Source organism: Gambusia affinis, linkage group LG22 (genome assembly GCF_019740435.1).
Source record: "Gambusia affinis linkage group LG22, SWU_Gaff_1.0, whole genome shotgun sequence".
Classification (NCBI taxonomy): domain Eukaryota; kingdom Metazoa; phylum Chordata; class Actinopteri; order Cyprinodontiformes; family Poeciliidae; genus Gambusia; species Gambusia affinis.
This window is the reverse complement of record NC_057889.1, coordinates 604,353-671,478: the sequence shown is the minus strand read 5'-3', so window position 1 is coordinate 671,478 and position 67,126 is coordinate 604,353. Positions and strand designations below refer to the sequence as shown.

General features: G+C 43.5%; 8 protein-coding genes across 11 annotated transcripts; 5 read left to right on the top strand and 3 right to left on the bottom strand.

Moving 5' to 3' along the window:
• Positions 1-7,252: 7,252 nt before the first annotated feature.
• atf3 (activating transcription factor 3) lies at positions 7,253-10,545 on the top strand. Its single transcript, XM_044107032.1, has 4 exons — positions 7,253-7,342; positions 8,527-8,785; positions 8,859-8,966; positions 9,266-10,545. The coding sequence occupies exons 2-4, from the start codon at positions 8,528-8,530 to the stop codon at positions 9,530-9,532; spliced, it is 633 nt and encodes a 210-aa protein (XP_043962967.1). The 5' UTR covers positions 7,253-7,342; position 8,527; the 3' UTR covers positions 9,533-10,545.
• Positions 10,546-15,506: 4,961 nt separating this feature from the next.
• Positions 15,507-17,248, bottom strand: batf3 (basic leucine zipper transcription factor, ATF-like 3). The gene is made up of 4 exons (XM_044107037.1): positions 16,898-17,248; positions 16,722-16,826; positions 16,400-16,444; positions 15,507-15,860 (listed from the first exon to the last, which is right to left on the bottom strand). The coding sequence occupies exons 1-4, from the start codon at positions 16,961-16,963 to the stop codon at positions 15,729-15,731; spliced, it is 348 nt and encodes a 115-aa protein (XP_043962972.1). The 5' UTR covers positions 16,964-17,248; the 3' UTR covers positions 15,507-15,728.
• A 497-nt stretch (positions 17,249-17,745) lies between these two features.
• nsl1 (NSL1 component of MIS12 kinetochore complex) lies at positions 17,746-20,815 on the bottom strand. The gene is made up of 6 exons (XM_044107031.1): positions 20,541-20,815; positions 19,774-19,846; positions 19,576-19,706; positions 19,105-19,159; positions 18,311-18,378; positions 17,746-18,238 (listed from the first exon to the last, which is right to left on the bottom strand). The coding sequence occupies exons 1-6, from the start codon at positions 20,727-20,729 to the stop codon at positions 18,002-18,004; spliced, it is 753 nt and encodes a 250-aa protein (XP_043962966.1). The 5' UTR covers positions 20,730-20,815; the 3' UTR covers positions 17,746-18,001.
• Positions 20,816-26,282, top strand: tatdn3 (TatD DNase domain containing 3). Of its 2 annotated transcripts, XM_044107033.1 has the most exons (9): positions 20,816-20,952; positions 22,243-22,275; positions 22,364-22,437; positions 22,597-22,675; positions 23,239-23,301; positions 24,306-24,415; positions 24,506-24,553; positions 25,695-25,965; positions 26,155-26,282. In XM_044107033.1, exons 1-8 carry the CDS (start codon positions 20,896-20,898, stop codon positions 25,837-25,839), a joined length of 609 nt encoding a protein of 202 aa, XP_043962968.1. In that variant the 5' UTR covers positions 20,816-20,895; the 3' UTR covers positions 25,840-25,965; positions 26,155-26,282. The 2 variants fall into 2 exon arrangements, with proteins under 2 accessions (XP_043962968.1, XP_043962969.1); XM_044107034.1 differs by lacking the exons at positions 25,695-25,965; positions 26,155-26,282 and adding an exon at positions 24,706-24,905.
• Positions 26,001-27,560, bottom strand: LOC122825584 (spermatogenesis-associated protein 45-like). Its single transcript, XM_044107036.1, has 2 exons — positions 26,907-27,560; positions 26,001-26,365 (listed from the first exon to the last, which is right to left on the bottom strand). The coding sequence occupies exons 1-2, from the start codon at positions 27,151-27,153 to the stop codon at positions 26,262-26,264; spliced, it is 351 nt and encodes a 116-aa protein (XP_043962971.1). The 5' UTR covers positions 27,154-27,560; the 3' UTR covers positions 26,001-26,261.
• Positions 27,561-30,099: 2,539 nt separating this feature from the next.
• Positions 30,100-40,546, top strand: flvcr1 (FLVCR heme transporter 1). The gene is made up of 11 exons (XM_044107028.1): positions 30,100-31,267; positions 33,837-33,909; positions 35,328-35,399; positions 35,892-36,032; positions 36,999-37,066; positions 37,209-37,312; positions 37,455-37,565; positions 38,210-38,315; positions 38,541-38,652; positions 38,723-38,790; positions 39,645-40,546. Exons 1-11 carry the CDS (start codon positions 30,578-30,580, stop codon positions 39,741-39,743), a joined length of 1,644 nt encoding a protein of 547 aa, XP_043962963.1. The 5' UTR covers positions 30,100-30,577; the 3' UTR covers positions 39,744-40,546.
• Positions 40,547-42,549: 2,003 nt separating this feature from the next.
• txlnba (taxilin beta a) lies at positions 42,550-50,411 on the top strand. Of its 3 annotated transcripts, none has more exons than XM_044107026.1 (11): positions 42,550-42,690; positions 43,645-43,812; positions 43,882-43,942; positions 44,496-44,560; positions 44,630-44,779; positions 45,468-45,662; positions 46,203-46,322; positions 46,814-46,888; positions 47,943-48,035; positions 48,127-48,222; positions 48,996-50,411. In XM_044107026.1, exons 2-11 carry the CDS (start codon positions 43,654-43,656, stop codon positions 49,911-49,913), a joined length of 1,932 nt encoding a protein of 643 aa, XP_043962961.1. In that variant the 5' UTR covers positions 42,550-42,690; positions 43,645-43,653; the 3' UTR covers positions 49,914-50,411. The 3 variants fall into 3 exon arrangements, with proteins under 3 accessions (XP_043962961.1, XP_043962960.1, XP_043962962.1); XM_044107025.1 differs by lacking the exon at positions 46,814-46,888 and adding an exon at positions 46,693-46,767; XM_044107027.1 differs by lacking the exons at positions 42,550-42,690; positions 46,814-46,888 and adding exons at positions 43,103-43,238; positions 46,693-46,767.
• A 772-nt stretch (positions 50,412-51,183) lies between these two features.
• On the top strand, positions 51,184-66,177 carry senp6a (SUMO specific peptidase 6a). The gene is made up of 23 exons (XM_044107018.1): positions 51,184-51,338; positions 53,430-53,523; positions 55,993-56,056; positions 56,126-56,232; positions 57,344-57,493; positions 57,576-57,646; positions 58,861-58,952; positions 59,763-60,141; positions 60,220-60,455; positions 60,533-60,676; positions 61,084-61,117; positions 61,526-61,714; positions 61,885-62,078; positions 62,732-62,883; positions 62,955-63,071; positions 63,153-63,272; positions 63,403-63,495; positions 63,742-64,034; positions 64,107-64,180; positions 64,330-64,415; positions 64,486-64,554; positions 64,631-64,781; positions 65,622-66,177. The coding sequence occupies exons 1-23, from the start codon at positions 51,302-51,304 to the stop codon at positions 65,823-65,825; spliced, it is 3,150 nt and encodes a 1,049-aa protein (XP_043962953.1). The 5' UTR covers positions 51,184-51,301; the 3' UTR covers positions 65,826-66,177.
• Positions 66,178-67,126: the final 949 nt, after the last annotated feature.

The window sequence follows — 67,126 nt, the reverse complement described above, 5'->3', positions numbered from 1 at the left end:
ATTTTAAAATGAAATCCTGTTAAAACATCCTCCACCTTTCGCTTTCTCTTCCACAGAGCTGCTGGTTTCCCAGAAGGAGAAACTTTCTGCTTTTCCCTCATAATGAAAGTGATGAAGCGGCTCTGGTTTCCTGCGTCCACTGGGCCGAGCCGCGGAGCTGAACAGGAAGCCAGACTTTACAACAGCTGATCTGAGTCAGAAAAAGAAGCAGATATTTCAGAACTGCTGCTGCTTTATTTCAGGGCAGCAGGAAGTGGGGGTGGCGCAACAAACCGTCAAATGTGATCAGATCAGAGTTGAAGGAATCCTTTTCTTCTACGTTCTCTGAATTCCTCTCAGTTTCCTTCTTACCTCTGTTCACTTAATCATTTTTAATGTTTGTTTTCGTCTCGTTTTCTCTTTTATCTGCTGCTTAAATAAAAGTTTAGACATTTCCACCCATTTGCCTGCCAGGTATGGAAGACCAGAAGTGCCACAATCCAACTCATAAATCACTGATTACATAAACACTAATGATTTATGTTTTACATGCAGAATTATTCTGAATTTTAAGTTTAACAACATAAACATTTATAATTTTTGGACAGATTTTTGTTGAACCTACGGCACAGCGTTGCTGAAGTTTTGTGTTTTTGGGTTCATCTGAAGCAGCACTGTAAAACAAACGTCTCTAATTTACGGTAAAATCAGTATTTATATGAGAAACTTCTGGCAGCTGCCCATATTTTACCGTAAATTAGCGTCATTTGGGTGGTTGGGGTGAAGGATATTGTTTTCTTTTTCTCATATATTTTGTATGTAATAAGTGCTGCTCTAAAAGATCCTATAAAAACCTGGCATGCAAGGAAAGAAGCTGAATGTTGGACATTAACTTAACTACCCTGGACTTTCCTCTGATGTGGGAGCACACTTGTGCCTTGTGTATTGTTGGAAACACTGTTGAAAAAACCAATAAAGATAATGTTGGAAAAAAATAAAAATAAATTAGCGTCATTTTTTTACAGTGATAATTTTCTGCTTTTCTTCCAAACTGGTTCAGTTCTGAACGGCGGTGGCGTTCCTCAGGGCTCTGTCCTCGGTCTCTTTATTTGTTACCTACATGCTTCTTTGCTTCAGTTATGCTGCGTCTTTATCCTGATACTGGTCAAATATTTAAGAATAAAATGTTTCTTAAATATTTCACTTTCCTCCGTTTCACTGCAGAAACTGTTTTTGTTCTTTAAACGTTCTGAAACAGTTAGCTCTGTAATGTGTCCAGCTTCCTGTCAGGCGGCGCTCAGAGGTCGTTCTGTGTGTTTAACTGCAGTCAAATGGTGCTGAAAAACATGCAAATATCCTCACATAAGAGATAAATCTGATTTTAAAAATAGCCATAAATCAGGACTGCTGCATTAAAGGGGCGAAACAAAATGTTTTCCTCCTCTGACGTTTAAATCCACCGCAGAGCAAACGTTCGGTTCAGGAAGAGGAACTAAAACAAGAAGGAGAGAAGAAGCTGCACTGACCTGAAACCGCCAGGACCAGTTCCTGAACAGAACCTAATGGACCAGAACCAGAACAACTCCTCAGATTCTCCGGTCTCATTAAGCTAACGCTACACAGAATTAAAATAAACATCACAGTTCAAGCTAAATATTCAGTAAATATTCAAATATTAAGTCTGAAGTTAAATATTTTATTATTTTTGCTTTAAGTTAGCTCTGGAACGTTTAGCTTTGGAACGTTTAGCTTTGGAACGTTTAGCTTTGGAACGTTTAGCTTTGGAACGTTTAGCTTTGGAACGTTTAGCTTTGGAACGTTTAGCTCCGGAACTTTTAGCTTTGGAACGTTTAGCTTTGGAACGTTTAGCTTTGGAACGTTTAGCTTTGGAACGTTTAGCTTTGGAACGTTTAGCTCCGGAACTTTTAGCTTTGGAACGTTTAGCTCTGGAACGTTTAGCTTTGGAACGTTTAGCTCTGGAACGTTTAGCTTTGGAACGTTTAGCTTTGGAACGTTTAGCTCTGGAACGTTTAGCTTTGGAACGTTTAGCTCTGGAACGTTTAGCTTTGGAACGTTTAGCTTTGGAACGTTTAGCTTTGGAACGTTTAGCTCCGGAACTTTTAGCTTTGGAACGTTTAGCTCTGGAACGTTTAGCTTTGGAACGTTTAGCTTTGGAACGTTTAGCTCCGGAACTTTTAGCTTTGGAACGTTTAGCTCCGGAACTTTTAGCTCTGGAACGTTTAGCTTTGGAACGTTTAGCTTTGGAACGTTTAGCTCTGGAACGTTTAGCTTTGGAACGTTTAGCTCTGGAACGTTTAGCTTTGGAACGTTTAGCTTTGGAACGTTTAGCTCCGGAACTTTTAGCTTTGGAACGTTTAGCTCTGGAACGTTTAGCTTTGGAACGTTTAGCTCCGGAACTTTTAGCTTTGGAACATTTAGCTCCGGAACTTTTAGCTCTGGAACGTTTAGCTTTGGAACGTTTAGCTCCGGAATGTTTAGCTCTGAAACATTTAGCTCCGGAACTTTTAGCTCGGGAACGTTTAACTCTGAAACGTTTAGCTCTGAAACGTTTAGCTCCGGAACGTTTAGCTCCGGAACTTTTAGCTCTGGAACGTTTAGCTCCGGAACGTTTAGCTCCGGAACTTTTAGCTCTGGAACGTTTAGCTCTGGAACGTTTAGCTCCGGAACGTTTAGCTCCGGAACGTTTAGCTCTGAAACATTTAGCTCTGGAACTTTTAGCTCTGGAACGTTTAGCTCTGGAACGTTTAGCTCCGGAACGTTTAGCTCCGGAACGTTTAGCTCTGAAACATTTAGCTCTGGAACTTTTAGCTCTGGAACGTTTAGCTCCGGAACGTTTAGCTCCGGAACGTTTAGCTCTGAAACGTTTAGCTTTGGAACGATTAGCTCCGGAACTTTTAGCTCTGGAACGTTTAGCTTTGGAACGTTTAGCTCTGGAACGTTTAGCTCCGGAACGTTTAACTCTGAAACGTTTAGCTCTGGAACTTTTAGCTCTGGAACGTTTAGCTCTGGAACTTTTAGCTCTGGAACGTTTAGCTCTGGAACGTTTAGCTCCGGAACGTTTAGCTCCGGAACGTTTAGCTCTGAAACATTTAGCTCTGGAACTTTTAGCTCTGGAACGTTTAGCTCCGGAACGTTTAGCTCCGGAACGTTTAGCTTTGGAACGTTTAGCTCTGAAACGTTTAGCTTTGGAACGATTAGCTCCGGAACTTTTAGCTCCGGAACTTTTAGCTTTGGAACGTTTAGCTCCGGAACTTTTAGCTCTGGAACGTTTAGCTTTGGAACGTTTAGCTTTGGAACGTTTAGCTCTGGAACGTTTAGCTTTGGAACGTTTAGCTCTGGAACATTTAGCTTTGGAACGTTTAGCTTTGGAACGTTTAGCTCCGGAACTTTTAGCTTTGGAACGTTTAGCTCTGGAACGTTTAGCTTTGGAACGTTTAGTTCCGGAACTTTTAGCTTTGGAACGTTTAGCTCCGGAACTTTTAGCTCTGGAACGTTTAGCTTTGGAACGTTTAGCTCCGGAATGTTTAGCTCTGAAACATTTAGCTCCGGAACTTTTAGCTCCGGAACGTTTAACTCTGAAACGTTTAGCTCTGAAACGTTTAGCTCCGGAACTTTTAGCTCTGGAACGTTTAGCTTTGGAACGTTTAGCTTTGGATCGTTTAGCTCTGGAACGTTTAGCTCCGGAACGTTTAGCTCCGGAACTTTTAGCTCTGGAACGTTTAGCTCCGGAACGTTTAGCTCCGGAACTTTTAGCTCTGGAACGTTTAGCTCCGGAACGTTTAGCTCCGAAACATTTAGCTCTGGAACTTTTAGCTCTGGAACGTTTAGCTCTGGAACGTTTAGCTCCGGAACGTTTAGCTCCGGAACGTTTAGCTCTGAAACATTTAGCTCTGGAACTTTTAGCTCTGGAACGTTTAGCTCCGGAACGTTTAGCTCCGGAACGTTTAGCTCTGAAACGTTTAGCTTTGGAACGATTAGCTCCGGAACTTTTAGCTCTGGAACGTTTAGCTTTGGAACGTTTAGCTCTGGAACGTTTAGCTCCGGAACGTTTAACTCTGAAACGTTTAGCTCTGGAACTTTTAGCTCTGGAACGTTTAGCTCTGGAACTTTTAGCTCTGGAACGTTTAGCTCCGGAACGTTTAGCTCCGGAACGTTTAGCTCTGAAACATTTAGCTCTGGAACTTTTAGCTCTGGAACGTTTAGCTCCGGAACGTTTAGCTCCGGAACGTTTAGCTCCGGAACTTTTAGCTCTGGAACGTTTAGCTCCGGAACGTTTAGCTCTGAAACATTTAGCTCTGGAACTTTTAGCTCTGGAACGTTTAGCTCTGGAACGTTTAGCTCCGGAACGTTTAGCTCCGGAACGTTTAGCTCTGAAACATTTAGCTCTGGAACTTTTAGCTCTGGAACGTTTAGCTCCGGAACGTTTAGCTCCGGAACGTTTAGCTCTGAAACGTTTAGCTTTGGAACGATTAGCTCCGGAACTTTTAGCTCTGGAACGTTTAGCTTTGGAACGTTTAGCTCTGGAACGTTTAGCTCCGGAACGTTTAACTCTGAAACGTTTAGCTCTGGAACTTTTAGCTCTGGAACGTTTAGCTCTGGAACTTTTAGCTCTGGAACGTTTAGCTCTGGAACGTTTAGCTCCGGAACGTTTAGCTCCGGAACGTTTAGCTCTGAAACATTTAGCTCTGGAACTTTTAGCTCTGGAACGTTTAGCTCCGGAACGTTTAGCTCCGGAACGTTTAGCTTTGGAACGTTTAGCTCTGAAACGTTTAGCTTTGGAACGATTAGCTCCGGAACTTTTAGCTCTGGAACGTTTAGCTTTGGAACGTTTAGCTCTGGAACGTTTAGCTCCGGAACGTTTAACTCTGAAACGTTTAGCTCTGGAATGTTTAGCTCCGGAACGTTTAACTCTGAAACGTTTAGCTCTGGAATGTTTAGCTCTGGAACGTTTAGCTCCGGAACGTTTAGCTCTGGAACTTTTAGCTCCGGAACGTTTAGCTTTGGAATGGCTAAATATTGAGTTTTGGCTCATTTAGATTATTTACTTAATATGCAGAGAAAGTGTTTAGAAGATTCTCAGACCGCCTGGAGAACTCCTGAACTCTGGACCAGATCAAAACTTAGCCTCCATCTGAAAAGTGCGGAGTGCATTTATTTTCGTCCTTCTGGGTCGGGATCTCCTCTGGCTGCAGATCTTCTGGGTTTTTCGCACTCAGACTGGATGGAGAACATCTAAAAACATTAGTCTTCATGTCTTCCTACAAATTCTGAGCTGGTCTGGACTTTGACTAGGCCATTCTAACTCCATAAATATGCTGGGATTTTAACAATCCCATAATATCTTTGTCAGGGTGCAAGCTGGTCCTCTAACTGGATTGTCCTTGATTTATCTCCATCTATGTTCCCCCAGCATAATGCTGCCACCACCATGGTCCACTAAAGAACCTCTGGGTTAGAACCAGAACCGTTGCCATCGGATTCTGGACTCTGGCTGCTGATCAGGTGGATTTAATCTGAAGAAACTGAATATTTGTGCCTAATAAGAGTTTAAGTCCAGTGAAAACTGAAGCGTTGAGCGGCCATGTTCATGTCGGCCTGCCTGTCTGACCTTTGACCTGCAGGAACACGCGCGTGTCAGCAGAGCGGGGAACGCCGTCCGGCTGATCATTAACCTTTACGGCCGCCGGAGCAGAACCGCAACGACCCGCTTTACGACATGTTTACCTCTGGAAACAAGCCGACGCTGTTTCCATGGAAACCCGGCAGCACCAGAACCACCAGAACCTCCAGAACCTCCAGAACCACCAGAACCTCCAGAACCGGCGACGGTTCACTCCTGAAGCTGGAGAACTGAAACTTTTGCTGCATTTCAGATGAAACTGGAAGTTTCAGGAAGACAAACTGAGACGCTGCAACGCAACGTGAGGCAACAGCAGATTATTCAGATTATTCAGATTATTCAGATTATTCAAATTAGTTATCCTGGAAAGTTTAACAGATTCAAGACAAAAACAAACAAAATCTACTTTTAAACTTTTTTGTGTTGATAAAGACAAAACTTTTCCAGATTAAAATTTCAGCAGTTTTGAAATTTCTGGTTAAATTCAAGATCAGAAAAATTATTTTGCTTCTGAATTAAATATTCTGTATTTCATTTTAAATATTTATTAGTTTCTGTAACAGAAAATCTTTTTTTTCTCCACATTTTAAACTGATTCAAATTAAATTTTTTAATCTGGAGTCATCAACATGTTTTAGTTATTAAAATGTCTATTATTTATTAAAATGCTTCAGCAACATCTAAGAAATCAAATCATAAATTAATTAATTTATGTTATTAAATTCTTTTAATAACTTTTATTCTGCAGTGATGTAGAATAAATCCTGAATTATTTCAATATTAATTTATGGTTCTGTAACTGCTAAATATTCTAAATAATCTGTGGATCCCAGAACCAGATCCCAGAACCGGATCCCTGGACAGGACATCTGTCTTCTGCTGGAAGAAAAATTAAAATCTATAATCAGACCTTCTATAATCTGAGAGGACTTCCTGTTTGGGAGGACTTCCTGTTTGGGAGGACTTCCTGTTTGGGAGGACTTCCTGTTTGGGAGGACTTCCTGTTTGGGAGGACTTCCTGTTGGGGAGGACTTCCTGTTTGGGAGGACTTCCTGTCCCAGCCGGAGAATCATCACAGTAATCTGATTACTTTGAGCTAAAATAGTTACAGTCAGCAGGTTTTCTTATTAAAACACATGGAGAAGAAATTAATTTATCATTTATCGCTGCCTTCCAATCAGAAGGAAACTCAGGAAACACTCATCCTTCCTCTGGGCGGGAGGAATGCTGGGAATGCTGGGAATGCTGGGAGTGAGAAACCATGGCAACGGGGAGACGCTGACCTGTACCAACATCATGCTTGTTTATTTATTTACTATTATTGATAAAGTCTGACTTGGATTAAGAATATGAAAATAAGATTAGAGATGACGTCAGAGGATGGATGACAAAAGAAAGAGAGAAAAGAAGGAAGGAGAGGAGGAAGAGGAGGAAGAGGAGGAAGAGGAGGGGAAGCCGCTCCTGTCATGGTCGATCAGCTGCGTTGCATCATCACACAATCAGTCCTATAAATAGGATGATGTCATCCCCCCCGGCCCCCCCTCATCTCTTTCGCTCTCTGTTTAGCGAGGCGTGACGTCACAGGCCCCGCCCCCTCCGGGCCTTATATAAGCAGGTGATGCAACCGGAGCGGCAGAAGCGCAAGCAGCCGCGGGAAAGGAGCGACGTTTCAGTTTCTCAACCAGAACCAGAACCAGAACCAGAACCTCGGAACTTTAACAGGTAAGGAGGGAGGGGTGCTTCCGGTGGGGGAGGCGGGCTGACGGAGGCTCTGTCCCGGGGAGGAGAAGCCGGGTTTCCCGGTGCGCTCCGGTCCCGGTCCCGGTCCCGGTTCGGGTCCGGTTCGCTTCCCGGCGCGCAGAGAAACCAAAAGCTGAAGCTGCGCGAGTTGTAATCCGGAATAACTCAATAATCTTTATTATTGAATATTTTTAACTAAGATTTTTGTTTCTGATCCGACCTGTTGCTGAAATTAACTCAACTTGGAGACACTGAGACCAGAAACATTTATTATTATTGTTACTATTATTATTATTATTACTATTATTATTATTGTTACTATTATTATTATTATTATTATTGTTGTTAAAGTCACAAATAATCCCTAAGACAGACCAGACTAACTTTAGCTAAATAATAAAACTGTGTGGTTTAAAAAGAAATATCAACACTTCAAGTAAATAGAAAACTTAAGAAAATAACAACAATCAGAAATAAATAAAAATAATGAATATAATTAAAGATAAATTATATAATTCTTATTATTTAGTGCTGCAGGATAGTCAAATATTCTTGCATGAATGTTGAGTCTGCTGGTGAATCGTCTCTTCCTGCTGCTTGTTGATCATAAACTTCCTGTCAATGATTCCCTGACGGGTTTCCTGCTTCCTCCTCTGGAGACTTACTGGACTGTCGTCCTTCCAGCTGATTTTCTTGCGTAGCTTGGTTAATGTTGACCTCCGGATGCAGCTTTGTTTACGTTGTGCCCTCCAGTCAGGATGACTCAGCAGAAACCGGCTGGCAGGTGGACTTAAAGTTTGAAGCTGTAACTTTGAAACTTTTCAGCCTGGTTCCAGTTTCATAGATAATCTGACAGTAGATGGAGCAGCTGCTGCACTGAAAACATGCAATCAGACCCGGAGGCGGGGCTTAGCGCTGTCGATCAAGCTCATGTATGTGCTGCTAAATGCGCTACTCGTGCAGAAGCAACAGCAAACCAGTCTATGCTAACTAGCCTAGCATTCACAACATTTTTAGAAGATTTAGCCGCACCACACCAGATTGTGATTGACAACACTAAGTCCCGCCTCCTGGCTGTGATTGGCTGTTTTTGCAGTGGGGGAGGAGCCTGACTTTGGGTTTATTTAGTGTTGCGGTGTTCTGACCCGGTTCCTCTGGTTCCTCAGGATGATGCTGCAGCATTCGGGTCTCTCTCTGGCCGACATCAGCTGCTCCGCCTTCGTCCCCTGCCTGTCGCCGCCCGGCTCGCTCACCCTGGACGACTTCACCAGCTTCTCGCCCATCGTGAAGGACGAGCTGCGGACGGCCATCCAGGCCAAGCGGCGGTCCAACGGGCCGAGCGCCGACGTCAGCTCGGACGGCGCCAGCTCCGGGTCGGACCACGGCTCGGAGCCGCCGTCGGGCCGCGCCGGCCTCAAGAGAGAGGTGAGTGAAAGGCCGCGCAGCGCCGCCTCCGCTGCCGCGTTCCTGACAGTTAACGGCGTTTCTCGTCCTTCAGCTGACGACCGAGGAGCACGAGAGGAGGAAGAGGAGGAGGGAGAGGAACAAGATCGCTGCTGCAAAGTGTCGCAACAAGAAGAAGGAGAAAACCGAGTCTCTGCAGAAGGTAAACTCCAAGCTGCAACTAACGAATTAATCGATTAATCGAATACAAATTTAGAACATTCTGCAGATTTTTGATTTTAGCCATTTTTATACAGCATGAGGAATAAATCAAAAGTTGCCAATAAACAATTTAATTTGTTTTTATGTAAGAAAATAAACATTTTGTTACCCAAGTCTGAAATTTAATCTTTATTCAATAATCGATTAATGTTTCGGCCCCACTTTGATCGATTGAGTTCATTCGGTTTGACCTCCTGGCGACTGATCGATAACTGATTGCCGGTTGCCTCCTGGCTGCAGGAGTCTGAGAAGCTGGAGAGCGTCAACGCGGAGCTGAAGCAGCAGATCGAGGAGCTGAAGCAGCAGAAGCAGCAGCTGGTCTACATGCTCAACCTGCACCGGCCCACCTGCATCGTCCGCGCTCAGAACGGCCAGACGCCCGACGACGAGCGCGACCTCTTCATCCAGCACATCAAGGACAGCGCCTTCCAGCTCCACGGCCTCGCCGCCTCGTCTTCCTCCGCCGCACCGACGCTGGACGACATTCAGTGTTCGGGTCACCTATGATGGCGGCCGGCTTCCTGCGGCAGGAAGTGAACTCTGACCTTCCAGCCGGCTGGACGGCTTCACCGTTACACTTTATGGTTCATTTAACGTTCGACACTTTGAGACAGTCCGGGCCAAGAACCGACACCAAGCACTGAAACCAAACCAACGTCAGTTTTGATTGTTTGTCTAAGTTTTGTACCAGAGTGATTTGGAGGCGATCGGCGCCCCCTGCAGGCGGCTGAGTGACTCCCACATGTTTGTGTTTATTGTATGCATAAAGATTATTTATTAGAGGAGCAGAGAATGATGTGACGTTGTAACGACACTGTTTGTCCTGTAGATCTGATATCACTGCTGCTATTTAACGCTCAGGAGCTGCACTGGCTGTAGACTTTGTACTTTTTGTTTTGAGAATAAACCTCTGAAACAGAAATCAGGATGTTTGCTGATGAGAAGGGAAGAGTTATGTCCAGTAAAATCTGTTTTACTGATTGCAGAGGAATATTTCTCTACGCAGACGACTCACTGCTCAAATTAACCCAAATTTAATCTGATACATCTTTTGCAACACGAACATCTGAAGTTATTTTTCCATAAAGATGAAGCTGCTCGAATTCAAGTGTTATTTTTTTATTCTCGTGTTTTTAGCTGCATGTAAACAGCAGACGCCTCTTCTTCTGATGGGACAAAATGTTTATTTTTTGAATACATTTATTTATTCAGCCCAGGTTTTGAACTTATTTTGTAATAATCTGCTGCCTAACTTTAATTTTCTGCACTTTGACCTTTTCATCAAGTTAGTTTTATTCTGAAAAAATCTACAAAAACCAGATTTGAACTGGGAATAATTTCCTTACTTTCACTAATAAACTGGAGTTATTAATCTGAGGACAGGTTATGTTTGTGTGACGATGTTTGTAACGTCGTTCGTGTTTTTGCGATCATTCCTCCTCGATTTAACGTTTCATTTGAGTCGGAATAAAATGTAAAGTTTCAGGTACGGCTGCACTGCTGCTCCTTCCCTTTTGTTAAATTCTGTTTTTGATACTTTTTTACATTAAAACATGGATTATTAAACTTGTCATTGCCATTTTTAACCCAAAGTTTTCTCTGAATATTAGAGGAAAATTGTTCAGAACATGAAACTCATCACTTCAACATGCTCAACATTATTTATGACATTAACGTTTATTCCCTAATTGATATAAAAAGAAACAATATAATGGAAATTTAAGCATTAATTCTAAACAGTAAAAAGTTTTCTAAATGAGAAACATTCAGATTAATATCTAAGCTAATTAACTTTTATAAAGGGCTTTATCTAAAGAAATTTAAATTTAGTTACAAGATCTAAAAATATATTTTAAAGGAAAATAAAGCAAACAGTAATTTCCTTTTGACTAGATTACCATGTTTATTTATTTTTATTTATTTCGAACATGTTGGCAGTATAAAATATAAAGACACATTTTTATCCCTCAATAATCTTAAAATTAGAAAAGGATCAGAAACAAGAAGCAGAAAAACCTAATAAACTCTTTTGATTAACTTCCGCTATCAATTTTTAGATTTATTTTGGATTGTTTTGTAAATATGAAGTTATGTGAATGGAAGGATTATTTTATTGAAACCTGAGAACTTTGAGGCCTGGAGAAAAAAAACAGAAACTTCACGGAATCCGTTTTGTTCTCGGTTCTGTTTGGATTCTGATAAACACGAACAGGATGTCAAAACACGATGAAACGTCTCTTCTGAGAAGAGAAAAACTCATTAACTGTCAGGCAGAAACATTTCCCAACCCAAACATGAGGAAGTGAGCAACGATCGAGTCCGGACCCGTCTGCGACCGAACCGAGCCGCACCAGAGCAAACAGAGACCTGGAGACCCGCTGATGTCTCTCACAGGAAGTGACATCACAACAGAAGTCAACAGAGAGAATCTGACGGCTGCCACATTCACAGTACATTTCTTAACATGCAGCAGAGCGACTCAGAACAGCAACAGATAATATTTCATTATCACTTCATTCTTTCCCTCTTTTCATTTTCCAGGTTCTGCATATAAATCCTGACATGTTTACAAGGAACTTCAAACTTATTTACATCATGAAAACATAACAGCGTCACAAATTATGAAACAAGCCGTAAACATTACATTTTGCCAAATGCCATCAACAAAATGATCAATATTCATCAACGGTCAGTTATTATTAATGAACCAGGTGGATTCAGAGGAACTCCGAGTTTCAGCTGTTTTTATCCACTGGATTTTTCTCCTCAATTTGTTGTTTTTTTGGTAAAATCAACATTTTTGTGGTAAAATATTTATTTCCCTTGCTGAAATAAATAACATACGCGAGGCGGTGCAGTGCTGTGTCTCACCTCTGGGGGCGCTGTGTCACACAAACTGAGAGAGTTTGCGCATGCCCGTTGCTATTCTCTTAATATCGCCAAATATTCATGTTTATTACACGTATTTCACATGTACTGATGTTCCACTGTCTGTCTAATAGAGGTAAGTGGTTTGTTTAGTCTAAATGCGCAGTAAATATGCGCAGAATGAAACAAAACGTACCGGGCCTGACAGACAGGGGGCGGTGCTGAGCCTCACAGACACAAAGAGCAGCAGGCGCTCTTCTTCTACGCTTTGAAAACACTTAAAACAAAGTTAAGGTCTCGCTGCTCTCTAACTTTTAAAAATGAAAATAAACTTAGAAATTAAAATCCAGAAGGATTTTAATTTAGGAAGATGGCGGCGAGGATTTCATCCAGACATAAAGGTTCTTACACAATTTGCTATTTTAATCTGAAAAGAGGAAGGTCAACCAAAGCAAACATTGAAACCTTGTATTGAATATTTTATTTAATATAAGACTATTCATATTAATAATAAACAGACCGTCATATTGTTTAAGTGTTTAGGACTGGAGGTGGCAGAGTTTTAAAAAGTATTACTCAAATAAAAGTAAAATGTAAATTACTCAAGTGAGAGTGAAAAGTATTTGGTTAAAAGTTATTTAAGTACTGAGTAACTGATCAAGTTATCAATTAAAATTACATCAGAAGGACCAAAATATGAAGGTAAGAGGAAATTTGGTATTTTATTTACTCAGTTACATTTACTTGAGTACATTTTTAGAAAAAGTATATTTTTAGGACCATGCTGTACTTGTAATTTTATTGTGAAGTATTTATTCTCTTACTTTAGTAAAATGTTTGGATTTTCTTCCCACTGAGTGAAAAACAAACCAAAAACTCACCAGACAGACACCCTGCAGCTTCTGTCAGTCACATACAGTTTTTATTGAAAGAAACTGATTTGGAAAAATAAATTATTTTTTATATGAATCATTGACATTTTGGTCCTTAAATAACCAAAATTCCCATTTAACTTTGGTTCATCTAATGATGTAATCTTTAAATATTAAATGATCGGCAATTTGATCAGTTACTCGGCACTTGAGAAACTTTTTTACCAAAAACCTTTTTTAATTTACCGTGAGTCAGATTCTAGGGAACTGGAGGATATCGCTGCATATTCTGTTCCTGCAGGATGAAAACAGTGGAAAATATCAGGAGAGAAGATCGACGTCCCGACGGTTTCAAGGTGAGTGAAGGAGCAACAACCAGCAACACCAAGATACTCTAGAGTCACTTCACCGAGTTTCAAACCTTCACCGAGTTTCAAACCTTCACCGAGTTTCAAACCTTCACCAGAAATATGTTTGGCTGCATATGGCCGCTGGTGATGGCACCTTCAAAAATTAAAACATTTTTTAGATATTTATTTTGTTATAAAACGAAAAAAGACATTTATTTTTCTAAATAACTCTCCTTTTTTCATCACGTTATTAATTCATTTATAAATGTCACAGTTTAAACTAAATATTAAGTTAGCAAGCTAAATATTTCATTAGCTTTCTCAATATTTATCTAGCTAATGTAACATTTATCTAGCAAGGAAGATATATAACTGTTTATTGGACAAGCTTAAAAATATTATCTTTATAAATGACTGAATGACATCATAACTTTTCATCCATCACAACGGGTGAAAAATGACTCATTTTTCTGTCATCATTGCTGGTAATTTGAACATCAGCCTTTACATGCGTAACTTGGTCTGTTTCCATTTTAAAGCTTTTCACAGAAACGGATTCTCGCTTAAAGTGAAAGTAGAAGGAAGTTTCAACACAACCTGCGGAGAACATGACGCCTCATGCAGATTGGGGTCAAAGCTGCGGTTCCTGGAAGCGTAGATGTCCGGCGGTTTCGTCTCAGGTTTCCTGTGTCGTTCAGCGGATGAACCGGATTCAATATGACCAATCCAAAATCAGCATTCAACATGTAACAGGTAGCCAATCAGAGCGCGGGAATCCCAAACTGTTGTCATGGCAACAGAGAGTCTGGTGGACATCGGAGGAGATATGTGGAAATGTTTATTACTACATGTAAAGGTCATTATTATATGTGGTTATGTTTATTCAGTTAAAAATGTTAAATATAAAAACAGAATAATTCCCTCCAGATCACTGAGCAGCAAATTGAGCTGCTGCTCCCTCCGACTTTATCAAACGGTTTTTAATTTTGTTTCGTCTTTAATGGTTTAAAATGAATCTCTAACTTTCACTACTGCTTGATTATTCTAGATTCATGTTTGGTCTGCTGGGGGTTTTACTGGATTTTCTTCAGGAACCAGGATGTTCTGAGTGGAACCGGTTCTTGTGTGGTGTGTTGCTCCTGCCGTGTGTCTGGACTCAGGAACCGACCAGAACCTGTTGGACTTTTATGGCTCTGTGGTCACAGAGGTTTGGAGAATCGGCCCACAATCCTTAAATCCTGTGAACCAGACCTAAAACTCTCAGCTCTACTCCTCTCTGACTCTGGTCGCTATGGTAACGTCTACACATCCCTTCAAAATAAGAGACAGATGCTCCACAAAAACAAACATTTGACCTCAGGATAAGGACTAATGGAGAACTGAACTTGTTTCTCTGCAACCAGACGGTCCATCTGGGAGAGATGAGAGACACCAGAAGTGTTGCTGATGCTCAGGGTTCTTGGTCTCTAGTGGAGAAACAGTTTGAAGCTTCATGGCCTCATTAACATCCGGTCACCATATCATGCAGAGCTTGGACTGTGGGAATCACCTACTGGGATAAATCCATCCTCCTGTCTCTTCTCTGGGCCTTTTCCCTTCATAAAGGAACTTTACAAAGAATCTGGTCTGGTTCTGACCCATTTTGCTGCTTGTGGCTCAATGTTGGCGCCAAGACAGAACCCAGAGAGTCTGGTTAAAGGATCTTCAAAATAAAAGATCCTCCAGACTCAAATAATACAAAAATGGAAATATTTAATTATTTCTTGCTCTCTGCTGTTTCTGTGGAAACTTCCCCACTTCTGGTCACTGACGTCACAAAAAGACAAATCATGATGCTGTGAAAGTAAGTACACCTCACAGAATTAATGGAAAATTAAATAAACAGCCAACAGACTAATTATTCACAAAATAAAAACGAATAGAAATAATCATGTTTAAATGATCACTGCTCCTCTGAGGCTGAAGCAGCAGCGAATTATTATTTCAGGTACTTTATATTAGGGGGACCAAACGTCCGTATTTCCCGGGACATGTCTGTATTTCACGTAAAATTTCCATTGTTATATTTTGCAAACATAAATATTGATTACAGAAATAAACTGAAATTTTTCAGACAGAAATTCTGATTCACCAACAAAACACATATATTTCATTTTTTAATTAAATTATTCATTAAAAACCAACATGAAGAATGTCAATTTACTGGAATATTAACAACGGATGATATCCTTTATTTATTAATAATCATATTTTTTATTCAAACAGCAAAATTTGAATAAAAAAAAATGAACATATGGAGATGTTAATTTAAAAATTATTAATTGAGATTTAAATGAATATAGTTAACTGGGAAAAAAACATAGATTAAATAGAAAAAATGTCTGGAATTTATTTATTCAATCCTTTTTTATTATTATTAATCCAATTATTTATATTTATACATTCTGATGACATTAATAAAGAATCCTGGATGTGTGATGACTCTCCGCCGCCACTAGGGGTCAGCAGAGTCCCGCCGCCCGGAAGCAGCTGATGGAGGATAAACAGCGCCCTCTGGCGGCAAGTCACTTCATTATCTGGCAGCTGGATCCCGGATGTGAAAGGTCACTGACCTCAGACTGAGCGAGCCGCGGCGTCAGGCTGCAGGCTGGAGGAGGTGAAGGAGCAATGCATGATGGGACAGAAAGGTTCATGAGCCCTGAGAGCCTCAGAGAGGAAGTTCTGCTCCTCAGAGAGAGAATCCACCTGGAGACAAAGAGCACCGAAATAAAAACATCATCATAATATCAATAATGATAAAATAGTGAAAAATAAGTCAGAATAGATTATAAAATAAAGAACAATATAAATCAATAACAACAGTAGTAAATGAGTAAAGTAATTTCTAAATAAAATAATACATCATAATAAATAACAAAATATAATTGTAATATTTAAATAAAAGATTTAGAAAACAATGCAATAAATAGATTGTAATACAGAAATAGATAATACTGATACATGAAAATATAATTTAAAAATAAAATATTAAGTCATTTGATAACATATATTAATATTTTACACTGTAAATGTAAAATATTTGATTCTTTTGGTTAATTTTAAAGCACATTTCTTATTCAAATGTTAGGAAATTGACAAAAATAAATATTTAGTCTTGTGTTCAAATTATACAGAAATGTTTCCTGCCAGCCAGAATAATTAATTAGTTCAACTGTTTATAATTAATGCAAAAACGAAACATTTCAGTGAAGTCAGGAAGCAGTTTGTTGGCGGACAGGAAGTACCTCTCTCTTCAGCTTCCTGTTTCGTTGCTCCAGCAGCTCACAGGCCTGAAAGCAGAATAATTTATTGTTTTACAGTAAAAAATATCAAACATGTTCAACTTTGAGAAAAATAACATCTGAATGGCTACAAACATGAGGGAACAGATCTGACTTTGACTAGGCCGCTGAACATCTGAGCATCATAGAGCTCAATATTTTTGTTTTTGCCGTTGAGAAGCAGTTGCATTAATTTTTCATGTGAATCTGCTTCCTGTCCTGACAGGAAGAATCCTAAAACCGCCAGAGGCCTGCAGGTTGCAGAGGTCAGAGGTCAAAGTCTGACCTGGTGCAGCTGGTCGGCCCTCTGCGTTTGTCTCTTGCGGCTCTTCTGAGCGGCCACTCGGTTCTTCTCCCTCCTCTTCATCCTCCGGCCTTCGTCCTTCACACCCTGAACCAATCAGAGACCGTCAGCTCCTCCGGGCCCAGAACCGGGCCGGTGCGTTGCTACGGCGACCTTACCGTCCATCCGCCGCCCAGGTGAGCGGCCCGGCCCGGCTGCTGCTGCTGGCTGGACGGATCCGACATGTTGAGCGCTCAGAACTGCGATCCGGAGCAGAAGGAGGCGCGGCGCAGTCTGGACCTGCAGCGCTTTCACATCACCTTTCACTTCCACGCTTCACTGAAACTCTGGTTTCCTGAAGTCAGGTGACTGTGGTGACCTCTGACCCCAGGGGGGACGGGTCCAGACTGCAGCAAGTCTATAGAGATCCGACCCGGACTCCAGAACCGGGCCGATATTTTAGATTAACTTGTGAAGTTCAGTTCATCTAAACGTGAAGATATGATGAAAAACAAGGAAATCGTTTTTTCTGCCACGAGTGTTTAAAAAGTTTTAATAATTTAAATATTACAAACTGAAAATCCTGGAGCTGCACAAAGTTTTGGTCTCAACTTTGGAAACCGTCGAAATGTTCAACTTAAATTCACTTTAAACAGACAATCAGATTTAATCAGGAATTATAGATACCAAACATAAGTTTAAAATAATTTTTATAAATATGAAAAAAAAAGTCATTTCTGAGCAATAAAACCAGGATTTCTTTTGTCTTGGAAAATGTTTAAGAAAAGTTTTCAGTAAAAGTCACCAGATTCTTTAGAAACTAATAACTGCTGCAGCTGTCAGTGTTTCTGTTGTATGAAGATTTATTTAAATAAAAATTTCCCCTAAAGAAAAATAGAAAATCTGCATCTATTTTAAATTCAGAACAATTAAAACTTTTTAAAAATGTAATTTTTTAATGTAGCGCTTTAGCAGAACTAATGCTAACGTTGTGCTAACCACTGTTGATAATCGGCTGAACAAACGATTCTGCTTCACCATTTTTATTTTTGACTTTCACAAACAAATGAGGAACGTAAAAAAAAAAAAAATTTGATTAATGTTCAACTGGATCCTGAAGGTTTGACCAGAAACCAGAAACCTGGAGCTGATCTGAACAGTTCCTGATCTGAACAGTTCCTGATCTGAACAGTTCCTGATCTGAACAGTTCCTGATCTGAACAGTTCCTGATCTGAACAGTTCCTGATCTGAACAGTTCCTGATCTCCATGCTTTCCAGGAAGTTACTCCTCTTCCTCATCGCTGCGCTCCGCCCCCCTGCTGTCGGCCTCGTAGCCCTGCGCCGCCGCCGCCTCCTCCATGGCTCTGTGGACGGGCTGCCGGCCCCTGGCGGCGCCCCCTGCAGGCGTCATGGCGGCGGAGCCCAGCACCTCCCTGTGGATCTGCAGCGAGGCGGCGCTGGGCTTCAAGTTGAGGATTTCACAGAGACCGGCCGCCTGCTGCTGCAGCGCGTCGATGGACTGCAGAGACAGACGCAGCGTGAGGCCTGCGCAGGCGGCTGCGGCACGCAGACGTCCTGCAGACGCCCTTACCTTTATCACCTGGATGGCCTGCCTCACCATGCCGGGCGCCGCAGCAGACACGTCACTCATGATGCTCTCTGGAGGAAACGGAGCGACCGGTGAGCAGTGGCTAACAGTAAGGCTAAGTGGAAGTGGAATCTGATTTCTGATGATAAATTAACTTTATACGATTCTGTCATGTTGTGGTTAATGGGCGCGTCTAACTTTGTTTTTTAAGAAAATGGCCACTTATCAATTAATAAGATCAATTAAATTCGACTGTGCGACCTCTGACCCGACACACTGTCATCTGATGCATTTGACTCCTGCAAATAAACCGTTTTTTGTTGCTTAGTGTTGCCCTGGCAACCTACAGCTACATCCGTTTCCTCTGCATCCTGAAAAAGGCGAAGAAGAAGAAGTGCTGAAACATTTCAGGATTTCACTTCAGCAGCAGAGAAACTTTCACATCTCTGCTGCTCTGAGTTCTTCAGCTGCTCGCTCAGCTGGACGTAATCTGCCCGGCAACAAGGCCGGCCTGTTGGAGGTCAGTTTGGTTACAATTATTACAGGGTATCTGCTTCGTCTCATTTCTATTTTTAGCCAAAAAGTAAAAACACTGAGTCACTTTGTAAAGTGTTGAAGCAGAGATTGAAATGTGCTTGACAGAGAGCGCCCTCTGCTGGTGGAACAGTGAATTAACGGGACATTTCCCCTCAGAACGAAGAACAAATTTTCCTATTAAGACCTGTCTGAGATATTTATTTTCAAACTTTGTTAAAGCAACCAAAGATCAGAAAATAGATTCAGGAAGTCTAACTGACCTAGATCTGGATCTCTGAGCAGCTCTGCAGGCTGGACTGACGACTCATACAACCCCTGAAACACAAACAGGAAGAGTTCAGCAGCATTTTCATTTCATCAAAATAAATAAACTAACGTACAAAAATCTGACTTTATCTTCTGGTTACCTATAAAACAGCCTTAATGGAAACTTCAGAGATACTTGCAGATTATTTTCCAGAAACAGTTTCTGTTGTAAAACCTGCTGGTGCTCACTGTAACTTCCTGGGTTTTTTCCCATAATTCTCATGTTTTCCTTTCAGGGCTTACAGAGTGTTTTATGTGTCAGGCTGTAATTTGTAACCGTGTGCTAATTCAAACCTACTTTACAAATTTACAGCCTGGTCCCTGAACGCACCACGCGAGTTGTGCTCTGTAAGCTCAGAGAAAACAACCTGCAGGTTCCTCTAAGTGACTCTGAAATCTCAGCTTGTTGGCTGAACAGAACCGACCAGAACTTTCCGCTCGGCCTTCAGGGCGTGAACCACATGGGGAAGGATCCGTTTGGGGTAGGAGTGGCGCCTCCAGGCGGTGTCCAGGATGCTGTCGTCCAGGAGGCTCTCCAGGTCCAACGCCTCTTCATCTGAGGAGGACATCCGTGTTAAACGCAGAGGAACCAGAACCGGACCGGCGGGACCGACAGGAAGTACCTTCCAGGTCTGGAGCCTCGTCCCACGGCTGTCCGTCCACCAACACGTTGAGCCTCACAGCAGCTTCAAAGTTCTGCAGAGATCCACAAACATTCAGACACAAAGCCTGACAACTGGGAAAACCCGAATTCATGAATGAGAGCCTGGATTCTGGGGAATCCTCCAAAGAAACCATGAGAGGAAACAACAACACTCCACTGATTGGTTCCCTTCTCAACTTTGAGCAGAAAACTCATCGATCTGATCTGAAGAAAACATTTTGATGCTCTTTTTTTATATTTCTTGTTGTTTTTTTTTGTTTTTTTCAGACAAAACTTTACAACAATTTCCCAGCAGAATTGGTATTTTATGAAACACCGTACAGAGGGTTCTGTTCTAGTTAATAACATGCCCAAAATTTAGGCTTGGCATCAAATGGAAACAAAACTAAAGCCTTCCTACTCTCAGAAGAAATCAAATCGATCACTCTGATATTTGGTGGTTATTGATTTAATTCCCTTAAAAACTGGTGAACTGTGTTTCATAGAAATTCTTCCAGGTTTGGAATCTGGAAACATTCCCAGCTTGGGAAACATTATTCTACCAATTTGTTAGAATTTCAAAGCAAATTAACTATTAAATTCCAGTTTTCTTGAACGGATTTTGGTGCCGAATATTAGCAGCAACATATGTGGAGTTCTTCCAGAACCGACCAGTCTGAATCCTGTTGGATAAATCTGGATAAACCGCAGTGGAGCTTAAAGTCAGCAGAAAACACCGGGACTCACGGCCAGCAGCTCTTGCACTAAAACCCTTCGGCTGTCCTCGGAAATGTCCGGCTGTCCGTCCAAAGCGCTCCGTAAAAGCTCGCAGCATCGGTTCATCAGCTCGGTGGTTTTCCTCTTGGACGTCAGCCGAACTCTGAAATCCTGCTCTGGGTCTTCATGCCGAGATGTTTGGATCGGGAAAGACTCCATCTTTGCCGCCCGATCTGTTTGTTTTCAGGTTGGTTTCCGCTGCCAACCGGATGTCGGTATATTGTGCTTCCTGTTAGCTGTTAGCCGTTAGCTGTGTAGTGTTTATAATTTTCTTTGCGGCGGCTTTTCCTTCATAGAAACTTCATAAAAATGTTCTCCTGTTCTAATGGATTATGGCTTCGTTGACTGTCACGGTCACATATCAGCCCCGGAGTTCCAGCAGGTAAGACCCAAAATACGTCAGTTTTCATAACAAAAATAACCCAAAATATGGAGAAATGTTTTCATTTCAGTACTGAAAACAGAACAGCATGGAAAATATTTGAACCCTTAATGTCTGAATTTATATCAAAGTGTACAAAAAATGTATGGCATATCTTTTTGTGCCAGTCAGGTGTTAACGTAATTAGAAATTATGGATTTGATTATTGCACCCTCCATAAGTAGGTGTAGGAATGATGCTAATTAGCTCCTCCAGGCATTTAAGGAATGAAAGATCATTATTTTTCAAAACCAGACAGATTCTGTAACTTTTCTTTGCTACTCGGCAAATGAACTCCTCGCCCCTTTTTGCAACATGAAATCAATTTTATAAATTTAATTTGAACATAAATTTGAGCAATCATTGATTTTCAGTTTAAATGCAGCTAAATACTGAAGGATCCCTTCACTGTTTTAGAAACTTTTGTCTCCTGTTTCATGATAAAATGTATTATTAAGGTATGTACTTGTGTACATATTTTTTCTATCATTATTTATCTATTGTGTTTTGTAATCCAGAGAAATTCCTTGATTTAAAGTTGTGTAATCTGCATACACAGAATTTACTATTTCTGAAATTATACCTACATTTTACATATTGCTTATTAATACAAAATAAAATAAACTGTGAAATAAACTGTAATACTATTAATACACTTCCACTCCTTAGCTGCCTAGTGTCGCCAAAAAAGCATCATAAACCTAATCAGTAATTATTTGTAGTATTTTGACTAAATTTGATTTTAAGACATTTCAATATAAACTTTATTGAACATCTAGCTCAAGATTCACTGCCCTTGTAGTTCACACTCCGGCCACTAGATGGTACCAAAGCACCAGTGTTCATTTATTTACTCGTTTTAAATCTAAGCTAATAACGTTCACTAGTCCATTGGGATAGTTTTTGTGTTCTTTAGAAAACTGAGTTTGGAAAAATATGGAATGTTTACATGTAAAGTGTGTTTCAATCCTTTCACTTTAATAGTCTGGAGAACCTTTGACTAGGCCATTCCAACACGTAAATCTGCTCTGATTTAACCAACCCCCTCATAGCTGATAATTTAATTTCTGGTTAATTTGGAAGTTATGATGGAATAACTGTTGTTTTAAATAACTTCTGTTTGCGTTTGGTTCATCCTTCTGGGCCACCGTCCGGTTCCCAGTTCCTGGTTCTGTTTGTGTTCTGTTGGTCGTAATGGGACCAGACGTGGAAAAGACTTCAGATCTCAGCCGTCTCTTTTCTTTTCTGCAGGGTCTTCCAGATGTGATCCACAGAACCAGGCAGGTAAAAACTCCTCATTAAGAACCACATCACAACTGTCCTTTACGATTACTTTGACTACGCCAAACCAATGAAACCTCCATGTGTGCAGGCCGGGGTAAAGACTCTGGTGGCCGTCACAGAGGGAATGGAGGAATTCTCCAGAGTTCTCCATCTGCAGGAAAGGTTGGCGCTCCAGGATTCATGTTACAGAAACCTTCTGACCCGACGGAGGTTCTGGTTTCCAGTCCAGTGGTTCTGAGCACCAGAACATAAACAAACTGCAGGCCTCATGCTGTCAGGATTCCTCCCAGCTGGTCGTCACCTCTTGGTTTGTTCCCACAGATATCTGGACCTGGTGGCTCCGTGTCTGGGGCTGCACCCCCTGCAGGCCGCCGGGGGTCAGCGCAGCGTCCAGCCTCCGGTAACAGCAACCTTCACTTCTGCTGTATTGACTTTAAAGATCCGTGGAGGTATCGGTGTCGGGAGGAAAACCCGGACCGGAGCGCCTGCTGGGAACTTTAACCCCAGCAGTCGCTCTTTAAGCCAGAAAGGATTCGGGAACGCCACGCTCCGACTGACTCTGAAAATCAGCTAATTTAGTCCTTTATAATTAAAAAACAGTAATTAATTTATTATATTATTAGAAACTAGTTTACAGATTTAATTATTTCTAAAAAAATTATTTAATTTTGTGAGAAGAAAAAGAAATTCCAGCTTTCAGCAGAAAACCTGGAAGAGTCTGGAAAAACGTCTGGAGTTTCATTTAGATCCATCATTCATCAATCAATCAATCAGTTAATCAATCAATCATGAAGGAGTAACCTATTCATCTTCACTTCATCCCATAAATGTTTGTTTCTGTTTTTGAAATCAAATTAAAGTTTTCTGTGAAATCTTCTCATCGTCTCGTTCAGTTTTACGCTCAAAGGAAAACTTGTTTTTCTGAATCAAATCTTTTTCCTGATGATGTTTTGTTTCCATCAGGACCTGGAAGAAGCTCTGCCTCTTTTCTACAACCTCAGAGAACGACTGGTCGCCGTCGGAGAGGTGAACGCCACTCTGATGTCACTCTGATGTCACTCTGATGTCACTCTGGTGATTGATCCTCTATTCATATGATTTTTCTAGAATCAGTTACGTTAAGCTTCCTGCTCTAATCACCGTCTGTAAAAACCACCAGAACCCGGAGCAGCTTCTTTCCCACAGCTGTCTTGCTTTTGAACGCCTCCTGACATAAAACATAAACTATAAGGACTGAACTCCATCCTCTCATGCAACAATAACACATGGACTATCCTCACACACACACACACACATACACACACACACACACACCATGGAAGTTCTCCTCACACACATATACAATCTGTAAATCTTATCTGCCATTATTTATCTTGTATTATAAACCCATTAATACATTTATAATCCATTTCCTAACATTCTTGTATAATCTGTATAATCTGTGCATATAGCTCCCATATTTATATTTATATTTATATTTAGTCTTGTACAACTGTAAATAAATATTTATATCCTGTATAGAACTTCTGGATAGATGCAAACTACATTTCGCTGCTTGTACTTGTGACGGTGACAATAAAGTTGAATTCTGTTATTTTTGTCGAAGAGGTTCTGATCCGTTTCCTGTTTAGTTTTGGAGATAAACTCGTTGTGGTCTGAAGTTCTGACAGAAATGTAAAGCAGGGCGCTGCGGTGGCGCAGCGTTTGAGCTCAACCCTCATAAGGAGGCTTCGGACTTCGACGCGGCCGCCGCAGGTTCGATTCCCGGCCCTGAGACCTTTGCTACATGCCGTCCCCGTTCTCCCATCACCCTCCTTCCTGTCGATTCACTGTTGAATAAAAGCCACCAGAGCCAATAAAACCTTTAAAAGAAATGTAAAGCAGAGCGTCTTCGGCGTCCGGTGTGATCCGGAGGGGATTTTATATGATTTGAGTCCAGATAGTTTTGGGGAAACATTTATTCCTGACCTAATTTCTTATTCTGTCATAAATAACTAATCAGGAATGTTTGTTTCCTGTTCTGGCTCCAGATCGGGTTGGATTTCACGCCGTGGTGCGCTCCGACCCAGCAGGACAGAGACGACCAGATGAAGGTCTTCATCGGACAGCTGGACGTCGCCATGGAGATGGACCTACCCGTGTGAGCTCAGCTAACTGATGACATCATCACTCCATAAATGGTCGCTCATCGATTTTATCTAACCGGACCAATAATCGGCTGTTTCCACAGGAACGTCCACTGCAGCCAAAGTCACCAAAGACACCATGAGACGGCGAGGTGAGTGTCTCTGTACTGTCCCCCGCTGGACAGACGTCTCCGTCCTCTTACTGTCCATGGATCAGCAGAGCTCTGCTGCATAACTTCTCTGGGAATCCGGCGGCGGCTCTGGAGGCCGGATTCTTCCTCTCTTTCCCTCCTGCTGTCTGCAGGAACCAGCAGGTTAAACGGGTCACCTGGACGGGTCACCTGGACGGGTCACCATGTCCACCAACATCTGGTGGAGAGAAGTTCTAACTTCACCATGGGAGGTCTCCAGATCCAAACCAGAATAAAATGTTGTGGATATGAGCTGACCAATAATACATGGAAGTTTGGAAGTGACAACCTGCTGCTGAATCTGCTTCTATGACGTGTGGATCCTTTGTGGATCCTTTGTGGATCCTTTGTGGATCCTTTGTGGATCCTTTGTGGATCCTTTGTGGATTTCCACGCTGTAGGAAGCCAGAGACAACTTGATTCAACATTTTGAAAAAATGCTTTGTCAGAAAAAGTGAGGATAATTGATCAAGAATAGTAATTTAGGTAAAACGTTCATTTTAAATGAATAAATTGACCGATAGGAGAACTGAATGGTCTGCTGCCTCTGGTACGTAAACCAGATGAGCTCAGAAACAAACTGAATGTCAGAGTGTGAAAACTGACGAAATGGAGAGAGCGTGGTCTGAGACGTACAGCAATAAATCGTCAGCATGAAGTGACGGTTTGAATTCTGTACCTGATGGGGAAATCCCAGTGAAAGTGCTGGAGGACCTCAGAAAGGCCGATAGAGAGGATAACGTTCCTGTCTGCTGCCACGGAAAAGTTTAAAGCAGCTGGACTGAATACTACTGGAGACCAATCCAAGAAATCAGCCCAGTCTGTAAATCAACACGTTGTTTAAGTAACTTTGATCCTTTCTCAAACATGAAGGATCAAAGTGTCACTGCAGGGAAAACCCTGAGAACATGAAGGAAAGATGAAAAAGTCTGTTTTCCTGATTTAAACATCGTATCCACCCTGACCTGTGGCTCTCCGTTCTTCCTGAAATGTTTCAGGTTAGAGAACCAGAAATTCTGTTTCTTTAGCATCAGAATAATTGAGATGTTTTGGAATAAACGGCCAGGCTCCAGCGAGTGACCAGGTGTTGGTGTTCTGACAGAGAGATCCAGCGGATCCCTCTGGATCACATCTGCCTGGAGACGGACTCTCCGGCCCGCGGCCTCCACAGGAACGTGAGTCGGTCGCCAACGTTCCTCAGGACAGACGCGGAGACCACCGTCCTCTTCCTGCCCCCGTCTGCTTGACAGGAGAGGAACGAGCCGGCTAACATTGCCCTGTCCTAAGGTCAAAGGTCAGGCGCCAGAAACGGTCCGGGACATCACGACTCAGAACGCCTACAGACTGTTCAGCAGAGCCAGCAGATGATCAGAGTAAATACCATAAAACACTCACATTCCTATGAACGTATTAAACAACTTTGCTTTTTATTTGTCATTTAGCCAAAAAGCTGGAAAACTTTCATCTGAGACGGAATAAAAGTCGATCAAAAATGTTTCCTGAGATAATGTCCAGTTTCCATCTCTGTTTTAACTTATTTTAAAATTTTCTTTCATTTCCAGAAAACCCTGAGGAACACCAGGCTGCTCAGTGTGGATTTAACTTCAGTTTTAATACATGTAGAAACATCATTTCCTTCTGCGCCTGTTGGACTTTCCAGAAACAGTCTTCAGTCAGAGGCCTCTTTGGACTGGTTACATGACTGACTGCTACAGGAGATCCTGGGTTCTGCTTCTGGTTCTGGTCGTTCTGTTTGCACCAACTGGTTTTTATCTGAAAATGAAGCAAAGGAAAAATAAGCATAGGAATGGGTGACATGTGTTTTTATTTTTATTGTTAAAACCGATGAGCAGGAAATTAAATTCTTACATAAATTTAAATAAACATTTAAAAATTATTAGAAATGTGAAGTTTATCAAAATTGGTTTGTTTATTCTTCAAACTCATTTTGCTTAGTCATTTTCTCCTGACCTATATTTGCAATATGAATTAATTTGCCGGCTAGTGGTTGCCATAGTAACCCGTAACCTACGCTTGTTGCTGTCTGTAACTGTAGTATGTATCAGGATGAGTTTTGTGTTTTGTTACAAGAATTATACAAAGTATTACATTTTGAAATATTTTCGACATTTCAGGGCTTCCTGGGTAACTTCGCCTTGTTTTGTAAAAGTTTTTAACTTCACTGGGAGCCGTTGCTGGGTTAGATTCTGGTGAGCAAATCCAATAACCAAAACAGGGACTAAAGTAACGGATTGTGTGTTATCTTATTCAAACTTCACAGTCTCTGGTTCTGCCTGCACATGAAACTCCTTACAGCTCTGGTCGAAGTGTTTCCGCTCCGGGAGTTTTACCGGGAGCCGCCATTGGGTGCAGGCCGCCCTGCGCTGCTGTCCGCCGGTCAGCGCGTTCAGCAGCACCGCGCTGGTCTTCAGGTGGTTCCGGTAGTGCCTCCTCTCGGCCCGCTCCCACAACTCCCGGGGGTCTGATTCCACTCGACACCAGGTCTCCGCCCCCATGTTCGGCTCCAGCAGAACCCGCTCAGAACCCCCCAACCTGGACATCTTTCCTTCGCCTTGTCCGGTATTAAATAAATAATCCCCAACGGTTCAGTTTGTGTTGCTAACCGCGTTGGCATGGCAACGGGAGACACCGCCAAGCCATCGCATTCTTTTGGACGCTCCCTGTGTTCCAAAGATCATTCGTGCAGAAAGATGTTCCACTCCGAAGATTTATTTCGCTGTGACATTAGCAGCCGTTCACTTCCTTATTTGATTCGTGCGATGAGTCACTCAGGCTTATTTAAATAAACGGAGCAGTTCCGCTTTTAATATGATGTATTATCATGAATTCGTACGGTTGTTAATTTTTTATTCAACAATATACTTTAAACAAGTTTTAGCTAATTGTATCACTGATATTTTTTACCAGTGACTTGCGGTCAGCGGAGGCAGAGCTTCACCTGTCCTCCAGCTTTGTCCGCATGCGCAAAATTTCCTTAAGTATACAACAACATACACATGTATGTTGTTGTTTACTTAACAACAACATACACCTGTTGTTGTTGTTAAGTAACAACCTGTATGTTGTTACTTATAATCTTATATGTCTGATTATAAGTAAGTCAGTGCCTCACCAGCTATGAACCTCACCGCACGTCAATGTTTTTTACACATGGACAACACATTTTTACATGTGTAAACTGTTTTTTACACGTTTTTTTTCTGTTGATCTGAAAAAAAGAATGCAGCTCCAACTTAAAAAAAAAAAAGTTAATTTATTACATGTAATCAAATTAAGTTTGTCAAAACTTTATGTGGTGCATGTAAAAAAAAAATGCCACCACAGTATTTAGTTGTTTTTGTTTTGTTTTTTTATTAATTTTGAAATAGTTTCAGGTACAATTTATTCTATTTTGTAAAAGTAAACAAATTATTAACAAATTACATTTTGCATGCAGTTAGGCATGTTCATCTGCTTACATTTATAGTGCTTTCCTGAGGTGGGGACGGGAGCGGTAGAGGTGAAGAGGAACCTTTGTTTGGTGGGGCGTTGCTTGCAGGTCAGGTTTGGGATGGAATTCCAGTTTGCCCCAAACACAATCTGGATGCTAACAGCGCTACGATCGTCATTGCTGACTTCTGTCTATTTGTCCTCTAGATTGTATCATCACTGTTACAGCAGTTCTGATACTTGGGACCTGTAGCAGATTGTGGGGGCTCGTCCGGGATCACGATCAGAAAAAAACAAAAAGGATGCAGCTCCAACATTTAAAACATTTTTTTTTAATTTATTACTTGTAATCAAATTAAGTTTGTCAAAACTTTATTTATCTAAGTTTGTTTAACATGGCAACTCAATAAACGTAATATAATTACCTGGATAAATTAAATTTGATTAGTTCTAACAAATTAACTCGTTTTTAAGTTGGATCACCTGTTTCCTTTTTTCAGTGTATGATAGGTAAAGAACGGACCTCAAAGCAACTCATTCCTCACCCACCTTATTAATGCTGTTTGTAGTTTTTGTTTTTAAATTCTATTGCTTTCAGTGATAAATGTCTGACAGGAGTAACTTATCATTTAAAATGAGCAAGGCTGAGCCTGCCTGTTTAACTGGATTAAAACCAGAGACAAAGCAAACATCCTTCTGAACATGAAGAAGGATTCTGTGGTTCTGTCCAAACTGGTCCAGCAAGACGTCAGAAGGCAGCTCGTTTGTTTTTAGTGTAAATATGACAGCCGTGTTTTATTTTGCCTGCCCAAATGGTTCCCACATGACCAAATAGACCAGTGGCTCATGAGCAACACTCGGCTGATTCTTCTTGTAGTTTTTGTTGACAATGTTTACAATGAGAGTCAGCTGTTCCATGTACTGATGCTGATGACTGCAAAATATTTTTAAGACAAATTTATTTTGAGGAATTTAGAAAGTAAATACGTTCGTTGTGTAATCCACGTGGGCAAGAAATGTGAGATCATACATTTCTACCATCGCTGAATGAAGTAAGTTTGTGTCTTAGATTAGTGTTCAGGTGCAGCAGGTGAACGCGGCGTGGAGCAGGAACCCTGCAGGTCACTCTGGGATTAGGATTAGAGCAGATGATGGGGCTGAACATATGGGAGGGCTAATTGGAGCTATCACAGCAAAATCCCTTTGTCATCATCTTGGTCTAAACAAGATGAATTTAGAAGATGTAAAGTTTTCTGGATCTGGGAGCTTTATTCTGAAAGGACAACACAACCAATTCTTAAGAGCTGATTTTATTTGTTAAGCTAAACTTAAATTTGCAATAATTTCTTACAAGTAGGAGGAAACTGTTGGTTTTGGTCTCATTTACCAACAAGTTGAAATTATATTAGACAATAAATTGTCCCAGAGGTTATTGCAATAAACAGTAATATTATTTTTTTAGATGATTTTGAACTAATATGTTAATGTCATATTAGTTCAAGACCAATAAACTTTGAACTCTAATGAACATTTAACACTGGAACTGGAAGACATTTTAAATATCCCAAGTAATAAAAGATAAAACAGAAATAACAAATAAAATGAATTATGAAGTCTATGTTGAGACCAAAACATCAGACTGAAGACTTTCATCATTCAGTTTTTGGAATGAGAAAAACAATAAGTTATAATTTGTTATACAATTAATTGATTTATTGATTATTGCAACAAGCTTTTGTGGAGTCAAAATTAAATATATCATGATATAAATATATGTCTGATTAAACAATGTGCACTAATCACATTTTATTAAATAAATTAATTTAAAAATAGGTGTAATTATTTGACTCTTTATCTTTTTTTTTCCCCACCAGGGGGTCCATTTTGTGGGCTCTAGTGTCCCTTATACCACAGTAGGCTGACAGGAAAGGAGGAAGGAGAGGGGGGGAGACATGCGGCAAATGTCATCGGGTCCAGGAATCGAACCCGCGACGGCCGCGTCGAGGACTGGGGGCCTCCAACCGTGGGGCGCGCTACCCTCTACGCCACCGGAGCACGCCCCTCTATTTATCTTTAAATAAATTTATCTTTAAATAAATAGAGGGAAATATTTTAGTATAACTTTAGTGTTTTGTGAATTCTTGATTCCAACTGATAAAATATGGATCCCTTTATTTTTGAAAAGTATTTATGAACTTCATTTATAAATGTTTTGTCCCCCATTTGCCCCCCATCTTATTCTGCCCTGGGCCCCGCAGGACTTCACACCGCCTCTGTCTGTTGCTTCAGCAGCGTCGGCGGGTATTTGACCGGATGCAGGAGCCGCTCTGCCATTGGCTGCTCGGCATCGGAAGGCCGGGCGGGTGTTACCGGCTGAACCGGGGGCTGCATGCCGGGATGCTGGCGGCGGACTAGACCCCGCAGCGGAGGGATTTTAATCATCCATTCCGGCAGAACGGAGCGTCTTCTGATGAGGAAACAACTGTTTTCTGTTTTTATGTCGCTTCCGCTTCCAACTCTTCAAGCGTGAGCGCCATGGTGGCGGGAGAGCTCGTGCAGGAGCATCTGCGCGCGGACACCGGCGCACCTGACTACATCACGGTGGTCAGGAAGAGTCCGCAATCGGAGAGCGCACGGCGGCCAGCCGACACCGACTCCTGCTCCGACTCGGCATGTGGTGGGCCAGACCGGCACCGGGACCCGGAGGAGCTGGAGGTCCCGCCGGATGAGAGAGCGGCGATGCTGCCCGGCGCCGGTGGAGGAGAGGCGGGAGGGAGGGCGCCAGAAACCAGGCTGTATTGGCGGCGGTTCGGGGTTCTGGCCGTGTTCAGCCTGTACTCCCTGGTGAACGCCTTCCAGTGGATCCACTACAGCATCATCACCAACGTGTTCACCAGATACTACGGCGTCACCAGCGACAAGGTGGACTGGCTCTCCATGGTCTACATGGTGGCCTACATCCCGCTCATCTTCCCGGCCACCTGGCTGCTGGACCGCCGCGGTCTGCGGCTCACGGCCCTGCTGGGCGCCGGACTCAACTGCGCAGGCGCCTGGCTCAAGTGCGCCAGCGTCAGCCCCGACAGGTTCGGGGTCACCGTGACGGCGCAGGTCATCTGCTCCGTGGCGCAGGTCTTCATCCTCGGCCTGCCGTCCCGCATCGCCTCGGTGTGGTTCGGACCGCGGGAGGTTTCCACCGCGTGCGCCACCGCCGTGCTGGGGAACCAGGTGAGCGATGCGCGCGCAGCCACAGCACGTTGTTAACGAGTCGGTTTAAACTCCCGGGGCTCTTCCTGTACATTTTGAAATCCATCCATTTTCTGAACACCCTTCATCCCTAATGGGGTCGGGAGGGTTGCTGGTTCCAGTGTTACGGGGTCACCCTGGGCTTAATGGCCAAATGGCCAAAACCTGAGCAAAATGAATCTGCTGTGGGCGTCAGTCTGTCACAGAGACACACAGGACACACAACCATTCACACCTAGGGAGAATTTAGAGAAAGTTAACCTGACATTCATGTTTTTGGACTGTGGGAGGAAACCAGAGAACCCGGAGAGAACCCACCATGCACAGGGAGAACATGCAAACTCCATGCAGAAAGACCCCGGGCCGGGAATCGAACCCAGGACCTTCTTGCTGCAAGGCAACAGCTCTACCAACTGCGCCACTGTGCATTTTGAAATGAGAAAATAAAAAATGTATTGGATAAAATGCAGTAACTGGATTCCTTTAGAACAGCGCCGGGCTGGGATTCATTTTCCAATTAACCAATGAATTACTGGCAGCAAAAGATGTTTTATTAGAGTTATTCTAGGTGAAGCTAAAACTGCCTTTAGAGGAGTTGTGGGTTTTTAAAAAAAATACAAACTGTTCATATTTCTTGTAGTTTTGCTTCACTGTGGTCTTTCCATGGGATGTTTATATTATCTAAAACAGCTTCACTGGTTTTATTAAGGCACACTTTGATCATTCCCATTTAAATAAGAACAAATCTTAATTTCTTATAAATGTAGTTTCCTTTGTTTAGTATTTATTGTTTTGTATTATATTTCTTAATTTTTAATAACCAACTTCATCGCAACTTTTATAATCTTTTCTTTCGTTTTAGTGAGATATTTGTTGTCATTAGTAAAAAATAACTAGCTGGTAAATTCTGGCACGTTTACAGCAAGAGGTGGGCGGGGCATCGGGTGTTGCGTCATTTTAAAAGTCAGGCGCGCGCACTTGTTCAGTCGACATGATGGCCGCTGTCAATCAACTCTGGATTGGTCGTAATTTGTCCTGCAGTGATCCATGTAGCACACAGACATGAGCTGCCATGTTTTGACACAAAACTATTTTTTCCTCCGCAATTTTAAAGAGGATTAGATAATAAAACAAATCCAAAAAATAATCTTTTCTTTTTTACTTAAAGAAAAATCTGAAGGTCAGCGCACTGCGTCCAGCTGCAGGCGCCAGGCTGTGCAAACCGATTCATTGCAAGTGCAGAATACCTGGATAATGTCGACGGTGGATCGATGTGACAAAAATCACCACTGGTCAAATATTTGGAAGATTTAAAATAGAAGCAAATATTCTCCATCAGTACCAGTTCAGAGCAGCAGGACAAACTGGTTCCAGTTCATGGTGACGTTCCGGCGCAGCAGCAGTGGGACAGATAACCAGCCAGACTGCTGACAATATCTAAAAAACAAAATGAAAAAGATTCAACTTTAATGTGCTTAAAGTTTAATCTTGTTATTATTATTATTAAAAATAAATTTCAACAGCGACCTGAAAACCATCAGTAGCCATAAGTCTGGATGGTCACTGCTGGCCGATTGGCTTTTGGACGAAACAACAAAAATGATTCAACCTGAGCAAAATGAATCTGCTGTGGGCTTTTGGTCCGGACCGTAAACGGACAGCGGATGATTTTTCCCTGCGACCCGAACGTCTCCACGGTTCTATAAATACGGCATTTGGACCAAATGTGACACAAATACAGAATTGTCATTTCATTTTAGGGAGATTTGGTTTAGACAGGAACCCAGTCAGAGTTGAGCCTTTTTCAGGTGTCAGGCCGGCCCAGGAGAAATGTATTTATTTTTTGTTTTTATCCTTAAAACAATAATTTCTACACACATTGTCAAATATTTATATTATTGTAAAAACAAATCACTTCGTACTGAAATTGTGTGTTTTTGATATTATAAATAGAAGTTATTACAAGAAAGAAAAAATAATTAGCTCCACTGAGGGGCCTCTTAGTGGCTTTGGGGCCCTAAGCAGCTGCTTAGTTTGCTTATGCCTTGGGCCGGCCCTGCAGACCGGTTCCTGATCCCAACCCAACCTGGAGCTGCGCTTGTGTGGAAAGGTTTTCTCTGTCTGCATAGAAACAGATTGTCTGTCTGGTGGACCAGCGACAGCCAGGGCCGTAAAGCGGGGGGCCAATGGCCCCTGGCCCCCCTGTTCCAGCTCCTGTGGTTTACAGTAATGTTGGTTAATCATTGACCCTGGAAAATAAATTCAAACATTTCAGTAAATGTTCAGAATCTCCAGACATCCTTATAGATCAAGAGCTGCAATAATCTGGTTCTAGAAGGATTTTTTAATACTTTGATTTTTAAAAAAACAACATTTAGGTTCAGTTCCTGCATCCTGTGTTTTTTGGTGGGAGTCCTTCATTTTCCCACAACAGATTCTGCTTTTTGTTATAACACTTTAATTAACCAACTCTGAGATATTCAGCATATTTTTTTACCGGATAAGAAAAGGTTTCCTCATTTATCTGAGTGTTTTAATCTGTGTGTTGTAGCTGGGGACGGCCATCGGCTTCCTCCTGCCTCCAGTTCTGGTACCAAACACACCGGAGGACCTGGAGCGAACAGGTGACCCGAAAAACCAGAACCGGATCTGGACTGGGTGCTTTTAAGATGTGGGAGGAAATGACGTGAAAGCAGGTTTTACTGTGTACTTACTATATATATGTGCCGATCGATCTGCCACCGATTATAATCGGCCGATCTCTGTGAAAAAGCGTCTGATCGGTGATCGATCAGTGTCTCTAGTTGCCGATCACCTGTATCTCTTCTCAGCCTGCAGCTGCTCTCCTGCTTCCTTCTGGCTGTGCAGCATCAAACTCTGAACTGAGGAGCTTTAACGCTCACAGTGAACGGAGACGTTTGTGTGTTGCAACAGGAAATGACCTCGATGGTGAAGCACGTCACAATGAATCTAATAGGACATTTAAAAAACAAACACTTGATGGATTTGGCTGCATGGAGGCTCAAGGCAGGAACTAAAGACATCCGGGTCCAGACAGCAGGTAGAGCAGCGCTGGTACCAACACGGTCAGAAAGCTGAACAAACAACCCAACAATAATTCAAGTCTTGGAGCTGCGGAGCGAGACGCCGGTTCTGTTGGACCGGTGCTACTGGTGGAGATATTTCACAGACGGAGCCGCTGAACCTCCAGACAGTGAACTCTGACAGCGAGCAGCTGCTGAGAGCTGCAGCAGGAACTGAAACACAAACAAACAGCCAATCAGAACCAGTATTGATCAAGTAGCCAATCAGAACCAGTATTGATCAAGTAGCCAATCAGAACCAGTATTGATCAAGTAGCCAATCAGAACCAGTATTGATCAACTAGCCAATCAGAACCATCCAGGCTGTCAGGAAGTTTTGATTCAGTAACTCAGGTTTGTTTATTTTGATGCTTTTAACTTTGAATGAATGTTTCCTTTTTTTCTTGACATTATTTGATATAAGCAGATTTATTTGACTCGTATCATTTAATATTTAACAGTTTAGCTGTTAAATATTATTTTGCTGATTGTGTTGTTTTTCAGTCCTTTTGACTGAATAGCTGCTGTTTTGTACCTGTAAGTATTTTGCATGTTTATGTCTAAATTAGGTGAATTTATTGCCAGATCATTTTTCCAGATCACTCAGTATCATTTTTACCTAAAGCGAAAAATTTACAGCCAGGTGATCGGCAGTGATTAGTGATGATTGGTGATGATTGGTGATGATCGTGATGATCGGTGATCGGCCTCATGGATGATCGGATTCGGCAGCAAAAACCTGATCGGGGCGTCCCAAGTAGTTGTCATGGAAATGAGACTGACTCAGAACCTTTGTAACATGTTTCACGTTACAAATGTGAAACATGTTTTTCTCATTTCATAATTTGCTTGAATTATTTTCCATCACATGTTCACTTCCTGTGTTTCCTTGGCAACCATTAGCTGCTTCTCATTGGACGGTTTCTGGAAGCAGCTAAAGGTGATTTTCTGTCCCTCAGGTCGCAACATCAGCATCATGTTTTATGGGACAGCTGCTGTTTCCACTGGCCTCTTCGTTCTCACCGTCATAGGTACACACACACACACACACACACACACACACAACTTCATATTTCTACCCACATTAGCACTTAGCCTGACCCCCGTTAGCTCACATTCTGTCTGAAAGCTTCCTGTGTTTGGATTTTGTGTCAGAGTGATGAAGTGATGAAGGCTGGAGGGTCACTTTAAGTAGCAGCATGCTAACAATATGCAAAACATGCTATGCTAACAGCATGCAAAGTCATGCCAACTACGACTGGTTAAAGGAAAGCCATCAGATCCAGAGATCTCCTGGATCTGCAGCCAATGCGGTTCTTCAGAGTTCTGACTCAGATTCAAATGTACACCACACTTTTCAGATTCTTATTAGTTAGAAAAAGATCAATGCAACTCCAGCCACTTAAATACGTAGAGTGTTTTGACGTTCTGTGGGTTTTATCTGACATGGAGGAACTTCACTTCACCTGAATGGCTTTTTGAACAGAAATCTGACCCGTGTTTCTTTTCTGTCTGTCCTGCAGTGATGAAAGACAAACCGCCTCTGCCACCCAGCCAGGCGCAGGCCGTGTTACCGGGCGTCCCGCTGGACGATTACTCCTACAAACAGTCCATCATCAACCTGATCAAGAACAAAGCCTTCGTTCTGCTGCTCATCACCTACGGTTAGGAGGAGAATCCCTCTCTCACTTCTTCTGTTTCTGCGATTGTTCTGACCTGCAGGGATTAACCTCAGATGCTTAAAACAGTCAAACTAATCCCATCTGGCAAACATCAGGGATTAATCACTAAAAACTGCAGGTGTGTTTGACATTAATTCCAATAACTGAGATATTTCCAGTCCAGATAAAAAAGGATTATTTTTTAAAGCTGCAGGCAGAGTCACATGTTTCCCACAACCAAAACTTCTGCTTTTCAGTTTAAAGAGATGGAAGTGGGCACTGCTAGCTAAAAGGCTAGCTACGCTAACCCTAAAGCTCTAACCATAACATTAGCTCAGCTAATGCTAAAGTAATAAACCAACATGGTATTTAGCTCAAACTAAAGATAAATGTTATAGTAACATTTTGTTTAGTAGAAGCTAATGTCAAAGCTTTACACCAACATGACATTTAGTTGAAGCTAATGCTAAATTGCTCATTTCAATTGAAATTATATCTGCAGTTCAAAGACTGCAACCTGTTGCACCAATTTAATGTTGACATCATAATGTTCTACACTTCCCTTAGGTTTGGTATTTATGTCTTAGATTCTTTGTGTTTTTGTCTTAAATACATTTTTGAGGGGGAAAAGTGTAAACAGTCTTTATCCACTTCAAAATAAGAGCATGAATATAAACTAAACCTCAACCCAGATGTCAAACTTTATTCAACTGAAATTTTCAAAAACAACCAAGAAAATTAGTGCTTTAGATTTTACATCAAAAAATTAATTTAGGGGAAGCTAGGTGTGCTAAATGTTTCAAAAGTTAGCAAAAACGCTAAAGTGCTTAGCAAAAAATTAGCTTCTGTTAAATGCAGAGTCAGTATAGCACTTTAGCCTCAGCAGAGCTAATATTTACGGCTAGCTAGTGTTGTAGCTAGCGGCGCAGCAGGACAGCTGGACTCTGACGTTCTCGCTGCCGTCTGCAGGCATCCTGACCGGATCCTTCTACTCCGTCTCCACGCTGCTCAACCAGATCATCCTCCATTACTTCCAGGTAAACACCGACGATCGCCACGGTTACATCAGCAGCACGCAGAACAACGCAAGGCTAAACCCAGCAGAACCTGATGGAACCCAGTAGAACCCCTCTGGGTCGGTCCAGAACCTCTCAGAACCTTCCTCTCTCTGTTCCTCAGGGTCAGGAGCTGAACACGGGGCGGATCGGACTGACTCTGGTTCTGGCCGGGATGGTCGGGTCCATCCTCTGTGGCCTTTGGCTGGACCACACCAAAACCTACAAGTAGGCCATCCAACACTTCATCCATCCAACACTTCATCCATCCAACACTTCATCCATCCAACACTTCATCCATCTATCCAACACTTCATCCATCCAACACTTCATCCATCCATCCTTAATAGCTCCTGTCCTCCGTTGCCAGGGTAACCACTCTCGTTGTCTACCTGCTGTCCTTCGTGGGGATGCTGGTCTTCACCTTCACCTTGGACCTGAACAACATCTACCTGGTCTTCTTCACAGCTGGAGTCCTCGGGTATGAAGGGGCGGTTCCTCTGACCTCTGACCTTTCTGGTCCAACAAACAGACTGGAAACAGGAAGTTGTTTCCGGTGTAAACACTCTTGCTGATGGCGTTTACACAGATATTTACATGTCAACAGAAACAAGTGATGATGTCATAGTGACATCACAATGAAGGGCTTCCCAGAGCGCCAGATGTTTGCAGCTTTTAAAGGGCCAGTGTCGCATAAAATCAGCTTTTTATCTTTATATCGTGTTTTAATGTTTTTCCCTCATGAAAAAAAATCCTAGACTGTTGCTTGACTTGAGAAATCCTTTCATCTCCATGGCAACCATTCAGTTGTCTAAAACGCCTGAGTGGACGTAGCCCCGCCTTCGAGGTGCAGCTCCTCCCCCACTCAGCTCCTTCAGACTAGCCAGCAGCAATTAGCAAACACAATTATAGAGCCAAGCTGGTAGAAACGTTAAAGGGTTAAAGGAAGAGCCAGGTTAGGATGACTGCATGGAAGAGTTTAAAGAGACGGAGACCCAATTTCAAGACGTTAAATCAGGAAGTAAAGTTTTATAACAACTGAAGGAAACATTGTTCCTCATTGTGCAATAAAATGAATCATGGATCTGAGCAGTGAAGACGACTTTCTTCTTCTTCTCTTGTTAGGTTCTTCATGACCGGCTACCTTCCTCTGGGCTTCGAGTTCGGCGTGGAGATCACCTACCCCGAGTCTGAGGGGACGTCGTCAGGGCTGCTCAACGCTTTCGCACAGGTACCATGACGACAGGACTCTGTCCTCCGATCCGTCTCTTACTCTGGATGCTTCAAATGTTTTCCAGTTTCAGTGTTAAATGTTCATTAGAATTTACATTTATTGGTCTTGCATTATTACCATCATATTACTTGAAAATGGTGTAAAAACAGCAGCAGTACCGTTTATGATTTATTGTCCAGAGATATTTATCGTTGCCGTTCTTGTGTCTCGTTGCTCCTGCAGATCTTCGGCATCATCTTCACTCTGATTCAGGGCCGGCTGACCACGGCCTTCGATCCGCTGGCTGGGAACGTCTTCCTGTCCGCCTGGATCCTGCTGGGTGTGATTCTGACCGGTAGGCCGGGTCCATCACTGATGATGTCATCAGAGGCCGCGGTGCTCTGACTTGTTGTTTTTATTTTCAGCTTTAATAAAGTCAGAGCTGAAACGACACAACGTCAACATGGCGACGGAGGGCAAAGCCCTGCAGGCGGTGAGTGTTTCCTCCAGACGCGTCAGAGCAGCGGCCATGTTGGGAGGGGCAGGTTCATCTGAAGAGCTGAGCTGCTTTATTTTATGCAGGGATATTTATATTCATTCACAAGATGAACATAAACCCCAACATGAACCCAGTTTGATTAATAAACTTTGCAGAGTAGACAGAAACGACAGCAAAACAGATTTTATTGAAATAAAAATTAAACTGTTTATATTTTTATTGTGTTTCTCAGATGTTAGCTAAAATGGCTGCTGCATTATAAAAACATTTCTGTTTCCACAACGTTGAAACTTCAGCCTCGGAACTGAACCTGTGGATTTCTGGCTCATTAGCATTAGCTAACAGATTAGCTTGCTGTACTTCCTGTCCAGTCGCCCTCAGTGTGAGCGACCTTGAAAGCGTCGCCTCCTCATGTCTGTCCTGTAAATCTTTTGTCTGAACGCGGTGAAAAGCGTCTCGCTCTGTAAATCTGGACGTGAACTTTAACTGTCCAGCCTGTTGCTGGGACGGGACGGCGTCCACCATGCAGACTGTCCTCTACTGACCAATCAGCTGCTGCCTGCTGCTTCTTCCCACCGTAAATTCCCTTGTGTCTAACTGGATTCCTTAAAGGGCCGGTATTATGTGATCTCCAGCCACAAAATGCCATTTGATAGCACAGTCAGTAACTATGTTACCTTTAGTTACCATATATGTCTAATTTGACCTAAAAGATGCTTTTCTTCCTGAATTAAAGCCTTGAAACTGGGTTGATTCTAGATGAATTGTTTGATCTGCTGCCATCTGGTGGCGGCGCTGAGAACTGCAGGAACCAGAACTTCACATTAATCCTGTCCTTCCCTCCGCAGCATCCCACCGATCACCATGGCGACCATCCAGCTGGACATCAAGCCAACGGTGTCCAGCTGGAGCCTTCGCTCGGCGTCTCCAGGGAAACGTCTCTGTGAGAACCAGAACCAAGCCCAGTCGGGTCCAGGTTGTTACTTAGATTCAGAAACAGTCTTCAATGGTCACAGCAACGCTCCGAGTCGGGTCGCTGTGTCTGGAGTTTCAGAACCCAAACTGGATCTCCTACTGCTTCTCCGAACAGATCCAGGAGGGAGCTGCTCCTGGTCCAACCAGAACCATGATGATTGGACAGGAACAGAACCAGAACCTGGACCTGGACCTGGACCATGTCTCAGTTGGTCCCGGTTCTGGTTGGATACATTTGGACTGAATCATGACAGACTCCTTAGAGTTCTGCAGCACAAACCGGTCTGGACCGAACAGAACCAGGGGGAGCAGTGCACAGAAAAGCACAACTTCCTGTTTTCCATAGCTGTGTTTTCTCTGTGGAGCCTGTGGGGGGCGCTGTGGGGCCTCAGAAAAAAAAATGCTAACATTGAAAAATTTAAATCCCGGAAATGTTTTAATTTTAAATGTATCTAGTATTCAATCATGTTTTTTAATGAAATATAAGTTAAGATAATTTATATAAATGTTAATCTGATTATGATTTTCTGATCAAATTCATTTTTCCTAAAAGCAAGAAAGGGAAAAGTTTCTGACAAAAGGCCCAAAAATCATGAGAACTTTGGGAATAAAATAAATTTGATGTGATTATTATGAAATATTGTTTTATGTGGTAAAAAAAAAAGTCATAATATAAGATATAATATATCATGGCCAATTAAAATCAGATGTTATGAGTTAGCATTTATGCTAAATAAATGTAATAACTGTTGAATAAAAACATTCTAAAAGTTTATGTTTCTTTACATGTTTTGTATCTTTGTGAGTTTACTAAAAAGGTCAGAGGTCAATGCTCTTCGGGAGGCCGTGGCGTGGAAAAGTTTGTGAACTTCCTGTTTTGAAAACTCCTGAAACTTTTTCAGGATTTGCTGGATTTTTCATAACTTTTATTTAGTAGAGAATCGGTTCTCTGTTCTGATCACTGCTGCTATTTCTCCTCAAAGCACTCAAAGTTAACAGCATTTAGCTAACCTAAACATTTAGCTAATGTAAGCTAATACATAGCTAGTGGTAGCACTCATGCTAACATTATTATGCTAACGTTGGCTTTGTGTGTAATTTAGATTTTAAAGCTAAACTAACATACTGAAGTCGATGTTACTCAGTATGTTAGAGGTACCCCACAGGCTAACGGTAGCATTTTATATAAATTAGCATTATATTTAATTGTGATTTAAAATTTAAATCTTACAAACTGAATGGAGTACATCAGCTTTAGCTACATGTTAGCGATAGCTCATATGAAGTCATTTTAGCTAATTCTGGACATTTCCAAGACAAGAATTTTCATGGAAATTTTTAGGTTTTGAGCTCAAACTCGAGGCCAGCAGAACCGAACTCACCTTTGGGTCACAGTACAAACACCTTTGCAGGTCCTTCCAGTTTTCTAAACATTTTTCTCTCTTTTTGAAGGGAGTTAAGGGCATGTTTGGGTTTTATTGCCCCTTAAAAATGAAAATCTTTTCATTATTTCTCACTACTTTAATTGCTCGTCCTGTTGTTGGAATAATCAAGAAGGACCTCAATAAAGCAAACCGGAAGGGGCGGGACGGACCGCTGTCAGTTCCATACCTTATTCAGAAATGGGACCATTGCACTCCGGAAGTGAAGGGGGCGCTATTTCATATACTATCCGCGGTCTCCCGTTATTATTTTCTTTTGAAATCTGTGATATATCTTCATCTTTAGGAAGGAGTTTCACTCTCAGCATGTATTTAAACTTCTCTCTTTTATTTACTTCAGCGCAGCTCACAGTTTTTAACTAATTCTGTAGATTTCTGTGAATTTCTAAATCTGCTCCTTAGTCGCATTTTTTCGACTCTGCTACTGCCTCTAGTGGCGTGGGGGTGGTAGCACAACTAATCTAATTACATTACGAAATTAGAATACCATAGGCTTTATTATTTACTAATAATTTCGGCATTACTGGCACCGTAAAAGATGAATTATCTTATAAAACACCATATTTTTTTCATTTTCTTAAGGAAGTAGAGCTAATTAAATGAGATAAACAAAACCTGAAAGTGATTCCAGTTTTTGTCAATGGCCAACCTGTTGAAACTGTGGCTAATATTAAATGCCTTGGGTCACTCCTGGACAGTCAACTCAACTTTCCTGAAAACACTGGCTATATCTTTAAGAAATTTTCTCAGAGACTCTATCTTTTAGGAGACCCAGAGATCTTTGGGCTACCCAACTTGAGGTTGTTGAACTAAAATGTTAAAACTTAACATTCTAACTTGAGTTTTAACTCAACTAAACTTTTTAACTCAAGTTATAAGTTTTCATCTCCGCGGCTGGTTTGCTCACATGAACTGCAGAACAACAGACAATCTTTTAAGTAAACTTTCAATGCCAGATATAACAGTGAAACTCCTTCCGAAAGGTGAAGCTATATCACATATTTCAAAAGAAAATAAAAACGGGAGACCGCAGACAATATAGGAAATAGCGCCCCCTTCACTTCCGGAGTGCAATGGTCCCATTTCCAAATAAGGTATGAGACTGACAGCGGTCCGTCCCGCCCCTTCCGGTTTGCTGCAGCCAGACTTACTTGTCTTGCTGTTGGCAGATCAGAACCCGGAATTTTCTACCTAGGCTATGTTGCAATGTTCTTGCAGCTCATCGAGACTTTGTATACAGTTTGTTCAATTAAAAAAAAAAAAAAAAAAAAAAAAAAAGATCAGAACCCGGAAGCTTCATCTGCTGACTTTGAATTCCTAGCTGCAGGGAGACAGCGCCCCCCGGTGGCCCTGAGTGGATCAGGTTATTTTGGGGATCAGCTGTTGCTCTTCTCGTCAGCAGGACCCTCCTCTTCCTCCTCTGACCTTCCTCTGCCTGCAGAGCTTCACCTTCCTCTCCTTCGCCACCCGGATCCTGGTAAGATTTTCTAACCTCTAAATGTTCGCTCAGTTTTGCTCCTGTTTCGTTTTTCGCATTTGGAGAGTTTTTATGAAATCAGCTTCATCATCCCTTTGTTTCTCTGAGTTTCCTCCTGGAGATCCGATCTGCTTCTGTTTCACCAAACTGGATTTTATTTGTTGTTTCCAGCTGATTTTAAGCCTACAAACATTTATGTTGTATATTTAAATGTCTAAATATGTTTCATTATGTTTTAAAGTTCCATCTGGGAACATTATCAACAGGTAAACAAGTTATTTATGGAGTTACTCTGTCAACATGTTGAATTCCTGCAGGAGACGCTGTGATTGGTGGTTTAACAGAGGAGTGGGCGGGACCAAAACCTCTATGAGTCCAGGTTGGGGTCGAGTCTGAGGGTAGAGAGGGCTTGGATCTGAAGTACATGAAGCAGATAAAGAGAAAAAAGTCAAATTCTCAGCAGGACATCTGGGCATTCCACCGACACCGAACCTGCTGGCGGCAGGGCGCCATATTAGGAGGCCCTGAGAATAGAAGACAGGCAGCAGGTGTGTGTGTGTGTGTGTGTGTGTGTGTGTGTGTGTGTGTGTGTGTGTGTGTGTGTGTGTGTGTCGCTGCTAATTTTAAACCTGACAGATAAAGTAAGGAGGGCAGCTGTCAGAGCTGAGCAGAAAAACAGCAGCTGGTGATGAAGCAGAAATTTGATTTGACACGAGGAGCAAAACAATAAAACGATGAAAAGTTTTTAAAAAGGAGAGGCGAGAAAAGCAATAAGATATTAAAAATAAGGTGACGATTAAATGGTAAGAGACGATAAAAGTATCAAAAAGCTATAAAATGAGAATAAGAAACGATAAAAACTAAACAATAAGATAATAAAAACAGTGAGAAATGAGACGATAAAAATTTTAAAAACAATGAAAACGGTAAGAGACAATAAAATCTGTTTTTCAGTGACCGAGGATGGAGACGTCAGTGGAAGCAGCTGAGCTGTTGGCGCCGTCGCCCCTGGAAACCGGGAGTTTGGACGGAGACTCCGCCTCCTCGGCGACCTTTGACCCGATGGAGGAGTTCAGCCGGCGGCTGCAGGACATCCTGAGGACACACGGCTCGGCCGAACCGGTGGGTCAGGCGACGCCGCGTCCGCCCGCTGCCGTTCAGTCATAATGTTTGTGATGTTCGGTCCGACAGGTTGCTACGGACAACGAGGCGGAAAAGACCCCAGAGGAGGTCAAAGGTGACATGGAGACAGGTGAGACATTTTTCCAGAAGGAAAATGGAATGTAGAGTCAGACAAAAAACACAGTAAATTTACAGCAAAAACTCAGAAATTAATCTCTTCTGGAAAAATCTTGGAAATTTCAGTATCGAAAGGCAAAATGTTACAGATGAATCTCAGATTTTCAAAATTTTAATAAAAATATTTTTGACATTTGAAACTCTTTTTGTTTTGTTCTAGAAAATGTCTGAGATTTTTTCTGATTTTTTTTCTAGCAAATTTCCTACAAAACTGATCTTAGATCAATCCCATAATTTGCGTTGTTTTGCACTCACACTTTTTGAAATCTAAAGGTTAATGTAAAACAAATTTCAGAGTTTCAAAAGGCAAATATTTTCACGTTTTTTTCTAGAACATTTCTTAGATTAATCTAAAAAGTTGAGTTTTTTTCCATCATTTTTTTCGATTTGAAACACATTTTTCTGGAAAATGAATCTAAAAGTCTTTGATTTGATTTTTTTTTTTTTTACATAAATTTGCTCCTGTATTTCTTTCTGTCTTGAATGAACGCCGGGGTCCTGTGCAGACGTGTCCCTCATGCGGCAGCGCCTGACCAACCTGCCGTCCGCAGAGGACAGACTGGAGGAACTGGTGAGAACATTTCCGCTCTGCCGGTGAGACTCCGGCTTCAGCGGCTCATCAGCGGCTGTGTGTCGGCAGGTGGCGCTGTGGCGCGGCGAGCAGCAGAAGAAGAGCGCGCTGCAGCAGAAACTCTGCCACCTGCTGGAGGAACGGCGCTGCAGCATGGCGGCGCGCAGCCAGCTGGAGGCGCTGTGCAGAGACCTGCAGGCTCACTACGGCGCGCTGCGGGTAGGACCGGCTCACCCCCTCCAGAATCAACCAGAACCAGCTGATTTATCCAGATCCAGACTAAATGTGTCTGTAGGCTTGTGTTCCAGCAGCTGTGAGCAGACCTGCGCTAATAACAAAGCTAATTATTAGCTTAGCGCTTTAGCATTTTGCTAACTTTGAAAACAGTTAGCTTCTCCTAAATTAATTTTTAGAAATTAAGAAACATACAGGAACATAATAAAGTTTAGAAGATATTAACATAAATAAAGTTTAGAAGATATTAACATAAATGCAATATCTAAGGGCGTTATAGATTGTTGTTTTAGGTTAGATATCCCTGAATGGTTTTAGCGTCATCTAAACTTGAGTTTAAGGTATTTATAGAGTTTAATTGATAATTGAAGATAAAACCTGGATTGTACGGTAGTTTTTTGTTGCAGATGTTTTTCAGTGTAAATATTCACAGCATATAAAAGTTCTTTATCACTACAGTCACATTTTCCATTAGCGCTTTAGCATTAGCTTCCACTAAATGCCATGTGGGTATAGCATTTAGAGTTAGCTGAGCTAATGTTTATGACAGGTGTTAGCGTCAGCTAGCTGTTTAGTTAGCAGACAATGTAGCCAGGAGGCTCATGTGATGATGAAGAGAAGTGATGGGAGGACGCAGCCCTGAGGCGCTCCTTACCAGGCCTTTCTCCTGCAGGAGGAGACGCTGCGGCGCTGCAGGGAGGATGAGGAGAAGCGGAGCGACATCACCAACCACTTCCAGGAGACGCTGGTGGAAATCCAGGCCCAGATCGAGCTGCACAGCGGCCGCAACGACAAGCTGCGGCAGGAGAACGCCAACCTGACCGACAAGCTGGAGAGCCTGATGAGTCAGTACGAGCGCCGGGAGGAGGTGAGTTCATTTCAACACTTCACAGAAGGAAAAATGTAACTGCACCTTCTGATCCAGGGTTGCTCAAACTGTGGCCCAGGGGCCATTTGTGGCCCTCGGTCTGAGTTCGTATGGCCTCCTCTGCAGTTGAAGAACGACATGAATTTGACCCGCCCACTAATTGGTTAAATTCTTATTTTTAAATTACTGATGTCATTTTCTCATAACTGAAAGTGTTTTCGTGTTTTTCTTTCAAACTTTTATAAAAAGCAAAACCGTGTTTTTTGATTTCTTTACAGAAAACCAAACTTTGCTGCAACCAAATCAGCTTCTATTAAATTTATTGAATTTAGCTCAAAATAAAACAAAGTGACCCAAATCTGTTCTTAAAACTGAAAATAAATGTAAAAACTTGAACATTTTTACATTTTGGATCAAAATCCCTTCCCCACTAAAGGTCAGACTCCTTCACTTGTTTGGTTTTAGTTTTCTTTCTTTGGACTCCCTGTGGTAAAGCCCACGGCGTTTCCAGAGCTAACAAACTCTTCTGCCGTCCTGCAGAGTTTGGAGAAGATCAACAAACATCACGACCTGCAGCACAAACTGACAGAGGCCAAACTGCAGCAGGCCAACGCGCTGCTGGCCGAGGCTGAAGACAAACACAAACGGGAGAAAGAATATGTGAGTGATGATGATGATGGTGGTGAGGAAGATGATGATGATAAGCTAAATGCTTAGCTTCAAACTAAACTGTTAGCTTGCTAATTAAATATTTGGTTGGAAACTGTGACATTTATGAATGAGTGAATATGATGGTGAAAATGAACCTCCATGTTTTCTGACAGACTAAAGTCAAATTATTGCTGTTAATTTTTCTGCGTAATTTTACATTTGGTAGATTATTATGAAACATGATTAAATCAAACTAAATTCATGCTATCTGTCATGTTGCACGTATTCATGGTGACTGCAGATGATTATATGGTCTAATGTGTTTCCATATGTGCAGCAGACCCTGTGACTGAGTGACTGTGTGTCTCTGTTGCCGTAGTTGCTTAGAGAAGCTATTGACAAAACAAAGAAATGCTTCGCTATGAAGGAGCAGGAGCTGGCCATGAAGAAGAAGGTAAAGACCGTCTGTAACCGCGTCTGTTTCTGTTCCCTCTGACCAGTTACTGGTTCAGGCCGCTGAGTGGAAACTGCAGGCTAAGACTCTCAGAGAGCAGGCGACTGTCATGCAGGCACAGGTGAATATTCACGGCCAGAACACCTGGACAGGTAGCACGCTGCAGATCCATCAACCGCTGCTGGTTCTCATCACCTGAGGAGATTCTCTGCCCTCCACCCGGTTCTGATCCAACAACAGAGGCTAAAATATCATCTTTCACTTCAACAATAAAGGCATATTAATCTGAGATTAAAGCTGCGGTGTCACCAGAATAAAGTCACAATGAGACAAAATAATAGGGTCACGATACTTTGAGAAAAAAGTTGAATTAAGTGGAAATAATATAAGAAGGTTGTAATTATGTGAGAATAAAGTCATAAAATATGAGATTATTGGAATCAATAACTATTCATAATGTTGTAATAAAATTGTGCAACAAAAGTCGTAATATTACCAGAAAAAAGTCATGTTCATTTCAAAATAAAGGCACAAGAATACAAGAGTAAATTCATAACAATATGAGAATAAATTTGAAAAATATGAGAATAAACTCATATTAAAGTGGAAATAAAACGAGAATAAAGTTGCAATAATACAATAATTAAGTTGTAATATTACCAGAACAAGGTCGAAATATCACATGAGTGTATAATATTACCAAAATAAAATGTTATTAGTTTGGTGATAAAGTTGTAATAATGTTGCTGCTGGTTGCTCTTCATTAGGTTTTCTGTCAGCAGAGCAGCAAACTTATGGAAACGGACAAAATTTGGAAAATGTTTGGTTCTGAGTTCAGCTGCTGAGTCCACATTGGTGTTGTTTAAAAAGGGTATATTATCGCCTGCAGCGCCCCCTGCTGGCCAGGACCCCAAACCTTCACACAAACATCCTAAACGGCCTGAAAATGTGCTGAAGGAAATGCTGCCCCCTTGTGGCGGTTCCCCTCATCTGCAGACAAAACCAAAGGAGGAGACAGCAGAACTTCAGTGCCTTTGGAACCAGAACCATATTTTAATCAAACATGCGTGACAATCAAAGCAGGAACGACCTGGAAGTCCATCAGCCTCAGGAAACTCCTCCTTCAAATCTTCCTGTCTTCCATGTTTACGTCTTTTTTCTCCGTTCATTCGCAGCTGGCGCTCTACGCTCAGAAGTTTGACGAGTTTCAGGCAACGCTGGCCAAGAGCAATGAGATTTATGTCCGGTTCAAACAGGAGATGGACAATGTGAGCGGCTTCCAGATCCATTCAAACCTGCTCACATTCCTACAGTTAAAGTCATAAAAACTGTAATGAAGCTGAATATTTCTGTTTTTAGATGACTGAGAAGATGAAGAAGGTAGAGAAGGAGGCAAACCTTTGGAAGACCAGGTTTGAGAACTGCAACAAGACGCTGATCGACATGATTGAGGAGGTAAGCTGATTGGACCGGAAGTAAATCAGAACCAAAATGCTGAGAAGTTGATGTGATGTTCTCTAGATACTTTGGATCAGCTTCTGAATTCCCTCCAGGAAAGGAAGGAATCATCTCCCAGGACTCGGAGTCTCTCTGGTCTGAGTAACACCAGATTTTATATCTGCACGGTTTCACACTCACACAAATATCCCACTTAGAGTCTGAGCCCCACGTTGGGCACCAATCACCGAAAGGCGTTGATCAGTGGCAAAAAGATAAAAATAAAACCATCTGCTCCAAATCAGGCCAGCAGGGCAGATTTTATTTTGTGGAGCTGCATATAGAGATCCACAATCACAGAAACCTTCTTATAGAGTGAGTGAGTTTGAGTCCGCTCTCTGACCGGAGTTCGTCTTTTGACTCATCGATCAACTTCCTTCTTCACCAACTGAAACAGAAATGCAGAGGCATCAGATTTTAGCGGTCGGAGGCATTTCTCCCGCTAGCGCTAGACACACATGTATGCATTCACACTTCCCCAACCGAACCGGACGTTGTAGGCAGACGGACCGGAGTTGGGTTAAAGCAGACTAAACCGGGCTGCTGTGAATGCAGCATTGAAGATCCTCATTGTGGACCACTTGGCTAATTAAATCGTCTCCACTTATCTCAGTGGCTGGAACCAACCCAGATATTAGGTCTGGAAGTTTCTGATCAGACTGGGCGCCGTCAGCAGCATCGGTTAGCATTGGTTAGCCTAACACTCCATTTTGTTTCTTCTTCTTCTGCAGAGAACAGAGAAAGGCAGAGAGTACAACCTGTTTGTCCTGAAGATCCAGAAGCTGGAAAAGCTTTGCCGTGCTCTGCAAGAGGAGAGGAAAGGACTCTACGACAAGATCCGAGAGGTCCGCCAGTCCAGCGCCGGCCTCCCGTCCAAACTAGCCAACTTCACAGAGAACGCTGGAGTTCCTGAAGACGCTGCCATGCCGGACCTGGAGGGGCTCCAAGAGCTCCAGGAGGACGACCCGCTTCTGACGGAGAACATCATCCGGCTGCGGCAGGAGCAGGCCAAACTGCAGGAGTTTGCCGCCGCCCTGCTGGCCGCGCCGGGCGATAACGAGGAGCAGGATGAGAAAAAGGAGCTGGGCGACGAAGATGATGTCATCGTCTCCGCCATCGCTCAGTTCCAAACCAGAACCGACATCAAGAAAGGTCCGGCTTCAGCACCTGGTCAGGCAGAAGGCAGAGAAGAGAAGGCTGAAGATCCACTTGTGGTTCTGCTGAAGGGTGAAGAACTGCAGGGAACCGGGACAAAACCAACTGACCTGGTGGCGCCTCCGGAGGTGGAGCAGAGTCCAACACAAGTCAGAGAGGAGGTCCAACAGTCAGCAACCTCAGAACCAGGCAGGCCGGATCCAGAACCAGACAGACCGGGTTCAGAACCAGACAGACCGGATCCAGAACCAGGCAGACCGGGTTCAGAACCAGGCAGGGAGGATCCAGAACCAGAAACTTTGGAGACAGAATGCCTGAAGGAGACCAGTTTGTTGAAACCAGTCCTCCCAGTGGAAGAGCATCTGGTCCAGCAGTTGCCCAGTGGGCCAGAACCAGGAGAGTCCAGTAAACCGTCTGATGGGTCAACCAAAGCAGCCGGCGGGAAGCAAATCCCCAAGAAGAAGAAGAAGAGGAACAGCAAGAGCACCAGCTGAACCTCCAGCTGTGTGTGTGTGTGTGTGTGTGTGTGTGTGTGTGTGTGTGTGTGTGTGTGTGTGTGTGTGTGTGTGTTTGCTTGTAAAACCTTGTGGGGACCATTTTCGTGACACCACGTTGTGGGGACCCACTGTTCCTCGTGGGACCGAAGCCTGGTCCCCACAAGGGGAATCCTGTTTTTGGGTCAGGGGTCAGATTTAGGACTAAGGTGTGAATTGAGTTTTGGTTAGTTAGGGTTAGGTATGTAATGTTAGGGTTAGGGTAAGGATAAGGATTAGGCTGTAGAAATGAATGGAAGTCAATGGAAAGTCCCCACAAAGATAGCTGCGCAAACGAGTGTGTGTGTGTGTAAAGGTCAGCTGTCCGAATGAAGATGTAGTTTGACCGGCTGGAGGAGATGCCTCACTAACTTCTATGTTTACTGCATGTTTGGTGAATCTAAAACCAGAGTTGGTATCCATGGAAACCGCAATCAATAAAGTGACTTTTTTAACAAATTTGATGTTTTCTGTCTTCGCTTCCTGAACATCCTGACCTTTGACGTGGTCATGATCTCGAACGCTAATCAAATTAAGATCTGAAACTAAATATTTATAGTGTTAGCTAAATACTTAGCCAGCTAATTAAAACAAAGCAGTTTCTCAATCATAAAGCTCTTTGTGCAATAAATTGTACTTTAGCACATTTAAGTTGCCCTGCCGAAATTTACATAAGTTACGTAAAATATTCCATCAATATTTTTTTTGTTTTTTTGTCATTTTAAATTTATTATTATTATTATTATTATTATTATTATTATTATTATTATTATTATTATTATTATTATTATTAGTGCAGACACGTAGAGATTTTCAGTTTTACAGGCAGTGGAGGTAAATCTATAAATTAATCAATAATAATAATAATAATATCAAAAATGTCATCTGCGTGTCATCTCTGATCTGAAATCTCAACTGAATGCACTTTAATATCTGGGGGCTAAACGCGCGTTGAAGAGTGATGGAGGGACTGAAGTTGAACGATGTCATGTAATTTATGTAAATAGTTATGAAACTGTGTTATTTTCATCAAACTGTAAGATATTCCTGCTGATTTAACCTCATTAGGTGAAAGTACTGAGTGAAGAAGACCCAGACCAAGTTAATGGATCAGAACCGGAGAGTTTCAGGTGTTCAGAACCGGTTTATGGTTACATTGGGGGTCAAACCTGCCGTATGTTCTAGTTTCATTCGGCCTTTACTGGATCGGAGTGTTAGAACTTTTATTGTGAAACCCTGACATTCAACTTCCGGCATGGTGTGTATTTGTGGAGCCGAGAAGCTTTAAACGGCCGAGTGCTGTTTCCAGCCATTAATGAGCATCATCGGAACATGAAGCGGGTCGGGGCATGAACATGGCCCACAACAGAAGCTTCTTCCTCCAGGGTAAGCGATGACACTCCGCACCGGACACCGGACACCGGACACCGGACACCGGACCGGACCGGACCGGACCGCTGCAGCTGCTTTACCCGCACTCAGCCACCGGGACTCCGGCTGGCTCCATGCTGCTTCTCCCCATCATCCTCAGCCCGGCCAAGGGGGGCAGGGAGGGACGAATGTTCAGGTCTGGACCGGCTGGGGGACCGGCTAAGGTTAGGGTTCGGTTGTTTGTGACCAGAATCGGCTCTGTTCTGGGGGCTGCAGCTATCCCCGTTAGCGCTGCTGTTAGCTGGATGTAGCTGCACCGTAGCCGGGCCTTCCTGTGGGTGGGAGGGGAGGCTGTTAGCCCCAAAGCTGGCTGGCTCACCGCAGATGGAGGCGCAAACAAGTAAACAATAAACAAACAAACGGATAAACAGCATTTGATTGGCCAGAGTTCATTAACAGAATGCTAACTGATGCTAACGAACATGCTAACAGGCTAGCTGTTGATCTGAGAGGAAAACATGTAAACAGAAGCAGGATTGGTGTGAATTCAGAGGAAATATAACCTGCACAGGATAATAAATCCAAACACATGAGATATTATTATGATTCTCACTGTTACTATTATTGTAGTAACAGTTTACTATTACTGTTAGTAAATTCTATTTACTGAAATCTGATAAAAACTCCTAAAATGAGATAAAATCTCATAAATAGAAGGGGGATTCCTTCAAATTAAATATTGTACAAAATAAATAAAAATATTAAAGGAGGTTCCACAAAGGGAATATATATATATATATATATATATCAGTTATTGCTAGCAATAAAATTTCCTTGCTAAAAAGTTGTTTGTAATTAGTTTGGTCCTAATTCAAGTGTGCTGAGATATTTTCACTAAAATACTTTTTGCAGTAGAATTTGAAATGGAGGGGATAAAAAAAATCCTGATTATTTTATGTCAACATAAAACCTTTAGATGGCAACCAGCTAGTTGGTTAGTTTTTATCATAAGTCTGTTTTAGATTCAGGTCTTTCTCTTTGAATCGAGCATCAGGAGTTCAACTGGTTTAACATTTTCCTCCATCATCTCGTCTACATTGGGGCTGGTTGTCTGTGGAGCTGCAGCTGCCTGTTTGGGTCCAGTGTTCTGGTTCTGGATGTGTGGACCTCATCCAGATCCAGTTTCCTGCAGCCAGGTTGGTTCTGCAGATTACCTCCTGCTTGTGACCCAGGCTCTGCAGAGGCGTCCAATCAGCTGCTTCAGAACCAGGAAACAGGAAGTGGGAGTGTTGTGGTGCAGCTGGTGTTTCAGGTTAACGGTTCCTCAGCCAGAAAGAAGCAACAAGAGAAAAAAATAAAAATAATAGAAAACTAATTCATTAAGAAAGTGCTGCACTAAAACAGTAGCAAATATGTAAAAATAACCAAATAACTGTAATCCATGTTCGTCTGGTTCCATGTAGGACTGAAACGCTATTACAAATTAATAGCAATTAATGGATTTTTGAAATAACAGTCAACTAATTTCACTGATTGATTAATCATTAACTGGATTACACAGAGTCAAAAAAGCAAAAGGCTTTCAGAGCAGCACAGAAACCAAAACTGTATTAAAATATAAACATTTAGCATTTAATATAAAATCAGCTTTTACTCAAAACTCAAGTTGTAGTTTTAGCTTCACCTGGTTCAAATGTTTTCTTTTTTATTTTAAAAAGTGAATTTAATTATTTACCAGTTGGATGTATTTCAAATATTGTATTAAAAAGGCTTAAATGAAAAATCCGTACAAAGTGCCTTTTTTTAATCCATTTAATCGGTTAATCATCAGAATAACTGATTAATCGTCATAATAACTGATCAGTTAATCGGTTAGTAAAACAATCGTTTCAGCGTGTGGAGCGCCTCTCGGTCGGATCCGTCTGTTTCGGTAGTCGGTTCTTCAGGGTCCAGACTTTCTCCCATTCGGGTCCGACTCGCCCCCAGTCTGTGCAGTTGGAACCGGTCCAGTCCTGTTCGGCTCATGTGATGCACGTGTCCTGACCCGGTTCTGGTTTGTGTTCTGCTGCTGTTCCTGTTCTGACCCGGTTTTGGTTTATGTCTAAGCCCTGAATAGATCTGAGAGCAGGAAAGATGGAGGATTCAAGAGCAGCTGGAGCTTCTCGCTTCCTGGTGACGCCGAGGAAGAAACCCCACACCAGTAAGCAGCTATCACTTTTTATCACTGGTGCTGCTCTTATTCCTGTCACTGCCACCTTCATTAGCCTCCGTTAGCTTCCATTAGCCTCCGTTAGCTTTCATTAGCCTCTGTTAGCCTCCATTAGCTTCCAATAGCCTCCGTAAGCTTCCATTAGCCTGGGGCATGCTGTGGTGGCGTAGGGGATAGCACGACCCATGTTTGGAGGCATTGAGTCCTCGACGCGGCCGTCGCGGGTTCGATTCCCAGACCTGGCGACATTTGCCGCAGGTCTTTCCCCCTCTCCTTCCCCCCTTCCTGTCAGCCTGCTGTCATATAAGGGACACTAGAGCCACAAAAAGACACCCTGGTGGGGAGAAAAATAAAAAAAAGCTTCCATTAACCTCTGTTAGCTTCCGTTAGCTTCTGTCAGCTTCCGTTAGCTTCTGTCAGCCTCCGTTAGCTTCCAATAGCCTCCGTCAGCTTCCATTGGCTCCATAAGCTTCCATTAGCCTTTGTTAGCTTCCATTAGCCTCCATAAACTTCCATTAGCCTCCATTAACTTCCATTAGCCATTAGCCTCCGTAAACTTCCATTAGCCTCCGTTAGCTTCCATTGGTCTCCGTTAGCTTCCATTGGCCTCCGTTAGCTTCCATTGGCCTCCGTTAGCTTCCATTGGCCTTCGTTAGCTTCCATTAGCCTCCGTTAGCTTCCATTAGCCTTTGTTAGCTTCCATTAGCCTCCGTAAGCTTCCATTAGCCTCCGTAAGCTTCCATTAACCTCCGTTAGCTTCCATTAGCCTCCGTTAGCTTCTATTAGCCTTTATTAGCTTCCATTAGCCTTCTTTAGCTTCCATTAGCCTTCTTTAGCTTCCATTAGCCTTTGTTAGCTTCCATTAGCCTCCGTAAGCTTCCATTAGCCTCCGTAAGCTTCCATTAGCCTCCGTAAGCTTCCATTAGCTTCCGTTAGCTTCCATTGGCCTCCGTTAGCTTCCATTGGCCTCCGTTAGCTTCCATTGGCCTCCGTTAGCTTCCTTTGGCCTCCGTTAGCTTCCATTGGCCTCCGTTAGCTTCCATTGGCCTCCGTTAGCTTCCATTGGCCTCCGTTAGCTTCCATTGGCCTCCGTTAGCTTCCATTAGCCTTTGTTAGCTTCCATTAGCCTTTGTTAGCTTCCAATAGCCTTTGTTAGCTTCCATTAGCCTCTGTAAGCTTCCATTAGCCTCCGTAAGCTTCCATTAGCCTCCGTAAGCTTCCATTAGCCTCCGTAAGCTTCCATTAGCTTCCGTTAGCTTCCATTAGATTTGTTAGCTTCCATTAGCCTCCGTAAGCTTCCATTAGCCTCCGTAAGCTTCCATTAGCTTCCGTTAGCTTCCATTGGCCTCCGTTAGCTTCCATTGGCCTCCGTTAGCTTCCATTGGCCTCCGTTGGCTTCCATTGGCCTCCGTTAGCTTCCATTGGCCTCCGTAAGCTTCCATTAGCCTCCGTAAGCTTCCATTAGCCTCCGTAAGCTTCCATTAGCCTCCGTAAGCTTCCATTAGCCTTCGTTAGCAGAATCATTTTATACAGGTATTAAATGATTCTCTGTAATCATTACAAACGTGTTTGTTGGCAGCTTTCTGGACGCTCTCTCTGATGAATTGCAGGACTGTATCAATTAATTGGGATTAATTGATTTCCATGATAATCATCAACTAATTTAGTAATTAATCGCTAACTGGAGCGTCAAAGCTCCAAAAGCATGGTCACTGTGGAAGTCTCAACATTGTTATTATATTAGAATATGTGATGAAAAATGTTTTGAAAACTCAACACAAAACGCTACAAAGTAAAAATATATATATAAAGGGGAAAATCTGCAAACTCGTGTCACTAAACTGAAGTCCTCCTGACCACTAGGGGGAGTCTGGAATTGTTCCGTTATATTAAATAACTGCATGCTAAAAAAGCAAGTGGAGTGCACTTGGTCTTTCTTCCACCCAACTTTCTTCTGAACTTCCTGTCTTTACTGAGTGCTTGGTGCTGGATAATCTGCTGGTCGACTCCCCCTAGTGGTCTGGAGGTCTAACATCAGTTTGTGGCTTTTTATACTTGTTTTTTGCGACAGCGTTTTTCTATTGCGTTATTTTTTGTGTGTTTAGGAGTTTACATCATTTGAGTTTGCTTTTCGTTTGAACCTGTGGGCCACCGTACTGAGCCCAGCAGAAATAAGTGAATCTTTAACATCACAAAATGAAGTTATCACAGAATTTTTTATTTAAATCTGTGAAACAGTAATTAAGGCAATCAGGGATGAAATACTGTAAAGATCAGAAGTTTACATACACCTGTTTGAAATGAAATCAGACGTAAATTTTCTGGGTATTATTTATCTTCAGGTTTGACATGAATAACGTTCATCATGATTTTACAATCAAGCCTTTCTCCTCTAACCGCCACACTACAGACAGGTCAAAGGTCATCATGGCTGACTGTTCTGGACTCTCTTCTCTGCAGGGCGAGCGCCATGAGTGAGGAGGAGATGGAGCGGCAGCAGGTGACGCCCCCGGAGGAAAAGAAGGTAACTCCTCCTGGTTCTGTCCCGGTTCTGACCCGGTTCTGGTTCTGATGCTGCTTTGTTCTGCTCCAGTCTCCTTCGTTAAAGCACTACAGTTCTCCCGACCCGCTGAGGACGTACGGAAACCGACCCAGCAGCCACATGCGGTCGCTGACCCGGCTGACCCCCCGGCGGTTCAGGTACGGCCCAGTTCTGCTTCTTCATCAGTACTAGTCTAACTGGTTGCACTGGTTTGTTGTTCCAGGACAGATTATCAATAATAGTCAATAAATAAACTATTATCAAGTTTTAACTCATCAAATTATCAAAGTGTCTTCAAAGAGTCGATGTAGATAATGATGCTGTGGGCAGGAAAGATCTCGACTAGCAGTCAGTGTTGCATTAAACCTGAAGAGGCCTCTGACCGAAGAAGAAATGTGAAAGTCTTATCACCATAAGACATGCTAACAGCGTTAGCAAGAAATTATGGCCTTAAAATGTCTTAAATCAATTAAAAAAGTGTAAATTGGACTTAAATACGTGAATCGCAGGTCTGACAATTAATCTGTCATCTTGTTGGTTTTTGTTTGACTCTTGTGGGATTTTTTATCAGGCAAAAATTTGAATTGCACTCAAATATCTGTTAATATACCCATGCTAGCTTCCTAGCTTTTTACGGTGTCCTGTAGTACAGAACCATCAGCCATGACAGTCAAAACAGTTTCACTTGGAAAGCAGCGTGGAGCCAGCGACGACTCGGTGCTTAGAACAAGAAGTTATAAACATGTAATAAGAAAAAACATTAAACAGATTTAAATAAAAAAAAAATTAATAAGGTGCTAAGCTAGCTAACTAAGTAGCTCTTTTGCTAGTTAGCTTTTGCACCAGAGCATATTGTCGACAGCTTGCTAGCAGGGGTATGTTAGCAGCCAGTTAGCAGTAGCCTCAAGCGTGTCTCTCTGATTGGACAGAAAACAGGAAGCTGTCAGAACCTCCTCTGATTGGATGGAGAAACTGGTTAAACCCAGAAGGTTCTGAAAGTTCCACCAGATCAGAACCTTCATCACGCTGAGCTGAAAATCTGGAAAAATCTTGTAAGTTAAACTGGAAAATGGATCAGAATGAGAACTGGGTTAACTGGGTAGAGTCCAGCCTCTTGTGACCCGGTTCTGATGGAAAGATGGTCCAAACAGCAGTAGGCCTTCATTATTCTCTGCAGAGGCTGGTTCTGGTTGGTTTCTTATTTGTCCAGCCGGTCCTGGTTCTGGTTCTGATCCTAATCTTGGTTCTGGTCCGCTCTCTGCCCCATAGCGACGTGGCGCTGCCGGTACCGACACCGTCCTCCACCAGAACCGACCTGAACCTGATCTTCACCTCGGCGCTTCCTCCAGGGATCGTCCTGCAGGGCCGCCACTTCCAGCACGCCCAGGTGCCGTCGGCCGGCAGGAAGCCGGGTCAAAGGTCAGCAGTCCTCACGCGCAACGCTTCTGCCTCCTCATGTGGACGTCGCTACAGACGCTCTGTTGTCCCTCCTGTCCCACAGAAACAGCTTCTCGTCCACACAGCCGGCCGTGGAAGTGGACAGCATCGTCCTCACCTGTCCAGAGTCTCCAGGTAGAGTCCTGCGTCGCTGCTTCACGTTACCATGGAAACAAGCATAGAGTAGACAGTCAGCGTTAGCTTGGAGCATTAGCTAAGGCTGGTTTCTGATCTATCTACATCAGAAACAAACCTGCAGTGTTGCTTTGACTCTTTCATGTCAGAGAAATCCTTTAGTCTCCATGGCAACTGTTCAGCTGCTAGTCGTCTGGGTGGACGTAGCCCCGCCTTCAAGGTGCAGCTCTCCTCCTCCCCCACTCAGCTCCTTCAGACTAGCCAACAGCAGTTAGCAAACTGCTGAGCTCATTATAGTAAAACCATTAAAGGGTTAATAGAGGAGCCATGTTGGGACGACTTCCTGGAGGCGGAGCTTGAGAGCAGGAGTTCTTAAAGAGACAGAGGCCCAAATTCACTTTCTGTTTAGTCAGAAAGTCAAATTTCTCTCAAGTCATATTTGATATAAACTTTTTTTTTCTCTGAAGAGTTTTTGCGGCGCTAGTGGCTCGTATTTTTGTGACAGTCGCCAGACAGGAAGGAGGGTGAGGAGAGGGACCGGGAGTCGAACCTGTGACGTTCGTGTCGAGGACTGAGGCCTCCAAACGTGGGGCGTGCTAACCCGCTGCACCACCACAGCACGCCACTAAATTACATTTTTAAAACAGCTGAAGGTAGCACAGTTACTGACTGTGATAGGAAATGTCACTTAGTGCCTGGAAAACACCTCCTGTCTGACTTTTACTTTGACTATACCATAGCGTTAGCCCCGCCCAGCAGAACCAGTTGATTTCACAGATTAATAAATACTTGGTGTGCAGTAGCAGAACATACCATCATTAATTCTCAAAAGTTATTTTTTTAAATAATTTTGCTTTAATGATATTTATTTTATCCTTACAGACTTGATCAATTTTAAGTTATTAATCATTAATCTGAGTCAGGTCAGTGGGCGGGGCCAACTCAGCTCTAGTTGACAGTGATTGGTCTGAGGTCGACCAATCAGATGTTAGATCCGTTTCATCCAATCATGTTCCACCACAAATATAAAAATGAATTATTTTCACAGTTAAAGCTCCAACATTCTGATAGTTTCTGTATTTTATCATTTCATGTCTGCATGGATGTATTTCTGACAGCAGTAGGTGTTTCTGCAACCACCGGAGCTGCTGTCAGAATGAGTCCTGGTCGTCATGGCGACAGGTTAGCTGATCTGCCTGTTCTAACTGTTGCAGAAGAAGAAACGCTGAGCATCAAGCGGCGCATCCAGCAGAGGAGGAAACCGCTGGAGGACGTCGGCTTCTCTCCACAGCTCCAAGCCCCCGAGGTGAGAGAGGCCGCGCCGCGTTTCCCACAATTCATAGCTGAGACACACACCAGGAAACACACACACACACCAGGAAACGCACACACACACACACACACCAGGAAACACACACACACACACACACACACACACACACACACCAGGTCCGACTCCTGATGGTTTCGGTTTTAAGCGTTTTTGTCTATGGATCCTTAAACATGAAAACGTTTCTAAGGAAAGATTTATTTTATTGTTATTGTTTTTAACCCTCTGATGCATAAGTGGGTTCTATTGGACCCGGTCAGATCATCTTTTTGCAATATCTTTGTAATGGAAAGTTTTCATCACTGTGTGTTTGTTTCTACTACCTTGTGGGACCGAACCTGGACCCACATGATGAAACACTGTTTCTGGGTCAGGGGTCAGATTTAGGACTAAGGTGTGAATTGAGTTTTGGTTGGTTTGTAATGGTTTGTAATGGTTTGTAATGGTTTGTAATGGTTTGTAATGGTTTGTAATGGTTTGTAATGGTTTGTAATGGTTTGTAATGGTTTGTAATGGTTTGGGTTGTTCTGCAGAACGCAGCAGCTTCTGTCCTTCGCTGGTCGTTCAGCTTTGGTTTCAATTCCCTTCAATCGTCGTCAACATCTAAAGAATCATTTCATTTTAAATAAACATCATAAGAATCGAATGTTTTCTCAACAGAAGAAAACATTCGATTCTTCCATTTCTGAGTCGTCGATGCTTTTATTTTTCTGCTTTTACATTTTTTTCTACATGCAAATGAAGAATAAAATGCTGAGTGAATCTTTCTGCCCGTGTCCTGTGCAGCCGGGTCGGCCCGCCGTCTACCACTCCGTGTGTCTGAAGTGTCGCCGGCCCAGTCAGCTCGGCAGCAGCTGCTTGACCTGCGGCAGCGGCGACTCTCTGGCGCCGCCCCCGACCCCGCGACCTCTGGCGGGGCCGCGGCCCGCCCCGTCCTCCCCCGACCCGCGCCCCGCCATCCGGTCCCAGAACCCGGCCGGATCCGTCGGGATCCAGCAAAACTTCTACAAACCCGGCACCGCCATGCCGGTGCGCATCTCTGCCAGCAGGGCGGCGCCGCTGAGCAACGGCAGGATCCCGCCGCTAGCCGGGACGTCGGGCTGCTGCGGAGCCAAAGGGAAGCGAGCGGCGGCGGCGGGGCAGCCGCCGGAGCTCAACGACCCCAGTGAGCCACGGGAATCACGATCCGGGACGCTCGCGGTTTTCCGATGCCGCCAGGCTGACCTGCGTTCTTCTTCTGCAGTCGTCCTGTCCAGCGACGAGGAGGAGGCGGAGACGGGCAGCACCGGAAGCGTGAACCGATTGGACAACGTCTCGCCTCGACCCGCTGACTCCGCCCACTCCTCTCCGGCGCCCTCCGGAGACCGAGTGGAGGCGGCGGTGAAGAGCGCCGCCGAGCAGGAGGAGCTGAACGCCGACTTCTTTGAGGACGTCAACACGAAGATCACGATCCCACGGCGAGCCCGCATGAAGGACCAGGTGAGAATGGGAGTTTACTGGGAGTTTACTGGGAGTTTACTGGGAATCAAACCTTCTCTTCTTCCCCTGTTTCCCAGTTTGGGAATCAGCCTCCAGTCGAGTCGCTGACGCCGAGGAGGAAGAAGCCCAAAGTGGCGCTCACCAAGTGTGACAGCATCATCCTGGAGTGCCGCAGCGTTCGGATCGGGAGTCTGAGGCGGATGGTGACGAAGCCCGTCATCGTGAGTCCGATCGGTTCCCAGTCGAGTCGTTCAGTTTACAGCTCGCTGCTTCTTTTGTCAAAAAAAGTTGCTATCTTTGTCAACCTTGCTGGGTTTGTGCTGGTTGTGTTTTTGTTGAAAAGTCACTGAATTTCAGAACATCAGTGACACCAGAACCTAAAGTTCTGTTACCAAAAGAACTTCCAGAACCTCAGCAGAACCGCAGGCCGGGATCCTCCGTGCTGCGCCGCATTGATGCATGGATTCATGAAAACCTGAACTGAGTTTACAGAAATGAACAAACCTTTTATGAGTCACACATTTCTGTTAAAATGTCGTTTTTATTGAACTGATTTAATAATCTGATCACTGCAGCTCAGATCAAAGTGGAACATAAAAGATTAATTTAATTTGTTGCTCTTTTCCAGTTCTCTGTGGACAGCATCCAGGTGGAAGCTGAAGGTGAGGAGCAGCTGTGATTGGCTGGCTGCAGCAGGCAGGCTTCCTGCTGATTGGTTAATCCCAGAGAATATTTAAATCCAGATGACCTCAGGTTGACCTCACGTTGACCCCGTGTTGACCTCAAGTTCACTTCAGGTTGACCTCAGGTTGACCTCATGTTGACCTCTTGTTGACCTCAGGTTGACCTCTTGTTGACCTCAGGTTGACCTCATGTCGACCTCAGGTTGACCCCGTGTTGACCTCTTGTTGACCTCAGGTTGACCTCATGTTGACCTCATGTTGACCTCTTGTTGACCTCATGTTGACCCCGTGTTGACCTCGTGTTGACCTCATGTTGACCCCATGTTGACCTCTTGTTGACCTCTTGTTGACCTCTTGTTGACCCCGGGTTTCCTGCTGTCCCTCCAGGTGCGCTGCCCGGCTCTGTGGAAGACGTTTACCTGCAGACGTCGGAGCTGGTCAGCTGCGAGTGGTGCAGCGTCCGGAAGCTTCCTGTCCTGTTTTTCCAGACGACGGCGGACGAGTGTGTGCGCCTGCGCTCGCAGCTCAACATGTCGCAGGAACAGGGGGGCCAGTGGTACGACTGCAACGCAGAGCGTGAGTCCAGACAGCTTCCTGTGTCAGAACCGGGTCAGAACTAGAAGGTTGAAACTAAAACTGCCAGAAACTCTCAGGGTTTCCAGTCTTTTGTTTTCGCGCTTATTGTATCTGGTGTTTGAGTTGATAAGAACCGGGATGAAGATGGATGTGAGGTTTTGTTTCCTCAGACGTAGATGAGAAGTACATCGTGCTGATCTTCGAGAACGGCCTGGTGATGAAGGAGCAGATGATCCTGGAGGACATCCTGACCGTCATCGGCCGCAACAACAAACTCAGCAGCTTCCCCACCAAGCTGACCTTCGACGAGGCCAACATCCGCCTGGTCAACTACAACAAGGCGTCCAGCCAGAAGGTCGACAAGGTGCGTTCACTGACCAACGGAAAATCAGGAACTGGTTGACATTTCCGATCCAAACAGGAAGCTGTTTGAGGCAGAACCTCGGATCATCTGGACGCTCCTCGTTTGATTTATAGTCAAAACAATTAATTGGTTTAATTACATCAGAAGTAACTATATAAATATTACCTATAATGTAAAATGTTCCAATTTTGGCACATTAGATTATTTTACTTGAACTTGTCTCACTTACATTTGGTGTATTTAGTTTCATTGGCGTTAGCTTAGCAACTTTAGCTTTGTGTTTTCTGACTAATTTTAGCATCTCGGTTTGTTGCTAATCCACATGCAGCTCATTTGATCACATTCCTGTTTTGTTTTTATTTTCCCTGTTGGTCTGATTTTTGTTTTGCGTCTCTGTTTAGGAGACCTTGGTTCTTCTCTCTGTGCTTCTTGGGTTTTTGGGTCAATATTTGTGATTAGGTCTCATTTCTGATCATGAAATTAAACAGGATGAGCTTCATTAAGGTTAGCATTAGCTTTAGCGCCGTTAGCTTTGTGTCCAGTTTGTGGTTTTTCTATTGTGACCGCTAACTGGAATGGATCTGATTTGATGTGGTTCTGGTTCTGTCTGAACCGGACCTTTACTCAGCCTCTGGTTGGTGTTGGACCCCCAGGTGAAGCTGGAGCCGCCGGCCCCCAAAGCGCCCCCCGCTGGTGGGATGTCGACTCGCACGCGGATGGCGACGCGCCAACAGAGCGGCTCGTTCTTCGATGAAGACGAGGAAATGACGGACCTGCAGCCGACCTTCTCTGGGCCCGTCATGAAGTGAGTGTCTCTGCTGCCCCCTGCAGGCCAGCTGGCTAACTGCCGTTAACCTGCTGGCGTCTGCCCCCCAGGCTGATGGTGTACCCCCCGCCTCCAGCCAAAGGCGGGATCTCCGTCACTAACGAAGACCTGCACTGCCTTAACGACGGGGAGTTCCTGAACGACGTCATCATCGACTTTTATTTGAAGTCAGTTTTTATCGTTTCTGCTTCTGCTCGCATTGAAACGGATTTAAAACTTCTGGTCATTTCTGATTCTCTGTTTTTTAGATATTTAGTTTTGGAAAGATTAAAAAAAGATGCACACAGGATCCACGTGTTCAGTTCGTTTTTCTACAAGCGGCTGAACCAGCGAGAGCGGCGAAGCGGCCCGGACACCGTCAACCTGCCGTAAGCGCCGCCATGTTTCAAGCCGCCATGTTTGAGGCCGCCATGTTGGAGGCCGCCATGTTGGAGGCCGCCATGTTGGAGGCGGTCCGGTCGGTTCTACTGCTGAGCTAAACTCTGATTGGCTCCTCAGGATCCAGAAGAGGAAGCACAACAGGGTGAAAACGTGGACGCGGCAAGTGGATCTGTTCCAGAAGGACTTCATCTTTGTTCCCATCAACGAGTCGTAAGTCGCCTTGACCCCTGACCTTTCATCTGATTTCTGCTCTTTAATTTCTTCTATTTTCTTTTTTTCTCATTAAAATCCTAATTTACATAAAAACAGGCCTGGAGACCTAACAATCCGGCACCTGAACCCAGTCTGACCCAGTCACCTGGTGGTTCAGCCTCAGTGAACGGAAGCAGCAGAAAGTCTCACGGTTTCCCTCATAAGGTTAAAGGTTAAAGGTCAGGTGGATCTGTCTCTCCCCAGGGCCCACTGGTACCTGGCGGTCATATGCTTCCCGGGCCTGCACGGCCCGGTCCTGGAGAAGAACCCCATGTACCTGGACCCGCCCGCGGCCTCCGGGTCGCCCGGGTCGCCGGCCGGGCCGCAGGCGGAGGAGAACATCCCGGACCACTGCCGGCCGCTGTCCCCGGACGGCCTGGACTGCTCGTCCGAGGAGCCGTCCCCCGCCGTCCCGGAGGAGCCCGACTGCGACCCGAACGAGTCGGGCCAGAACCCGCCGGGACCGGGCCGGGCCGGCGCTGAGCCCCAGTTCAGCAGTAAGTGGATCTAGAGGTTCTGCTGCTGTGTGGTGTTGAACCCGGATCAGAACCGTCTGTTACTGTCTGAAGGTGAGCTGCACCGGATCAGCGTCTGTTACGGAGACGACGCCTTCGCCTTCTCTGACGACCAGAGCTCCTGCCAGGTACCGATCCGCGTCTCGTTCCCGACTGGACCAGCAGACGGGCCAGAGCGGTTCTGGTTTAACACGATGAATCCTTCAAATGATCGATCAATCGTCAGAATAACCATTAGTGGTTAATAATCGATTAATGGCTGTGTTGATGGATTCAGGACGAGTGCAGCGACGACGGGAACACGGCTGACGACACCGGCGCCACCGAGACCAGCTTGGCCTCCAAACCCGTCATCTGCAAACAGTGAGTGGGTCGGACCCGTCAGAACCAGCAGCGCCCCCTGCTGTTCTGACGGGTCCCTGTCTGTTCTCAGACCCTGCATCCTCATCATGGACTCCCTGCGCGGCCCGACCCGCTCCAACGTGGTGAAGACTCTCAGAGAGTGAGTGGGATGCGTTCAGGTTCTGATCCGGTTCTGATCTGGTTCTGATGCTGGTTCTGATCCGGTTCTGGTCCAGGTACCTGGAGGTGGAGTGGGAGGTGCGGAAAGCGACGCAGCGGGGTTTTGGGAAGGAGGTGATGAAGGGTTCCAGCCCCCGCGTGCCGCAGCAGGACAACTTCAGCGACTGCGGCGTTTACGTCCTGCAGTACGTGGAGAGCTTCTTCGAGGTCAGAGCCGTCCGCCATCTTGTTTCTCACCCACAGGAACTGTTCCAGATAAACTCTGAATTGGTCCATCTTTGTTTCATTTCTTGTGTAAACATTTGGCCTGAGGCGCCTCAGTGCTGCCCTCTGTGGGTTGGAAGGTGAATTCTGCTGTTGGCTAAAAGCCCCGCCTCACTCGGGCTGCGTTTGATGTCTGTGGGAACTCGGAGTTCTCCAGCTCAGTCTTTACCTTCCTCCATCTTTAATCTCTTCAGTTCAGAGCTGCAGGCGCGAAACATAAAATCAACCTTTTCACCTGACAAAATTTAGATGACCGATTAAAAATCAGCTTCACATGAGAGAAAAGTGTCCAAAGCAGAAAAAAGTCGTTAACATTGTGGCTGTTTTTTTCCCTTAAAGATGAATTTTCACATTTAAACCGTTTTATTTCCGTTCTGCTCCAAGATCATCAATAACCCAGATGCATGCTGGGATACGGCTTTGGGTTTGGGACTGAGGCTGGAGTTGGGGATAAAACTAGAACCAAAAGGTCTACAATGTGGAGTGACGCCCCCTAGGGGAGCCAGGGAGTACTGCAGCACTGCGTGAGATTAGGCAATTTATAATAAATATCTTTGTCTTCAAATACACATTCATGTAAATCCAATAATAAGAATAATAATAATAAACAATAACATCATTTATTTCAGACAGAAACTGAGGTAAAATGATCTCGATTTTAGTAAAATAATAGAAATCAGATTCAGTCATGTCCATGTTGATGTTAGATTTCAGGTTTTCAAGCCTCCAGAGGTTCTGCTGTGTCCCGGTTCTGATCCATCCCGGTTCTACTCCTCTCTCCAGAACCCCATCCCCAGCTTCCACCTGCCCATGAACTTGTCTGACTGGTTCCCCCAGCAGCGGATGAAGACGAAGCGGGAGGAGATCAAGGAGCTCATCCTGAAGATCAAAGGTCAACAGGAAGTGGACAGGAAGGAGTCGGGCCGGGCCGAGGAGCCGCCCGGTTCCCCTGAGGAGGTCGAGGAGACGCTGGGATCTGAGCCCTGATAGTCCCGTTTTCTGGAGACGGTCCTGGATCGCCTGCCTACGTTAAAAACACATCAGACTTGAAATTTGTACCGAGTGAGACATCACATGTAAATACGCTGCCTTTGTAACTTCCTGTTTAGGACTCATCCGTGGAGCGTTAAGTTATGGATCCATACGCGTCTCGTCCTGCGGGAGGCGCTGTTCTGCTCTTGCATCGTCATTTTTTAATCTTGCCTTGTTTAGAGGAGCCGGTGACAATAAACAGAAGCCTGAGTTCAGAGCGCGCCCCCTGGTGGACAGGAGGCCAGTAGTTAGGAGCTTGTTGTGTCTGAATGAATCAACATTAAAAACAAACTGATGCAAGAGCAAATGCGAATCCGTCTCTCTGTATGCTGCTGGTTCTGGTGGTACGACCCGACGGAACCGAACCGTCATGATGGTACCAACCCGACAGAATGGAACCGAACCGACCAGATGGTACCGACCCGCCTGAACTGAACCGTCATAATGCAACCGCCAACCCGAGCTACGGACACGTGGGAACCGACACACAACAAACCCGACCCAACGGGTTCGTTTTCGTAATAACCAAAAGGAGCTGACATAGACCTGACAGTACCAACCTGATGGACCCCACACGACCAGAAATTACACTATGTAACCGAGCCGACGGTACCAACCCCATGGAACCAACACCGACCCAGCCAGCCCGGCTCCAGGCGAGTTTAACGGGAGCATCGGCTTATTCTGGAGGCAAAATGAATCTATGTAGCAATAATAATATGAGTCAAATAAAAGACAAAGGAACAGTGCAGTAAAACTACTTTATAAATACATTTTCTCCTAAAAAGTTACGCAAGTCAATGTAACAAGTACTACCCACTTTTAACATAAACAACACCAGCAGCCTACAGACTGCTAGTTAACAAGCTTAAGGTGCTGCACTGGTGGTAGCTAGTCATCTGTTGGCTAACGTTAGCTAGTCATCTGTTGGCTAACGTTAGCTAGTCATCTGTTGGCTAACGTTAGCTAGTCATCTGTTGGCTAACGTTAGCTAGTCATCTGTTGGCTAACGTTAGCTAGTCATCTGTTGGCTAACGTTAGCTAGTCATCTGTTGGCTAACGTTAGCTAGTCATCTGTTGGCTAACGTTAGCTAGTCATCTGTTTGGCTAACGTTAGCTAGTCATCTGTTGGCTAACGTTAGCTAGTCATCTGTTGGCTAACGTTAGCTAGTCATCTGTTGGCTAACGTTAGCTAGTCATCTGTTGGCTAACGTTAGCTAGTCATCTGTTGGCTAACGTTAGCTAGTCATCTGTTG

What these genes read in the sequence shown, in the direction of transcription:
- atf3 (XM_044107032.1), top strand. Translation starts at nt 8,528, where the DNA reads ATGATGCTGCAGCATTCGGGTCTCTCTCTGGCCGACATCAGCTGCTCC. An exon ending in GCGCCGGCCTCAAGAGAGAG is followed by an intron (nt 8,786 to 8,858) that starts GTGAGTGAAAGG and finishes CTCGTCCTTCAG; the next exon opens with CTGACGACCGAGGAGCACGA. An exon ending in AAACCGAGTCTCTGCAGAAG is followed by an intron (nt 8,967 to 9,265) that starts GTAAACTCCAAG and finishes TCCTGGCTGCAG; the next exon opens with GAGTCTGAGAAGCTGGAGAG.
- batf3 (XM_044107037.1), bottom strand. Translation starts at nt 16,963, where the DNA reads ATGTCGGATCCGTCCAGCCAGCAGCAGCAGCCGGGCCGGGCCGCTCAC. An exon ending in GGGCCGACCAGCTGCACCAG is followed by an intron (nt 16,445 to 16,721) that starts GTCAGACTTTGA and finishes TTCTGCTTTCAG; the next exon opens with GCCTGTGAGCTGCTGGAGCA. An exon ending in ACAGGAAGCTGAAGAGAGAG is followed by an intron (nt 15,861 to 16,399) that starts GTACTTCCTGTC and finishes CTTTGTCTCCAG; the next exon opens with GTGGATTCTCTCTCTGAGGA.
- flvcr1 (XM_044107028.1), top strand. Translation starts at nt 30,578, where the DNA reads ATGGTGGCGGGAGAGCTCGTGCAGGAGCATCTGCGCGCGGACACCGGC. An exon ending in TCATCCTCCATTACTTCCAG is followed by an intron (nt 37,067 to 37,208) that starts GTAAACACCGAC and finishes TCTGTTCCTCAG; the next exon opens with GGTCAGGAGCTGAACACGGG. An exon ending in TGCTCAACGCTTTCGCACAG is followed by an intron (nt 38,316 to 38,540) that starts GTACCATGACGA and finishes TTGCTCCTGCAG; the next exon opens with ATCTTCGGCATCATCTTCAC.
- LOC122825584 (XM_044107036.1), bottom strand. Translation starts at nt 27,153, where the DNA reads ATGTCCAGGTTGGGGGGTTCTGAGCGGGTTCTGCTGGAGCCGAACATG. An exon ending in GAAACACTTCGACCAGAGCT is followed by an intron (nt 26,366 to 26,906) that starts GTAAGGAGTTTC and finishes CTTCATTTTCAG; the next exon opens with ATAAAAACCAGTTGGTGCAA.
- tatdn3 (XM_044107033.1), top strand. Translation starts at nt 20,896, where the DNA reads ATGGATTATGGCTTCGTTGACTGTCACGGTCACATATCAGCCCCGGAG. An exon ending in TGATCCACAGAACCAGGCAG is followed by an intron (nt 22,276 to 22,363) that starts GTAAAAACTCCT and finishes CCATGTGTGCAG; the next exon opens with GCCGGGGTAAAGACTCTGGT. An exon ending in AGCGCAGCGTCCAGCCTCCG is followed by an intron (nt 22,676 to 23,238) that starts GTAACAGCAACC and finishes TGTTTCCATCAG; the next exon opens with GACCTGGAAGAAGCTCTGCC.
- senp6a (XM_044107018.1), top strand. Translation starts at nt 51,302, where the DNA reads ATGAACATGGCCCACAACAGAAGCTTCTTCCTCCAGG. An exon ending in CTGACCCCCCGGCGGTTCAG is followed by an intron (nt 56,233 to 57,343) that starts GTACGGCCCAGT and finishes TCTGCCCCATAG; the next exon opens with CGACGTGGCGCTGCCGGTAC. An exon ending in ATCATCGACTTTTATTTGAA is followed by an intron (nt 63,072 to 63,152) that starts GTCAGTTTTTAT and finishes TCTGTTTTTTAG; the next exon opens with ATATTTAGTTTTGGAAAGAT.
- nsl1 (XM_044107031.1), bottom strand. Translation starts at nt 20,729, where the DNA reads ATGGAGTCTTTCCCGATCCAAACATCTCGGCATGAAGACCCAGAGCAG. An exon ending in CGAGGCTCCAGACCTGGAAG is followed by an intron (nt 19,707 to 19,773) that starts GTACTTCCTGTC and finishes TGTCCTCCTCAG; the next exon opens with ATGAAGAGGCGTTGGACCTG. An exon ending in GCTCAGAGATCCAGATCTAG is followed by an intron (nt 18,379 to 19,104) that starts GTCAGTTAGACT and finishes CGTTTCCTCCAG; the next exon opens with AGAGCATCATGAGTGACGTG.
- txlnba (XM_044107026.1), top strand. Translation starts at nt 43,654, where the DNA reads ATGGAGACGTCAGTGGAAGCAGCTGAGCTGTTGGCGCCGTCGCCCCTG. An exon ending in CACACGGCTCGGCCGAACCG is followed by an intron (nt 43,813 to 43,881) that starts GTGGGTCAGGCG and finishes TCGGTCCGACAG; the next exon opens with GTTGCTACGGACAACGAGGC. An exon ending in CAAAGGTGACATGGAGACAG is followed by an intron (nt 43,943 to 44,495) that starts GTGAGACATTTT and finishes GGTCCTGTGCAG; the next exon opens with ACGTGTCCCTCATGCGGCAG.